The sequence below is a fragment of the Bubalus kerabau genome, unplaced genomic scaffold, assembly GCF_029407905.1.
Source record: "Bubalus kerabau isolate K-KA32 ecotype Philippines breed swamp buffalo unplaced genomic scaffold, PCC_UOA_SB_1v2 scaffold_50, whole genome shotgun sequence".
NCBI classification, from domain to species: Eukaryota; Metazoa; Chordata; class Mammalia; order Artiodactyla; family Bovidae; genus Bubalus; species Bubalus kerabau.
Window position 1 is genome coordinate 1,913,356 of NW_026577904.1, and position 72,089 is coordinate 1,985,444.

Genomic DNA, 72,089 nt, shown 5'->3' on the forward strand with positions numbered 1-72,089 from the left:
TATTCTTACTCTTTCCTTGGGTAAGGGCAGCAGCTCACTAATCTGACTGCTGCTCCTTCTCGCCTCATAAAGGTGATCTGTAAAGGACTGCTCTCACTCTTTATCTCAACCTCGCCTTCTCTAATTGCCTTAACTTACAGAGTCCATGTTAACTGGTCTGAGCTGGTATAGATGGGTCTTTGTTGAAATCAGCGGAATGGATGAGAGTATCTTTTCATCTTGTAGTTGCCTTCTGACTCTGCAGTACCTAAATCAGGTCTTATTCTTTGAAGTAATGTTATGAATCTTATCGGACAAAGTCAGACTTCTTCATTTGGGAGTAGATTTGGAAGAGAACACTTGATCTCTCAGAACTCCCCTTCTCAGGAAGGTTACAGAAACCAAAATAAGACCTACCAGAATTGGGGTGGGCAGGGTGTCATTATCACATACATCCTCAAGAGCAGCTCCAAAGAGCTGTTTTGGCTTTGTGGGTGGTAGACACGTGTGTTGGTTGTCCTTGTGGGTCCTTGATATACACCCAAAGGCCCACTCTTTGAGAGAACTCTTCCTAAGTGTCTTCTTATCTGAAACTAATGTAGAAGAGAGATTTTCACTACTAGTAGTTTAGCTTATTTAGCCTGATTTCCACCACTTACATTCAGCAGCATGTTCATGGCAGAGGCTGAAAGAGAGAAACTGAATCATTTGTTATATAGCATTCCCCTCATTCTGAAGCAGGCTAATTGCATTCTTGTGGTGTTAACATGTTCTTCTTCCCCATATTCTGCAAACCAGTAGTTAAACCTAGAGGCGTGATCAGACGCACGGTTGACTCTCCCTGTGACAGTATTCCCCCAGAGAGTGCTCTCTATTCCCTTTGCCTTGTGTCATGAGGCACTTAACCTATAGTTATACAGGTTTCCTAATGTGAAGTGTTATCAGTGGATTCTGGCTTCAGATCTCATTTGAAAGGCCATAGTTATTTAATATTCAAATTAAGCCGCATTTGTAGGAAGTTCCCTTGCTCTTTCAGTTACCTGTTTGGCTTTCTGAGTACCCAGTCACGCCCAATTTTCTCCCTTAAAAAGAATCGCTTTTCATGAGACATTCTGCCTGACAGTGCTTATCAGTCAGCCTCTGGACCTCTCCTCTGGGAGGCCACACACCTCAGTAAGCTCCAAGGATGACTTCCAGCCCTTAGGGTCCTTGAGAAGTAGTCATTAATTGCAGACAATGTAGTAAGATTACAGGTGGCCATTTTTTGTGTGACACCTTACTCAGCTAACGCAGAGGTGAATTTTACCTACCAACAGCCCCTGTCAAAGGAATGCTTTTCAAATAAGAGTGATCAGCAATGAAAAATTGAGTTCAAAGTGTCTCGTGCCCAGCTATGAATGTTTTCCTGATATTTGCTCAATAAACCTGCTTAATATTTCCTTAAATAACCTGCTTAAATAACCAGTTACAGAAGTCAATTAGTGGAGCCCTGTTGTAGAAAAATAAAGAGAAGAATTTAACCAAATCTTTTAAAATGCCCATCCACTTGTCTTTCGGAGACATAGTGAGTGCGTCACCATGTCCATTCAAGTGAGTGAACCACTTGTGGTGCTGGGTGAGAGAACCAGAAGGCTCCTATTCTGCCTCTTAATTGGATGAGTTACCTAAAACTCTTTGAGCATCAGTTTGCTCAAATGTAACATAAATGACGCTACTACACCTCACTGGACTACATAATATAATGTACCTCCCAGCACAAGACATGGCACATAGCAGCCTTAATAAAGGTGACTTCCCTCCTTCCGAAGGCCTAAGGCAGCCTAGACATCAGTCACCTCCCCCTAAGCAGACCCCACCCCCATTCTCCATTTGATTGTGCAGCCTCCAGAAGGTGTGCATTGCTCAAGGAATGCCATCACTTTGCCTTAGGCCCTTTCTGCCCTGACATTCATACTACCATCATTTTCAAAGGAGAGAATGAAGAAAGCAAATGCATTCTTAAATTCAGGAAGAGATTTTCCTAATTAATATGTACAAATGTTAAAAAGATACAGGTTTATATGGGTTGAGTTGCTTTATGCACCCTGGATTCCCTACTCCTAACCTGATTCTTTTATTTCTAAACTACCCACAGGTATTCATGTATTTCAAATGTATTCATTCATTGTTCAGCTTTAATAAGAATACTCTTAGGAAGAAAGCTCTATCAGTTGGTACAAAGCTATATGGCCAGCTAGCCTATAAGCATAGATGGAAAGCAAAATAGACGTTCAGACCTATGCTTGCATTTTCTGGCCTAGATGGACATTTCGTAATGTACACTGGTTGGAGTTAGAGTTCTTGTTGGCTCTGTGACCAATAAAAATATATACTATAGCCACGAAAAGTATGGTGCTCAGTTGTTCAGTCATGTACAACTCTTGCGACCTCATGGACTATAGCCTGTCGGGTTCCTGTCCGTGGGACTTGCTGGATAATAATACTGGAGAGGGTTGCCGGGGACTGTTAAACAGGTTAACTTTACAACCTTATCTTTCATAAAGAATCCTGGCAAGATTTAGGTTAGTGGTTTTCTTCATGCTCAAATTAGGGTTTGAATGTTAAAAAATGAAATTTTGTAACTTTGTGGGTATAGAATAACAATGATAAGAACACAAATACTTTAAGTAGAAATTCTATTCTGGCCCCAGTACTTGCTAAATTAGTAAGACATTTTATTCAGAGAAAGAAATGTCAATGGGACAATACTGGAATGCTAGCAGGGATAATTGCAACAGGAAAGACTTAAAAACAAACAGACATATAAACATTCAGTCCAGTTCCATTTGCAACCTAGGTCTGAAGCAGAATGGAAAGAGAGCTTGCTGTGGAGGTAGAATCCAGGGTTCAAGTCTCAGAGGCGGTCCTAAGGCGGCAGAGGAATAGAACAGGAAGACCACTTTTTCCCCACAAATTCATCGAAAGAACATTGAATGCTGAGCAAATTCCACAAAACAACTTCTGAATGCTGGCAGAGGACATCAGGCACCCAGAAGGGCAGCCCATTGTCTTTGAAAGGAGGTAGGACAAAATATACAAGAGAAAAAGAGAGACAAATGAGGTAGGGACAGAGATCTGTCCTGGAACGGGAGTCTTAAAAGAGGAGAAGTTTCGAAACACTAGGAAACACTCTCATTGGCAGGTCAGTGGGGAGTTTTGGAACCTCAGAGGGTAACATAACCAGGAGGAAAAAGAAAGAAAGAAAGAAACCCCACAGATTGCGTACCTAACATCAACATCCAGCAGGGAACTAGTCCAGACACTCACAATTGCCACCAGCAAGCGGGGCGCCTGAACAGGGAGGTGCGGGCTGCATTGCTTAGGGTAAGGACCAGGCCTGAGTGCCCTGAGGGCAATCTGAGGGAGCTAATGTGAGATAGCAACACAAGTTGTGGGATAGTCATAGAGAGAGAAAAAAAATATCCTGTGAAAAGCCCTAATCTAAGGCACTTCCTGGCCCACTCACAGAACAGAGGACTGAGAGAACACCAGAGCAGAGCTAGCTGGCTGTGCACTGACTCATCTCCTACCAGAGACAGGGAGGCAGGCGGGGGCAGCCAGAGCCTGAAAGGGGCAATCTCAGCCCCAGAGAGGCATCCTCTACAAAACTGCAAGTGGGCTCCCATTTGCTAACCAAGACTTGTTGGGATTCTGGGCGGTTGACATCCGCTGGGATGGTCGCAGCCAGAGATCAGCTCCCCAGAGAAGACACACCTCCAACTTGAGACGTGCAGGCCTGCTGCCACCCAGCAAATCGAGCGGCTGGGATGGGGGAGCTGATAAGACACACTACACCTGGGGGGCTCTGTGCTCGCTAATCACCTGGTCGCCTGAGCTGCTCGGACCTGGGAAGGGCACAAAACTCAGGCCTGACAGAGTCTGCGCCTTTGTGGAGTACCTGGGAACCTGAACCTGAACGGTTTAGATCTGGGAAGTGTACGCAACCCAGGGCCCGCCTCAGAGAGTTGCACACAGAGCAACCTGGAGCCTGAGCAGTGTAGACTGGGAAAGCACACACACCGTGAGCAGGGGCAAACCCAGTGCGGCCAGGACACTGTGAGCACACGCCAGGGATATTTGTTTGCAGTGCTCCTCCGTCCCCACAGCACCACTGAATAAGTGAGCCTAAATAAGTGACCACCTTCGCCCCCCATGAGTCAGAGCGGAAATTAGACCCTGAAAAGACCAGCAAACAGAAGAAGTTAAAATAAACAGAGGGAACCGCTCTGGAAAAAGACAGGTGCAACAGATTAAAACCATGTAGTTAGCACTGACTACATTGGAAGTGGCCTAGAGATCTTGAGAAGTATAAGCTGGATCACGGAACTATCTGAAACTGAACTAACCCCGCACTGCCCACAACAACTCCAGAGAAATTCCTCGATATATTTTTACTATTATGATTAAATTTTTTTTAATTTTTAAGTCCTCTATTACTTCTTTAACTGTAATTTTTATAACCTACTATTACCTTTCAAATAAAAAAGACCTTATTTTTAATGCAAAATTCATATATATATTTTATCATTTTTTGTGACTTTGTTTTGTTTCTTTAATACTGTATTTGGGAGTCTCTAACATTTACTGTAGACTTTTGATGTGTTTTTTTGTATTTCTTATCAATTTTGTACGTTTAAGAACCCAATCTTCACTACCCATTTTTACTTGGGAGTTTGACCACTGCCTTGATTGCTCTCTCCCCCTTTTGACTCTCCTTTTTCTCCACCAGGTCGCCTCTATCTCCTCCCTCACCCTTTTCTTCGCTACCCACTCTGTGAGTCTCTTTGTGTATTCCGGGCTATGGAGAACATCTTGGGAACTGCTTACTGGCTGGATATGTCGCTCTCCTTTTGATTCCCTCTTTTCTTGTCCTGGTTCCCTCTGTCTCCTTCTTCCTCCTCTTTTCTGAGTAACTGCATGAACCTCTCTGAGGGGTCCAGACTGTGGAGAGCACATATGGAATTGATTACTGTCTAGCTTGCTCTCTCCCCTTGAGCCCCCTCTTCTTCCCCTGGCCAACTCTATCTCCCTCCTCCTTATTCTCTTCTCCATCTAACTTGGTGAACCTCTCTGGGTGTCCCTCACTGTGGAGAAGCTTTTCATCTTTAGACTAGATGTTTTCTCATCGGTGCTGTACAGATAGAGAAGTCTTGAGGCTACTCTAAAAATAAGACTGAAAACCGGAGACAGGCGGCTTAAGTTCAAAACCTGAGAACATCAGAGAACTCCTGACTCCAGGGAACAGTAATGGATAAGAGCTCATCCAAAAGCCTCCATACCTACACTGAAACCAAGCACCACCCAAGAGCCAACAAGTTCCAGAGCAAGACATACAACACAAAGTCGCCAACAACGCAGGAACATATCCCTGAGCATCGATATACAGGCTGCCCAAATTCACACCAAACACATAGACATCTCAAAACTCACTACTGGACACTTCATTGCACTCTGGAGAGAAGTCCAGCTCCACCCACCAGAACAGGGATGCAAGCTTCCCTAAGCAGGAAACCTTGAAAAGCCACTCACACAACCCCACCCACAGTGAGGAACCTCCACAATAAAACGGAGCCACAAGCTGCCAGAATACAGAAAGGCCACCCCAAATACAGCCATCGAACTGATGCTGAAGCTGAAACTCCAATGCTTTGGTCACCTGATGTGAAGAACTGACTCATTGGAAAAGACCCTGATGCTGGGAAAGATTGAAGGCAGGAGGAGAAGGGGATGAGAGAGGATGAGATGGTTGGATAGCATCACCAATTCAAAGGACATGAGTTTGAGTATGCTCTGGGAGTTGGTGATGGACAGGGAGGCCTGGCACGCTGCAGTCCTCGACCCCAAGGACTTGGGGTCACTGTAGTCCTTGGGGTCCCAAAAAGTCAGACACAACTGAGCAACTGAACTGAGCTCAACGAATCGTGATGTCTCCTAAAGCTGTACTAGTTGCTTCTTGAAATCAGAACAGTCTTAACCTTGCTTTGATCTCACAAGTGGGAAACTTCCCATGTCTTGGAGCAGATGGTAATTACTGCCCTTAGAATGTGCTTTGGGCTCTAGGATCTCCCATTGACGCCTGGCAGCCTTGCTGTCTTTGGCATCAAAGCCAGTTACATTATTCACGTACCTGCAACCTTCTCACTGTTATCGGTAATATCAGTGATATCACTGTTATCAGAACTCACTGAGGTCTCTCCGAAGAGAGAAGTGATATCTTCTCCAAATATCTTGAGACAGTTTTCAATTAGAAATTGCATGAAAGAAATCTGTAACACAAAGGGGCAAAAAACGGGGTATTACTGTACATATGGTGTAATAGTAAATCACATTTCATCCATGAGTCTTGGCTCTAACAAAAAGTGCAAAAGAAATCTGAGAAAAATTCAGACTTGGCTAAAAACTATATAAGTATATAAACATCAGCTTTTTCTAAGACATAACTGATACTTTGAAGAGTAGTTTGGCCTCAAATTTTAAAATTCTTTGAGTCAGTGGGCTAAAGTTATACTATGTAGCCTGGTTTAATAGCTAAAATTTTGTAATGATGGTTAACATGCTTAAAACTAGGATGATTTTTAAGTAGCTCACATAGGATATTTGGAACAAAAATGTATGTTCTCTTATTCAGTTTTATTTATTTTTAATAAAAATTTTTTCTAGTTTTATTGAGATAGATTTTATATATCTCATATTATTAAAATTTATAAAGTATCGAATACAACACCAGTTGTGAATTTCACTTCAGTGAAGTAATGCCTGAAACTTGGGTAGCAGAGGTCTCTGTGTGGGCCGGGGGGGTTTGTGAGGAAAGAAAGCATCTGGAGAGAAAACATGTCTGTCTGTCTTAGCACATTCCCTTGCCTCACACTTGCTGTCTGGGGGAGCTTGGAGAAGTGCTGTGATCTTATTAGGCATGTTGTGGCTCTGTTAGGATGTTCTGAAATATTTTACTAGCTTCCTCATCCTCAGGCTGAGACACAATAGCAGCCAAGTATTTTCCTGAATGAGCCACAGCTGGCAGAGTGCGGCCAGTATGTGTGGAGCCTCAGGTGCTCATATTGCCCAGGCCGCCAAGATGTGCGGACAGTGACCAGATGTATTGGGTGTTGTCATCATTGGGTAATGATGAAATCATAGTTTGGAGGCTTGTACACCCTCAGTGATTAGGCTGAGAGTTGAACCTTGGCTTTCCGATTCCAAAGCCAGGTTCTTTTCTATCATATCATCCTACTCTTACCTCTCTATCGTTTAATCTCTTGGGTGGCAAAGGGGAAGTGAGTCAACTGTTCTCAGTTATAATACACCTTCCCATGCCCAACCAGAGTAGGACTCTGCCACTCCAAGGCAGTGTAATTAAAATATGCACTTTAAAACCTGGTTCATCAGAGTTAATACTACAGACTGCAGGTTCAAGATGGGGACTCTGCTCCGCAAGGCATAAAAATGAGAGATCTCGTTACCTGTTTGGTGAAGTTTTCTGAGCTGCCAGAATTAGACAGACAAAGAATGCTTGGGGATATACACAATGATAAATTATAAGCTGTCATCTGATTGGATGAGGAATGTTGCTCAATGTTGTGTAAACATCCAAAAAGATATCGCATGAAAATTACATTGGCTCTCGGCAGCTGGTCTAGATGCCTAAGGACAGAAAAAACACTTATAAATAAGCGAGTCATTTCGCTTAGTAAGTGGGAATACAGAGAACAAAGTACTTCTTTTTATACCATATACACAGTCTATTCTCACATTTCCAGGCATGAATGCATACAAAAATGTTTCACTGAATTTAATTCCTGAACCAGGTAAGACCTGCTCTGGTTAGTTATGTGTTTGTATTTAAGATCATACCACTGGCGGATTGGTTCTTTATCATCTCATTTTAGACCAGTGGATTTCATCTCCAACAGTTTCATGTATTCAGAAGGTGTAAAATGGTCAAGCATTCCATGTTAATAAGATTAGGAGAAAAACAGCAATTACAGTGTCACCAATAAGGCATGCATCTCTTTTCAAACTGGCATCCATGGGCATGATCAAGTGAAACCCCATGATACTGATCATTATTTTCGAGGACATAGCGGTAAACTATAAGCTAATATTTTCCTAAGAGTATGTCGGTTGTATTTTCTCAGAGTTGAGTAATTATTGCATCATTACCTCTGCGTCGACGTTGTTTTCTCCGGCTCGTTCCTTTGATCAATAACATCAGGCCATTTATCATACAGACTGTCTGTAATTATGCTTCCTTGGATATTTCGAAGAAAGTCCTTATATAGATCAAAAAGTATATATTATTCTTAGGATAAATTCAATGGAGAAATTGCAAAGAAAATATTTAGTGGAAAAATTCAATTCAGTCCACAATTCCTTCACAGCCACCCAGACTGATTCACACAGAGCTTGGCTGTCATTCACCACAGCCTTGCACACCCAGAAGTACTGGTTGGATTTTACCCAACTAAAATTAGAAGCACAAAAGCAGAGTCTGGGCTGAAGTGAGAATGAAACGAAAGCTCCTTCTATCGCCTGGAACTTACTCTTTGTGTACATGTTAACACATTAGTACAAACTGGCAAGGTCTGGTGATAACTGATCCTAAATCCTATTAGTTTCTTGAAAAGAAACGCACATGCCCATTTTGTTTGTTTCCTTCAGACACATGCTTGCTCGTAATTCAAGAAAGAGAAGTTCTGAAATAAAACAAACAAAATGACACCCCTACATGCTCTTCTGCACATATTAAGAGAAAACCTGAAGTACGTGTGCTCTTTGGGAAAAAGCTAGTATCGAAATAGCTTCAATCCTTTTCTCTTAAAAAAAAATAAAATCATATAAAAGTTCAGTTCTACAGACTTTTAAGCAGCCGGTGTTAGAAATAAATCACAATCCCCAATCGTAAACTACATGATACCCTTACAACTCTGAGAATGGAATATATCCACCCAAAGAGGAAACTGAAAATTTAGATACATTGCAACTTGACACCTGTGGGATAGAATATGCAAATGTCAGCTTCCGAAGAGGAGGCCTGGAAACTTTATCCTGATGATCAAGGCTTCCTATCGTAGAATGGGGCCTATTAAAATAGATGAAGTTGTAACCTGTTGTGCAAGACTGAGAGGAAATGATTGCATTGCCTTGCCAGGTTCAAAGGCACAACTTGCTTCCACTGGTCTTAATATACAGCCTGACTTCTCTTAATAGTATCTTCTTTAGGCAGTGTTTCTAAGGCAACTATCATGATTGTAATCCTGATAGTGTTCGCTTGTCTCAGGACTTATTGAGCTGCTGTTTGTGTCAGGCACTCTCTTGAGTACTGAGGACAGAGTATGAAGATAATGTACAAAGTCTCAGTCCTCGCATACTTTTTCTTGTAATTGGTATACAGTACCCAATGATGGTCATCAGGGTTTCACTAGGCTTCTTATGGAGTGTCCGCAGTACATTTGGAAGGAGGAAGCACTCCATTTCAGTTCAGCCATTCAGTCCCGTCCTACTCTTTGCGACCCCATGGTCTGCACACCAGGCTTTCCTGTCCATCACCAACACCTGGGTCTTGTTCAAATTCATGTGCATGGAGTTGGTGATGCCATTCAACCATGTCATCTGGCTTTGACTTCGGGGAGTCTGGGAGTGTGCAGCAGGGCCTATGCTTTGTGTGCCAAACTACATGCACTTGGAGTGTGTCTCTTCTCTCTCCTGAACCCTGTGCTGTAGAATCCATTGGTGAGACTGAGTATGGTTAAGCCAGGGTATGACTCATGCAGAATATGCCATGCGTATTTGCTTTTGGACCTCTGTTTATACACAGTTGAATGAAAAACTCAATGTGGTTCTGACTCTATATTCATTTCTGATTTAGACCAACTCCATGGATGCTTTGACATATGGTATTCTCAAGGCCAAAGTTGCAAGGTTTGATTCCCCACCAAGATCAATCAACTTTAGGAAGAGAAAACTTTGGGACTGTCTAAGACCTGTACCCATAAGTAGCCACCCTCTTACTAGTCTGTAAGCTTACTAGTCTTACTAGCTTATAGCATGGAAACAGGCAAGAGCCTTGTAACACTTGCTCAAAAATCAAATCAGTTCCAAGTGTGCACCTTAGAGAGGGTAGCACTCTACTTGCTATTTGCATACCTAGTGTGTATTATTATGGGTCCAGTGTAGTAGGGGTCAACTCTAAACCATATCTGCACTGTTGTTATTATCATCCAAGGGAACATTAATAGGGGACAAGGAAACACCATAAGTTATTTAGTTTCTAGGATAATTTTAATAACCTGTCTGTAGTAATTACTACATCAATATATTTTTGTTCATAGCTGCTAACAAGCACCAAGATGGATTGATTAATTTTTTCTTTCTGTTGTATTACCGCCCTGGTAGAAATTTAACTACACACTTGTGATTTAGCTGTATCATTTCAAACTCAGTCCATTTTTTATATAAATCTATTGACTTTTGCAAAATTCCAAACAGATTTTGATTGTTGCACTCACTTTAAAAATAAGATGTATAAGATTAGGCACGTAGTAAAACTGGCTACCGTGTAACTGTAACCTTGGTTGGTGGGTTAAACTTACAAATGTTAACAAAGCCCATTAAAGATGGTAAGGGAGATAAAAGGAGGAACAAATGGTGGAGTCATCCCTACACTAATTTTCAAGTAAAAGGCATTGAGACACAGGGGAAGGGAGGATGATGAACTGATCAGAGATTTTGGTGGCCTCACTAAGCGTTTTTTGATTCATTGTAAGCCAAATGGGCTTCCCAGGTGGACCTAGTGGTAAAAAACCTGCCTGCCAATGCAGGAGATGCAAGAGATGCAGGTTCGATCCCTGGCAGGAAGATCCCCTGGAGAAGGGCATGGCAACCCACTCTAGTATTCTTGCCTGGAGGATTCCATGGACAGAGGACTCTGCTGGGCTACAGTCAATGGGATCACAGAGAGTCGGCTGCGAGTAGAAGAGTAACACACACAGACACACAGACAGACAGACACACACACATAAACACACACACACTAAACACACAAGTTTACCATAGTGAGTAAACATCTGTCCTGCATCCATGCTAAGTTGCTTCAGCCGTGTCCAGTTCTGTGCCACCTCATGGACTATAGCCTACCAGACTCCACTGTCCATGGGATTCTCGAGGCAAGAATACTGGAGTCATATGCCAGTCCCTGTTCCAGGGGATCCTTGCAACCCAGGGATGGAACCCAGGTTTCCTGCATTGAAGGCGGATTCTTTACTGTCTGAGCCACCTGGGAAGTTGCTTCTGTTAACTGTTTCCAAAAGCTTAATATGAATTTTCTTTTGGAAATGTGGCCTTCATTAGGAAGGTGATGAGGAAGTCATCCAAAGCAGAAAGCTTGTTTAGGTAAACACTCAATGTGTAAGTGGGTATTTTGAAATATATTGTTATTCTTTTGCATGGAGCGTTCTGGAGTCAAGATGTGCAATGAAAAAGGAAAATATCTAATGTATGGGGCTTATAACATTTGAGGTACCTTCCTTCAGTTTTGGCTTTGTGAAATGTCTTTCACTTTTCAGATCCTTCCTCTCTTATGCCTATTATGTTTCTTGGGCATTCATACTGAAGGACCAGTCATATAGCTTCAGATTTACCGTGTGTGGATAATGCTCAAACTTTCCTTACCTTTAAGACCGACGATATCACAAGAACTGGTTCATCATTCAAGTTCACTGTGTCTCCACAGTTTAGTTTCTTCTGTAGGACGCTGCATGATTTTATACTGGCTGATTTTCTAAAGATGCTCTCTGTGAACGGCCGTTTCTGATTGATAAAGGAATGCATATCCTATAGGGAATGAAAGAAAAGAAAACTGTGGGACATTTCATGCCTAGAAGCCCAGACCACACGCTTGCCCCTTTTTTGACAGAGCTGTGGTATATGAGGGTACAGTTCTAGAACAGCACCGAAGTCAGTTTGAAATTTTTTCTCCAGAGTCTCTAAATATATTTTCGACCCAACAATCGATTTGACATTCATACACTGAAACATTTTAAACACTTGTGTAATCGGATTTTCCGTTTCAGTAAATTTACTGTGTTAAACGTCTCTGCTTTAGGGCCTTTGTAGATTCACCCTCTCCTCCTTCACCACTCCTTTCTCATTATTCCCTATTATAGATGCTCTTCCCTACGTGTGGAAATCTTTTTGCCATAGTCATGCTCTATTCATTTATTCCCCTTCCAGGGACTGTCCACCCCATTCATCCCTGTTTCCTGTATTCCCTCCCCTGAAAATCAGGCTCAATACGCCCCTCCTCCTTCTCCGATGACATTCCTCTCTCATCAGCCTTTCTAGTTCCTTTTCCTGTATTTTCATGTCCTCTGCTGTCTGCAGAGTTAGAGAGGTAACAGATATTGGAGCCAGGTTTTTCAAGGAATGTGGAATCTGTTATGCCAATCATCCACTGTGTGACTTTGGGCATAGCACATACTTGGGTGAGGCTCTTGTGATTTTCATTTATGAAGTGGGGGTGATGATAGTCATGGCTACTGCCTAAATGTTCTGTGAAAGACGCAAGGTCTGGGGTAGTAGCTGGCACGTAGCTAGTATGATAAATTTCTTCATATATACCATAAAATTCCCTGCATCTAGTGTAGTGCTTGCAGAGATAGTGGACAGTGAACAAGAGTTAATGCTTACAGTTCAACACACTAATTTGATATAGCACAGTCCAAACTCTGTGACTCTCTTTTGACACATTCTGTCAGGAGCACATGATTCATCTTTGCCAGAGGATGCGTACTTTATGCTGAAACACCTGAGTTACATATCTAATCCATGTGAGACATTTTGCATCATAATGGGGAGTAGACTCAGCTGAACGAAACTTGAGACTAGTGTGGACCTCAAGGGAGGAGACGAGAAGACATATGAGGATGAGGTGGACTCTCAGAGATTCTTACACCCAGGGTCTGAAGGAAAGCTACGCGGCTCCAAATAGCCTGGAGTTCAAACTCGCCTCCAGGATCTCCCCACCATTCTATGCAAAAAAAGTACTCTTTCACCCGAAGGAAAAAATGGACATTGGGTGGATTTTGCCCAGCTCCCAGCTGGTCCCAGCCTCTGGCTGATCTCCAGAATTCCTGCCGCAGCTGTTTAAGCGATAACTACTCTGTACAACCTTGCAGAAGAACACCCCCCCTCCCCCTTAAGACAGGAGCTTTCCACATACATGCCTCTATATTCTTACTCTTTCCTTGGGTAAGGGCAGCAGCTCACTAATCTGACTGCTGCTCCTTCTCGCCTCATAAAGGTGATCTGTAAAGGACTGCTCTCACTCTTTATCTCAACCTCGCCTTCTCTAATTGCCTTAACTTACAGAGTCCATGTTAACTGGTCTGAGCTGGTATAGATGGGTCTTTGTTGAAATCAGCGGAATGGATGAGAGTATCTTTTCATCTTGTAGTTGCCTTCTGACTCTGCAGTACCTAAATCAGGTCTTATTCTTTGAAGTAATGTTATGAATCTTATCGGACAAAGTCAGACTTCTTCATTTGGGAGTAGATTTGGAAGAGAACACTTGATCTCTCAGAACTCCCCTTCTCAGGAAGGTTACAGAAACCAAAATAAGACCTACCAGAATTGGGGTGGGCAGGGTGTCATTATCACATACATCCTCAAGAGCAGCTCCAAAGAGCTGTTTTGGCTTTGTGGGTGGTAGACACGTGTGTTGGTTGTCCTTGCGGGTCCTTGATATACACCCAAAGGCCCACTTTTGGAGAGAACTCTTCCTAAGTGTCTTCTTATCTGAAACTAATGTAGAAGAGAGATTTTCACTACTAGTAGTTTAGCTTATTTAGCCTGATTTCCACCACTTGCATTCAGCAGCATGTTCATGGCAGAGGCTGAAAGAGAGAAACTGAATCATTTGTTATATAGCATTCCCCTCATTCTGAAGCAGGCTAATTGCATCCTTGTGGTGTTAACATGTTCTTCTTCCCCATATTCTGCAAACCAGTAGTTAAACCTAGAGGCGTGATCAGACGCACGGTTGACTCTCCCTGTGACAGTATTCCCCCAGAGAGTGCTCTCTATTCCCTTTGCCCTGTGTCATGAGGCACTTAACCTATAGTTATACAGGTTTCCTAATGTGAAGTGTTATCAGTGGATTCTGGCTTCAGATCTCATTTGAAAGGCCATAGTTATTTAATATTCAAATTAAGCCGCATTTGTAGGAAGTTTCCTTGCTCTTTCAGTTACCTGTTTGGCTTTCTGAGTACCCAGTCACGCCCAATTTTCTCCCTTAAAAAGAATCGCTTTTCATGAGACATTCTGCCTGACAGTGCTTATCAGTCAGCCTCTGGACCTCTCCTCTGGGAGGCCACACACCTCAGTAAGCTCCAAGGATGACTTCCAGCCCTTAGGGTCCTTGAGAAGTAGTCATTAATTGCAGACAATGTAGTAAGATTACAGGTGGCCATTTTTTGTGTGACACCTTACTCAGCTAACGCAGAGGTGAATTTTACCTACCAACAGCCCCTGTCAAAGGAATGCTTTTCAAATAAGAGTGATCAGCAATGAAAAATTGAGTTCAAAGTGTCTCGTGCCCAGCTATGAATGTTTTCCTGATATTTGCTCAATAAACCTGCTTAATATTTCCTTAAATAACCTGCTTAAATAACCAGTTACAGAAGTCAATTAGTGGAGCCCTGTTGTAGAAAAATAAAGAGAAGAATTTAACCAAATCTTTTAAAATGCCCATCCACTTGTCTTTCGGAGACATAGTGAGTGCGTCACCATGTCCATTCAAGTGAGTGAACCACTTGTGGTGCTGGGTGAGAGAACCAGAAGGCTCCTATTCTGCCTCTTAATTGGATGAGTTACCTAAAACTCTTTGAGCATCAGTTTGCTCAAATGTAACATAAATGACGCTACTACACCTCACTGGACTACATAATATAATGTACCTCCCAGCACAAGACATGGCACATAGCAGCCTTAATAAAGGTGACTTCCCTCCTTCCGAAGGCCTAAGGCAGCCTAGACATCAGTCACCTCCCCCTAAGCAGACCCCACCCCCATTCTCCATTTGATTGTGCAGCCTCCAGAAGGTGTGCATTGCTCAAGGAATGCCATCACTTTGCCTTAGGCCCTTTCTGCCCTGACATTCATACTACCATCATTTTCAAAGGAGAGAATGAAGAAAGCAAATGCATTCTTAAATTCAGGAAGAGATTCTCCTAATTAATATGTACAAATGTTAAAAAGATACAGGTTTATATGGGTTGAGTTGCTTTATGCACCCTGGATTCCCTACTCCTAACCTGATTCTTTTATTTCTAAACTACCCACAGGTATTCATGTATTTCAAATGTATTCATTCATTGTTCAGCTTTAATAAGAATACTCTTAGGAAGAAAGCTCTATCAGTTGGTACAAAGCTATATGGCCAGCTAGCCTATAAGCATAGATGGAAAGCAAAATAGACGTTCAGACCTATGCTTGCATTTTCTGGCCTAGATGGACATTTCGTAATGTACACTGGTTGGAGTTAGAGTTCTTGTTGGCTCTGTGACCAATAAAAATATATACTATAGCCACGAAAAGTATGGTGCTCAGTTGTTCAGTCATGTACAACTCTTGCGACCTCATGGACTATAGCCTGTCGGGTTCCTGTCCGTGGGACTTGCTGGATAATAATACTGGAGAGGGTTGCCGGGGACTGTTAAACAGGTTAACTTTACAACCTTATCTTTCATAAAGAATCCTGGCAAGATTTAGGTTAGTGGTTTTCTTCATGCTCAAATTAGGGTTTGAATGTTAAAAAATGAAATTTTGTAACTTTGTGGGTATAGAATAACAATGATAAGAACACAAATACTTTAAGTAGAAATTCTATTCTGGCCCCAGTACTTGCTAAATTAGTAAGACATTTTATTCAGAGAAAGAAATGTCAATGGGACAATACTGGAATGCTAGCAGGGATAATTGCAACAGGAAAGACTTCAAAACAAACAGACATATAAACATTCAGTCCAGTTCCATTTGCAACCTAGGTCTGAAGCAGAATGGAAAGAGAGCTTGCTGTGGAGGTAGAATCCAGGGTTCAAGTCTCAGAGGCGGTCCTAAGGCGGCAGAGGAATAGAACAGGAAGACCACTTTTTCCCCACAAATTCATCGAAAGAACATTGAATGCTGAGCAAATTCCACAAAACAACTTCTGAATGCTGGCAGAGGACATCAGGCACCCAGAAGGGCAGCCCATTGTCTTTGAAAGGAGGTAGGACAAAATATACAAGAGAAAAAGAGAGACAAATGAGGTAGGGACAGAGACCTGTCCTGGAACGGGAGTCTTAAAAGAGGAGAAGTTTCGAAACACTAGGAAACACTCTCATTGGCAGGTCAGTGGGGAGTTTTGGAATCTCAGAGGGTAACATAACCAGGAGGAAAAAGAAAGAAAGAAAGAAACCCCACAGATTGCGTACCTAACATCAACATCCAGCAGGGAACTAGTCCAGACACTCACAATTGCCACCAGCAAGCGGGGCGCCTGAACAGGGAGGTGCGGGCTGCATTGCTTAGGGTAAGGACCAGGCCTGAGTGCCCTGAGGGCAATCTGAGGGAGCTAATGTGAGATAGCAACACAAGTTGTGGGATAGTCATAGAGAGAGAAAAAAAATATCCTGTGAAAAGCCCTAATCTAAGGCACTTCCTGGCCCACTCACAGAACAGAGGACTGAGAGAACACCAGAGCAGAGCTAGCTGGCTGTGCACTGACTCATCTCCCACCAGAGACAGGGAGGCAGGCGGGGGCAGCCAGAGCCTGAAAGGGGCAATCTCAGCCCCAGAGAGGCATCCTCTACAAAACTGCAAGTGGGCTCCCATTTGCTAACCAAGACTTGTTGGGATTCTGGGCGGTTGACATCCGCTGGGATGGTCGCAGCCAGAGATCAGCTCCCCAGAGAAGACACACCTCCAACTTGAGACGTGCAGGCCTGCTGCCACCCAGCAAATCGAGCGGCTGGGATGGGGGAGCTGATAAGACACACTACACCTGGGGGGCTCTGTGCTCGCTAATCACCTGGTCGCCTGAGCTGCTCGGACCTGGGAAGGGCACAAAACCCAGGCCTGACAGAGTCTGCGCCTTTGTGGAGTACCTGGGAACCTGAACCTGAACGGTTTAGATCTGGGAAGTGTACGCATCCCAGGGCCCGCCTCAGAGAGTTGCACACAGAGCAACCTGGAGCCTGAGCAGTGTAGACTGGGAAAGCACACACACCGTGAGCAGGGGCAAACCCAGTGCGGCCAGGACACTGTGAGCACACGCCAGGGATATTTGTTTGCAGTGCTCCTCCGTCCCCACAGCACCACTGAATAAGTGAGCCTAAATAAGTGACCACCTTCGCCCCCCATGAGTCAGAGTGGAAATTAGACCCTGAAAAGACCAGCAAACAGAAGAAGTTAAAATAAACAGAGGGAACCGCTCTGGAAAAGACAGGTGCAACAGATTAAAACCATGTAGTTAGCACTGACTACATTGGAAGTGGCCTAGAGATCTTGAGAAGTATAAGCTGGATCACGGAACTATCTGAAACTGAACTAACCCCGCACTGCCCACAACAACTCCAGAGAAATTCCTCGATATATTTTTACTATTATGATTAAATTTTTTTTAATTTTTAAGTCCTCTATTACTTCTTTAACTGTAATTTTTATAACCTACTATTACCTTTCAAATAAAAAAGACCTTATTTTTAATGCAAAATTCATATATATATTTTATCATTTTTTGTGACTTTGTTTTGTTTCTTTAATACTGTATTTGGGAGTCTCTAACATTTACTGTAGACTTTTGATGTGTTTTTTTGTATTTCTTATCAATTTTGTACGTTTAAGAACCCAATCTTCACTACCCATTTTTACTTGGGAGTTTGACCACTGCCTTGATTGCTCTCTCCCCCTTTTGACTCTCCTTTTTCTCCACCAGGTCGCCTCTATCTCCTCCCTCACCCTTTTCTTCGCTACCCACTCTGTGAGTCTCTTTGTGTATTCCGGGCTATGGAGAACATCTTGGGAACTGCTTACTGGCTGGATATGTCGCTCTCCTTTTGATTCCCTCTTTTCTTGTCCTGGTTCCCTCTGTCTCCTTCTTCCTCCTCTTTTCTGAGTAACTGCATGAACCTCTCTGAGGGGTCCAGACTGTGGAGAGCACATATGGAATTGATTACTGTCTAGCTTGCTCTCTCCCCTTGAGCCCCCTCTTCTTCCCCTGGCCAACTCTATCTCCCTCCTCCTTATTCTCTTCTCCATCTAACTTGGTGAACCTCTCTGGGTGTCCCTCACTGTGGAGAAGCTTTTCATCTTTAGACTAGATGTTTTCTCATCGGTGCTGTACAGATAGAGAAGTCTTGAGGCTACTCTAAAAATAAGACTGAAAACCGGAGACAGGCGGCTTAAGTTCAAAACCTGAGAACATCAGAGAACTCCTGACTCCAGGGAACAGTAATGGATAAGAGCTCATCCAAAAGCCTCCATACCTACACTGAAACCAAGCACCACCCAAGAGCCAACAAGTTCCAGAGCAAGACATACAACACAAAGTCGCCAACAACGCAGGAACATATCCCTGAGCATCAATATACAGGCTGCCCAAATTCACACCAAACACATAGACATCTCAAAACTCACTACTGGACACTTCATTGCACTCTGGAGAGAAGTCCAGCTCCACCCACCAGAACAGGGATGCAAGCTTCCCTAAGCAGGAAACCTTGAAAAGCCACTCACACAACCCCACCCACAGTGAGGAACCTCCACAATAAAACGGAGCCACAAGCTGCCAGAATACAGAAAGGCCACCCCAAATACAGCCATCGAACTGATGCTGAAGCTGAAACTCCAATGCTTTGGTCACCTGATGTGAAGAACTGACTCATTGGAAAAGACCCTGATGCTGGGAAAGACTGAAGGCAGGAGGAGAAGGGGATGAGAGAGGATGAGATGGTTGGATAGCATCACCAATTCAAAGGACATGAGTTTGAGTATGCTCTGGGAGTTGGTGATGGACAGGGAGGCCTGGCACGCTGCAGTCCTCGACCCCAAGGACTTGGGGTCACTGTAGTCCTTGGGGTCCCAAAAAGTCAGACACAACTGAGCAACTGAACTGAGCTCAACGAATCGTGATGTCTCCTAAAGCTGTACTAGTTGCTTCTTGAAATCAGAACAGTCTTAACCTTGCTTTGATCTCACAAGTGGGAAACTTCCCATGTCTTGGAGCAGATGGTAATTACTGCCCTTAGAATGTGCTTTGGGCTCTAGGATCTCCCATTGACGCCTGGCAGCCTTGCTGTCTTTGGCATCAAAGCCAGTTACATTATTCACGTACCTGCAACCTTCTCACTGTTATCGGTAATATCAGTGATATCACTGTTATCAGAACTCACTGAGGTCTCTCCGAAGAGAGAAGTGATATCTTCTCCAAATATCTTGAGACAGTTTTCAATTAGAAATTGCATGAAAGAAATCTGTAACACAAAGGGGCAAAAAACGGGGTATTACTGTACATATGGTGTAATAGTAAATCACATTTCATCCATGAGTCTTGGCTCTAACAAAAAGTGCAAAAGAAATCTGAGAAAAATTCAGACTTGGCTAAAAAAAATATATATATATATATATATCTACATCAGCTTTTTCTAAGACATAACTGATACTTTGAAGAGTAGTTTGGCCTCAAATTTTAAAATTCTTTGAGTCAGTGGGCTAAAGTTATACTATGTAGCCTGGTTTAATAGCTAAAATTTTGTAATGATGGTTAACATGCTTAAAACTAGGATGATTTTTAAGTAGCCCACATAGGATATTTGGAACAAAAATGTATGTTCTCTTATTCAGTTTTATTTATTTTTAATAAAATTTTTTCTAGTTTTATTGAGATAGAATTTATATATCTCATATTATTAAAATTTATAAAGTATCAAATACAACACCAATTGTGAATTTCACTTCAGTGAAGAAATGTCTAAAACTTGGGTAGCAGAGGTCTCTGTGTGGGCCGGGGGGGTTTGTGAGGAAAGAAAGCATCTGGAGAGTAAACATGTCTGTCTGTCTTAGCACACTCCCTTGCCTCACACTTGCTCTCCGGAGGAGCTTGGAGAAGAGCTGTGATCTTATTAGGCATGTTGTGGCTCTGTTAGGATGTTCTGAAATATTTTACTAGCTTCCTCATCCTCAGGCTGAGACACAATAGCAGCCAAGTATTTTCCTGAATGAGCCACAGGTGGCAGAGTGCGGCCAGTATGTGTGGAGCCTCAGGTGCTCATATTGCCCAGGCCGCCAAGATGTGCCGACAGTGACCAGATGTATTGGGTGTTGTCATCATTGGGTAATGATGAAATCATAGTTTGGAGGCTTGCACAACCTCAGGGATTAGGCTGAGAGTTGAACCTTGGCTCTCTGATTCCAAAGCCAGGTTCTTTTCTATCATATCATCCTACTCTTACCTCTCTAACGTTTAATCTCTGGGATGGCAAAGGGGAAGTGAGTCAACTGTTCTCAGTTATCATACACCTTCCCATGCCCAACCAGAGTAGGACTCTGCCACTCCAAGGCAGTGTAATTAAAATATGCACTTTAAAAACTGGTTCATCAGAGTTAATACTACAGACTGCAGGTTCAAGATGGGGACTCTGCTCCGCAAGGCATAAAAATGAGAGATCTCATTACCTGTTTGGTGAAGTTTTCTAAGCTGCCAGAATTAGACACACAAAGAATGCTTGGGGATATACACACTGATAAATTATAAGCTGTCATCTGATTGAATGAGGAATGTTGCTCAATGTTGTGTAAAACTGCTGAAAGATATGGCAGAAAATCGATATTGGCTCTCGGCAGCTGGTCTAGATGCCTAAGGACAGAAAAAACACTTATAAATAAGCGAGTCATTTCGCTTAGTAAGTGGGAATACAGAGAACAAAGTACTTCTTTTTATACCATATACACAGTCTATTCTCACATTTCCAGGCATGAATGCATACAAAAATGTTTCACTAAATTTAATTCCTGAACCAGGTAAGACCTGCTCTGGTTAGTTATGTGTTTGTATTTAAGATCATACCACTGGCGTATTGGTTCTTTATCATCTCATTTTAGACCAGTGGATTTCATCTCCAACAGTTTCATGTATTCAGAAGGTATAAAATGGTCAAGCATTCCATGTTAATAAGATTAGGAGAAAAACAGCAATTACAGTGTCACCAATAAGGCATGCATCTCTTTTCAAACTGGCATCCATGGGCATGATCAAGTGAAACCCCATGATACTGATCATTATTTTCGAGGACATAGCGGTAAACTATAAGCTAATATTTTCCTAAGAGTATGTCGGTTGTATTTTCTCAGAGTTGAGTAATTATTGCATCATTACCTCTGGGTCGACGTTGTTTTCTCCGGCTCGTTCCTTTGATCAATAACATCAGGCCATTTATCATACAGACTGTCTGTAATTATGCTTCCTTGGATATTTCGAAGAAAGTCCTTATATAGATCAAAAAGTATATATTATTCTTAGGATAAATTCAATGGAGAAATTGCAAAGAAAATATTTAGTGGAAAAATTCAATTCAGTCCACAATTCCTTCACAGCCACCCAGACTGATTCACACAGAGCTTGGCTGTCATTCACCACAGCCTTGCACACCCAGAAGTACTGGTTGGATTTTCCCCAACTAAAATTAGAAGCATAAAAGCAGAGTCTGGGCTGTAGTGAGAATGAAGCTAAAGCTCCTTCTATCGCCTGGAACTTACTCTTTGTGTACATGTTAACACATTAGTACATACTGGCAAGGTCTGGTGATAACTGATCCTAAAACCTATTAGTTTCTTGAAAAGAAACGCACATGCCCATTTTGTTTGTTTCCTTCAGACACATGCTTGCTCTTAATTCAAGAAAGAGAAGTTCTGAAATAAAACAAACAAAATTACACCCCTACATGCTCTTCTGCACATATTAAGAGAAAACCTGAAGTACGTGTGCTCTTTGGGAAAAAGCTAGTATCGAAATAGCTTCAATCCTTTTCTCTTTAAAAAAAAAATCATATAAAAGTTCAGTTCTACAGACTTTTAAGCAGCCGGTGTTAGAAATAAATCACAATCCCCAATCGTAAACTACATGATACCCTTACAACTCTGAGAATGGAATATATCCACCCAAAGAGGAAACTGAAAATTTAGATACATTGCAACTTGACACCTGTGGGATAGAATATGCAAATGTCAGCTTCCGAAGAGGAGGCCTGGAAACTTTATCCTGATGATCAAGGCTTCCTATCGTAGAATGGGGCCTATTAAAATAGATGAAGTTGTAACCTGTTGTGCAAGACTGAGAGGAAATGATTGCATTGCCTTGCCAGGTTCAAAGGCACAACTTGCTTCCACTGGTCTTAATATACAGCCTGACTTCTCTTAATAGTATCTTCTTTAGGCAGTGTTTCTAAGGCAACTATCATGATTGTAATCCTGATAGTGTTCGCTTGTCTCAGGACTTATTGAGCTGCTGTTTGTGTCAGGCACTCTCTTGAGTACTGAGGACAGAGTATGAAGATAATGTACAAAGTCTCAGTCCTCGCATACTTTTTCTTGTAATTGGTATACAGTACCCAATGATGGTCATCAGGGTTTCACTAGGCTTCTTATGGAGTGTCCGCAGTACATTTGGAAGGAGGAAGCACTCCATTTCAGTTCAGCCATTCAGTCCCGTCCTACTCTTTGCGACCCCATGGTCTGCACACCAGGCTTTCCTGTCCATCACCAACACCTGGGTCTTGTTCAAATTCATGTGCATGGAGTTGGTGATGCCATTCAACCATGTCATCTGGCTTTGACTTCGGGGAGTCTGGGAGTGTGCAGCAGGGCCTATGCTTTGTGTGCCAAACTACATGCACTTGGAGTGTGTCTCTTCTCTCTCCTGAACCCTGTGCTGTAGAATCCATTGGTGAGACTGAGTATGGTTAAGCCAGGGTATGACTCATGCAGAATATGCCATGCGTATTTGCTTTTGGACCTCTGTTTATACACAGTTGAATGAAAAACTCAATGTGGTTCTGACTCTATATTCATTTCTGATTTAGACCAACTCCATGGATGCTTTGACATATGGTATTCTCAAGGCCAAAGTTGCAAGGTTTGATTCCCCACCAAGATCAATCAACTTTAGGAAGAGAAAACTTTGGGACTGTCTAAGACCTGTACCCATAAGTAGCCACCCTCTTACTAGTCTGTAAGCTTACTAGTCTTACTAGCTTATAGCATGGAAACAGGCAAGAGCCTTGTAACACTTGCTCAAAAATCAAATCAGTTCCAAGTGTGCACCTTAGAGAGGGTAGCACTCTACTTGCTATTTGCATACCTAGTGTGTATTATTATGGGTCCAGTGTAGTAGGGGTCAACTCTAAACCATATCTGCACTGTTGTTATTATCATCCAAGGGAACATTAATAGGGGACAAGGAAACACCATAAGTTATTTAGTTTCTAGGATAATTTTAATAACCTGTCTGTAGTAATTACTACATCAATATATTTTTGTTCATAGCTGCTAACAAGCACCAAGATGGATTGATTAATTTTTTCTTTCTGTTGTATTACCGCCCTGGTAGAAATTTAACTACACACTTGTGATTTAGCTGTATCATTTCAAACTCAGTCCATTTTTTATATAAATCTATTGACTTTTGCAAAATTCCAAACAGATTTTGATTGTTGCACTCACTTTAAAAATAAGATGTATAAGATTAGGCACGTAGTAAAACTGGCTACCGTGTAACTGTAACCTTGGTTGGTGGGTTAAACTTACAAATGTTAACAAAGCCCATTAAAGATGGTAAGGGAGATAAAAGGAGGAACAAATGGTGGAGTCATCCCTACACTAATTTTCAAGTAAAAGGCATTGAGACACAGGGGAAGGGAGGATGATGAACTGATCAGAGATTTTGGTGGCCTCACTAAGCGTTTTTTGATTCATTGTAAGCCAAATGGGCTTCCCAGGTGGACCTAGTGGTAAAAAACCTGCCTGCCAATGCAGGAGATGCAAGAGATGCAGGTTCGATCCCTGGCAGGAAGATCCCCTGGAGAAGGGCATGGCAACCCACTCTAGTATTCTTGCCTGGAGGATTCCATGGACAGAGGACTCTGCTGGGCTACAGTCAATGGGATCACAGAGAGTCGGCTGCGAGTAGAAGAGTAACACACACAGACACACAGACAGACAGACACACACACATAAACACACACACACTAAACACACAAGTTTACCATAGTGAGTAAACATCTGTCCTGCATCCATGCTAAGTTGCTTCAGCCGTGTCCAGTTCTGTGCCACCTCATGGACTATAGCCTACCAGACTCCACTGTCCATGGGATTCTCGAGGCAAGAATACTGGAGTCATATGCCAGTCCCTGTTCCAGGGGATCCTTGCAACCCAGGGATGGAACCCAGGTTTCCTGCATTGAAGGCGGATTCTTTACTGTCTGAGCCACCTGGGAAGTTGCTTCTGTTAACTGTTTCCAAAAGCTTAATATGAATTTTCTTTTGGAAATGTGGCCTTCATTAGGAAGGTGATGAGGAAGTCATCCAAAGCAGAAAGCTTGTTTAGGTAAACACTCAATGTGTAAGTGGGTATTTTGAAATATATTGTTATTCTTTTGCATGGAGCGTTCTGGAGTCAAGATGTGCAATGAAAAAGGAAAATATCTAATGTATGGGGCTTATAACATTTGAGGTACCTTCCTTCAGTTTTGGCTTTGTGAAATGTCTTTCACTTTTCAGATCCTTCCTCTCTTATGCCTATTATGTTTCTTGGGCATTCATACTGAAGGACCAGTCATATAGCTTCAGATTTACCGTGTGTGGATAATGCTCAAACTTTCCTTACCTTTAAGACCGACGATATCACAAGAACTGGTTCATCATTCAAGTTCACTGTGTCTCCACAGTTTAGTTTCTTCTGTAGGACGCTGCATGATTTTATACTGGCTGATTTTCTAAAGATGCTCTCTGTGAACGGCCGTTTCTGATTGATAAAGGAATGCATATCCTATAGGGAAGGAAAGAAAAGAAAACTGTGGGACATTTCATGCCTAGAAGCCCAGACCACACGCTTGCCCCTTTTTTGACAGAGCTGTGGTATATGAGGGTACAGTTCTAGAACAGCACCGAAGTCAGTTTGAAATTTTTTCTCCAGAGTCTCTAAATATATTTTCGACCCAACAATCGATTTGACATTCATACACTGAAACATTTTAAACACTTGTGTAATCGGATTTTCCGTTTCAGTGAATTTACTGTGTTAAACGTCTCTGCTTTAGGGCCTTTGTAGATTCACCCTCTCCTCCTTCACCGCTCCTTTCTCATTATTCCCTATTATAGATGCTCTTCCCTACGTGTGGAAATCTTTTTGCCATAGTCATGCTCTATTCATTTATTCCCCTTCCAGGGACTGTCCACCCCATTCATCCCTGTTTCCTGTATTCCCTCCCCTGAAAATCAGGCTCAATACGCCCCTCCTCCTTCTCCGATGACATTCCTCTCTCATCAGCCTTTCTAGTTCCTTTTCCTGTATTTTCATGTCCTCTGCTGTCTGCAGAGTTAGAGAGGTAACAGATATTGGAGCCAGGTTTTTCAAGGAATGTGGAATCTGTTATGCCAATCATCCACTGTGTGACTTTGGGCATAGCACATACTTGGGTGAGGCTCTTGTGATTTTCATTTATGAAGTGGGGGTGATGATAGTCATGGCTACTGCCTAAATGTTCTGTGAAAGACGCAAGGTCTGGGGTAGTAGCTGGCACGTAGCTAGTATGATAAATTTCTTCATATATACCATAAAATTCCCTGCATCTAGTGTAGTGCTTGCAGAGATAGTGGACAGTGAACAAGAGTTAATGCTTACAGTTCAACACACTAATTTGATATAGCACAGTCCAAACTCTGTGACTCTCTTTTGACACATTCTGTCAGGAGCACATGATTCATCTTTGCCAGAGGATGCGTACTTTATGCTGAAACACCTGAGTTACATATCTAATCCATGTGAGACATTTTGCATCATAAGGGGGAGTAGACTCAGCTGAACGAAACTTGAGACTAGTGTGGACCTCAAGGGAGGAGACGAGAAGACATATGAGGATGAGGTGGACTCTCAGAGATTCTTACACCCAGGGTCTGAAGGAAAGCTACGCGGCTCCAAATAGCCTGGAGTTCAAACTCGCCTCCAGGATCTCCCCACCATTCTATGCAAAACAAGTACTCTTTCACCCGAAGGAAAAAATGGACATTGGGTGGATTTTGCCCAGCTCCCAGCTGGTCCCAGCCTCTGGCTGATCTCCAGAATTCCTGCCGCAGCTGTTTAAGCGATAACTACTCTGTACAACCTTGCAGAAGAACACCCCCCCCCCCTTAAGACAGGAGCTTTCCACATACATGCCTCTATATACTTACTCTTTCCTTGGGTAAGGGCAGCAGCTCACTAATCTGACTGCTGCTCCTTCTCGCCTCATAAAGGTGATCTGTAAAGGACTGCTCTCACTCTTTATCTCAACCTCGCCTTCTCTAATTGCCTTAACTTACAGAGTCCATGTTAACTGGTCTGAGCTGGTATAGATGGGTCTTTGTTGAAATCAGCGGAATGGATGAGAGTATCTTTTCATCTTGTAGTTGCCTTCTGACTCTGCAGTACCTAAATCAGGTCTTATTCTTTGAAGTAATGTTATGAATCTTATCGGACAAAGTCAGACTTCTTCATTTGGGAGTAGATTTGGAAGAGAACACTTGATCTCTCAGAACTCCCCTTCTCAGGAAGGTTACAGAAACCAAAATAAGACCTACCAGAATTGGGGTGGGCAGGGTGTCATTATCACATACATCCTCAAGAGCAGCTCCAAAGAGCTGTTTTGGCTTTGTGGGTGGTAGACACGTGTGTTGGTTGTCCTTGCGGGTCCTTGATATACACCCAAAGGCCCACTTTTGGAGAGAACTCTTCCTAAGTGTCTTCTTATCTGAAACTAATGTAGAAGAGAGATTTTCACTACTAGTAGTTTAGCTTATTTAGCCTGATTTCCACCACTTGCATTCAGCAGCATGTTCATGGCAGAGGCTGAAAGAGAGAAACTGAACCATTTGTTATATAGCATTCCCCTCATTCTGAAGCAGGCTAATTGCATCCTTGTGGTGTTAACATGTTCTTCTTCCCCATATTCTGCAAACCAGTAGTTAAACCTAGAGGCGTGATCAGACTCACGGTTGACTCTCCCTGTGACAGTATTCCCCCAGAGAGTGCTCTCTATTCCCTTTGCCCTGTGTCATGAGGCACTTAACCTATAGTTATACAGGTTTCCTAATGTGAAGTGTTATCAGTGGATTCTGGCTTCAGATCTCATTTGAAAGGCCATAGTTATTTAATATTCAAATTAAGCCGCATTTGTAGGAAGTTTCCTTGCTCTTTCAGTTACCTGTTTGGCTTTCTGAGTACCCAGTCACGCCCAATTTTCTCCCTTAAAAAGAATCGCTTTTCATGAGACATTCTGCCTGACAGTGCTTATCAGTCAGCCTCTGGACCTCTCCTCTGGGAGGCCACACACCTCAGTAAGCTCCAAGGATGACTTCCAGCCCTTAGGGTCCTTGAGAAGTAGTCATTAATTGCAGACAATGTAGTAAGATTACAGGTGGCCATTTTTTGTGTGACACCTTACTCAGCTAACGCAGAGGTGAATTTTACCTACCAACAGCCCCTGTCAAAGGAATGCTTTTCAAATAAGAGTGATCAGCAATGAAAAATTGAGTTCAAAGTGTCTCGTGCCCAGCTATGAATGTTTTCCTGATATTTGCTCAATAAACCTGCTTAATATTTCCTTAAATAACCTGCTTAAATAACCAGTTACAGAAGTCAATTAGTGGAGCCCTGTTGTAGAAAAATAAAGAGAAGAATTTAACCAAATCTTTTAAAATGCCCATCCACTTGTCTTTCGGAGACATAGTGAGTGCGTCACCATGTCCATTCAAGTGAGTGAACCACTTGTGGTGCTGGGTGAGAGAACCAGAAGGCTCCTATTCTGCCTCTTAATTGGATGAGTTACCTAAAACTCTTTGAGCATCAGTTTGCTCAAATGTAACATAAATGACGCTACTACACCTCACTGGACTACATAATATAATGTACCTCCCAGCACAAGACATGGCACATAGCAGCCTTAATAAAGGTGACTTCCCTCCTTCCGAAGGCCTAAGGCAGCCTAGACATCAGTCACCTCCCCCTAAGCAGACCCCACCCCCATTCTCCATTTGATTGTGCAGCCTCCAGAAGGTGTGCATTGCTCAAGGAATGCCATCACTTTGCCTTAGGCCCTTTCTGCCCTGACATTCATACTACCATCATTTTCAAAGGAGAGAATGAAGAAAGCAAATGCATTCTTAAATTCAGGAAGAGATTCTCCTAATTAATATGTACAAATGTTAAAAAGATACAGGTTTATATGGGTTGAGTTGCTTTATGCACCCTGGATTCCCTACTCCTAACCTGATTCTTTTATTTCTAAACTACCCACAGGTATTCATGTATTTCAAATGTATTCATTCATTGTTCAGCTTTAATAAGAATACTCTTAGGAAGAAAGCTCTATCAGTTGGTACAAAGCTATATGGCCAGCTAGCCTATAAGCATAGATGGAAAGCAAAATAGACGTTCAGACCTATGCTTGCATTTTCTGGCCTAGATGGACATTTCGTAATGTACACTGGTTGGAGTTAGAGTTCTTGTTGGCTCTGTGACCAATAAAAATATATACTATAGCCACGAAAAGTATGGTGCTCAGTTGTTCAGTCATGTACAACTCTTGCGACCTCATGGACTATAGCCTGTCGGGTTCCTGTCCGTGGGACTTGCTGGATAATAATACTGGAGAGGGTTGCCGGGGACTGTTAAACAGGTTAACTTTACAACCTTATCTTTCATAAAGAATCCTGGCAAGATTTAGGTTAGTGGTTTTCTTCATGCTCAAATTAGGGTTTGAATGTTAAAAAATGAAATTTTGTAACTTTGTGGGTATAGAATAACAATGATAAGAACACAAATACTTTAAGTAGAAATTCTATTCTGGCCCCAGTACTTGCTAAATTAGTAAGACATTTTATTCAGAGAAAGAAATGTCAATGGGACAATACTGGAATGCTAGCAGGGATAATTGCAACAGGAAAGACTTCAAAACAAACAGACATATAAACATTCAGTCCAGTTCCATTTGCAACCTAGGTCTGAAGCAGAATGGAAAGAGAGCTTGCTGTGGAGGTAGAATCCAGGGTTCAAGTCTCAGAGGCGGTCCTAAGGCGGCAGAGGAATAGAACAGGAAGACCACTTTTTCCCCACAAATTCATCGAAAGAACATTGAATGCTGAGCAAATTCCACAAAACAACTTCTGAATGCTGGCAGAGGACATCAGGCACCCAGAAGGGCAGCCCATTGTCTTTGAAAGGAGGTAGGACAAAATATACAAGAGAAAAAGAGAGACAAATGAGGTAGGGACAGAGACCTGTCCTGGAACGGGAGTCTTAAAAGAGGAGAAGTTTCGAAACACTAGGAAACACTCTCATTGGCAGGTCAGTGGGGAGTTTTGGAATCTCAGAGGGTAACATAACCAGGAGGAAAAAGAAAGAAAGAAAGAAACCCCACAGATTGCGTACCTAACATCAACATCCAGCAGGGAACTAGTCCAGACACTCACAATTGCCACCAGCAAGCGGGGCGCCTGAACAGGGAGGTGCGGGCTGCATTGCTTAGGGTAAGGACCAGGCCTGAGTGCCCTGAGGGCAATCTGAGGGAGCTAATGTGAGATAGCAACACAAGTTGTGGGATAGTCATAGAGAGAGAAAAAAAATATCCTGTGAAAAGCCCTAATCTAAGGCACTTCCTGGCCCACTCACAGAACAGAGGACTGAGAGAACACCAGAGCAGAGCTAGCTGGCTGTGCACTGACTCATCTCCCACCAGAGACAGGGAGGCAGGCGGGGGCAGCCAGAGCCTGAAAGGGGCAATCTCAGCCCCAGAGAGGCATCCTCTACAAAACTGCAAGTGGGCTCCCATTTGCTAACCAAGACTTGTTGGGATTCTGGGCGGTTGACATCCGCTGGGATGGTCGCAGCCAGAGATCAGCTCCCCAGAGAAGACACACCTCCAACTTGAGACGTGCAGGCCTGCTGCCATCCAGCAAATCGAGCGGCTGGGATGGGGGAGCTGATAAGACACACTACACCTGGGGGGCTCTGTGCTCGCTAATCACCTGGTCGCCTGAGCTGCTCGGACCTGGGAAGGGCACAAAACTCAGGCCTGACAGAGTCTGCGCCTTTGTGGAGTACCTGGGAACCTGAACCTGAACGGTTTAGATCTGGGAAGTGTACGCAACCCAGGGCCCGCCTCAGAGAGTTGCACACAGAGCAACCTGGAGCCTGAGCAGTGTAGACTGGGAAAGCACACACACCGTGAGCAGGGGCAAACCCAGTGCGGCCAGGACACTGTGAGCACACGCCAGGGATATTTGTTTGCAGTGCTCCTCCGTCCCCACAGCACCACTGAATAAGTGAGCCTAAATAAGTGACCACCTTCGCCCCCCATGAGTCAGAGCGGAAATTAGACCCTGAAAAGACCAGCAAACAGAAGAAGTTAAAATAAACAGAGGGAACCGCTCTGGAAAAGGCAGGTGCAACAGATTAAAACCATGTAGTTAGCACTGACTACATTGGAAGTGGCCTAGAGATCTTGAGAAGTATAAGCTGGATCACGGAACTATCTGAAACTGAACTAACCCCGCACTGCCCACAACAACTCCAGAGAAATTCCTCGATATATTTTTACTATTATGATTAAATTTTTTTTAATTTTTAAGTCCTCTATTACTTCTTTAACTGTAATTTTTATAACCTACTATTACCTTTCAAATAAAAAAGACCTTATTTTTAATGCAAAATTCATATATATATTTTATCATTTTTTGTGACTTTGTTTTGTTTCTTTAATACTGTATTTGGGAGTCTCTAACATTTACTGTAGACTTTTGATGTGTTTTTTTGTATTTCTTATCAATTTTGTACGTTTAAGAACCCAATCTTCACTACCCATTTTTACTTGGGAGTTTGACCACTGCCTTGATTGCTCTCTCCCCCTTTTGACTCTCCTTTTTCTCCACCAGGTCGCCTCTATCTCCTCCCTCACCCTTTTCTTCGCTACCCACTCTGTGAGTCTCTTTGTGTATTCCGGGCTATGGAGAACATCTTGGGAACTGCTTACTGGCTGGATATGTCGCTCTCCTTTTGATTCCCTCTTTTCTTGTCCTGGTTCCCTCTGTCTCCTTCTTCCTCCTCTTTTCTGAGTAACTGCATGAACCTCTCTGAGGGGTCCAGACTGTGGAGAGCACATATGGAATTGATTACTGTCTAGCTTGCTCTCTCCCCTTGAGCCCCCTCTTCTTCCCCTGGCCAACTCTATCTCCCTCCTCCTTATTCTCTTCTCCATCTAACTTGGTGAACCTCTCTGGGTGTCCCTCACTGTGGAGAAGCTTTTCATCTTTAGACTAGATGTTTTCTCATCGGTGCTGTACAGATAGAGAAGTCTTGAGGCTACTCTAAAAATAAGACTGAAAACCAGAGACAGGAGGCTTAAGTTCAAAACCTGAGAACATCAGAGAACTCCTGACTCCAGGGAACAGTAATGGATAAGAGCTCATCCAAAAGCCTCCATACCTACACTGAAACCAAGCACCACCCAAGAGCCAACAAGTTCCAGAGCAAGACATACAACACAAAGTCGCCACAACGCAGGAACATATCCCTGAGCATCAATATACAGGCTGCCCAAATTCACACCAAACACATAGACATCTCAAAACTCACTACTGGACACTTCATTGCACTCTGGAGAGAAGTCCAGCTCCACCCACCAGAACAGGGATGCAAGCTTCCCTAAGCAGGAAACCTTGAAAAGCCACTCACACAACCCCACCCACAGTGAGGAACCTCCACAATAAAACGGAGCCACAAGCTGCCAGAATACAGAAAGGCCACCCCAAATACAGCCATCGAACTGATGCTGAAGCTGAAACTCCAATGCTTTGGTCACCTGATGTGAAGAACTGACTCATTGGAAAAGACCCTGATGCTGGGAAAGACTGAAGGCAGGAGGAGAAGGGGATGAGAGAGGATGAGATGGTTGGATAGCATCACCAATTCAAAGGACATGAGTTTGAGTATGCTCTGGGAGTTGGTGATGGACAGGGAGGCCTGGCACGCTGCAGTCCTCTACCCCAAGGACTTGGGGTCACTGTAGTCCTTGGGATCCCAAAAAGTCAGACACAACTGAGCAACTGAACTGAGCTCAACGAATCGTGATGTCTCCTAAAGCTGTACTAGTTGCTTCTTGAAATCAGAACAGTCTTAACCTTGCTTTGCTCTCACAAGTGGGAAACTTCCCATGTCTTGGAGCAGATGGTAATTACTGCCCTTAGAATGTGCTTTGGGCTCTAGGATCTCCCATTGACGCCTGGCAGCCTTGCTGTCTTTGGCATCAAAGCCAGTTACATTATTCACGTACCTGCAACCTTCTCACTGTTATCGGTAATATCAGTGATATCACTGTTATCAGAACTCACTGAGGTCTCTCCGAAGAGAGAAGTGATATCTTCTCCAAATATCTTGAGACAGTTTTCAATTAGAAATTGCATGAAAGAAATCTGTAACACAAAGGGGCAAAAAACGGGGTATTACTGTACATATGGTGTAATAGTAAATCACATTTCATCCATGAGTCTTGGCTCTAACAAAAAGTGCAAAAGAAATCTGAGAAAAATTCAGACTTGGCTAAAAAAAAATATATATATATATATATATATATATCTACATCAGCTTTTTCTAAGACATAACTGATACTTTGAAGAGTAGTTTGGCCTCAAATTTTAAAATTCTTTGAGTCAGTGGGCTAAAGTTATACTATGTAGCCTGGTTTAATAGCTAAAATTTTGTAATGATGGTTAACATGCTTAAAACTAGGATGATTTTTAAGTAGCCCACATAGGATATTTGGAACAAAAATGTATGTTCTCTTATTCAGTTTTATTTATTTTTAATAAAATTTTTTCTAGTTTTATTGAGATAGAATTTATATATCTCATATTATTAAAATTTATAAAGTATCAAATACAACACCAATTGTGAATTTCACTTCAGTGAAGAAATGTCTAAAACTTGGGTAGCAGAGGTCTCTGTGTGGGCCGGGGGGGTTTGTGAGGAAAGAAAGCATCTGGAGAGAAAACATGTCTGTCTGTCTTAGCACACTCCCTTGCCTCACACTTGCTCTCCGGAGGAGCTTGGAGAAGAGCTGTGATCTTATTAGGCATGTTGTGGCTCTGTTAGGATGTTCTGAAATATTTTACTAGCTTCCTCATCCTCAGGCTGAGACACAATAGCAGCCAAGTATTTTCCTGAATGAGCCACAGCTGGCAGAGTGCGGCCAGTATGTGTGGAGCCTCAGGTGCTCATATTGCCCAGGCCGCCAAGATGTGCCGACAGTGACCAGATGTATTGGGTGTTGTCATCATTGGGTAATGATGAAATCATAGTTTGGAGGCTTGCACAACCTCAGGGATTAGGCTGAGAGTTGAACCTTGGCTCTCTGATTCCAAAGCCAGGTTATTTTCTATCATATCATCCTACTCTTACCTCTCTAACGTTTAATCTCTGGGATGGCAAAGGGGAAGTGAGTCAACTGTTCTCAGTTATCATACACCTTCCCATGCCCAACCAGAGTAGGACTCTGCCACTCCAAGGCAGTGTAATTAAAATATGCACTTTAAAAACTGGTTCATCAGAGTTAATACTACAGACTGCAGGTTCAAGATGGGGACTCTGCTCCGCAAGGCATAAAAATGAGAGATCTCATTACCTGTTTGGTGAAGTTTTCTAAGCTGCCAGAATTAGACACACAAAGAATGCTTGGGGATATACACACTGATAAATTATAAGCTGTCATCTGATTGAATGAGGAATGTTGCTCAATGTTGTGTAAAACTGCTGAAAGATATGGCAGAAAATCGATATTGGCTCTCGGCAGCTGGTCTAGATGCCTAAGGACAGAAAAAACACTTATAAATAAGCGAGTCATTTCGCTTAGTAAGTGGGAATACAGAGAACAAAGTACTTCTTTTTATACCATATACACAGTCTATTCTCACATTTCCAGGCATGAATGCATACAAAAATGTTTCACTAAATTTAATTCCTGAACCAGGTAAGACCTGCTCTGGTTAGTTATGTGTTTGTATTTAAGATCATACCACTGGCGTATTGGTTCTTTATCATCTCATTTTAGACCAGTGGATTTCATCTCCAACAGTTTCATGTATTCAGAAGGTATAAAATGGTCAAGCATTCCATGTTAATAAGATTAGGAGAAAAACAGCAATTACAGTGTCACCAATAAGGCATGCATCTCTTTTCAAACTGGCATCCATGGGCATGATCAAGTGAAACCCCATGATACTGATCATTATTTTCGAGGACATAGCGGTAAACTATAAGCTAATATTTTCCTAAGAGTATGTCGGTTGTATTTTCTCAGAGTTGAGTAATTATTGCATCATTACCTCTGGGTCGACGTTGTTTTCTCCGGCTCGTTCCCTTGATCAATAACATCAGGCCATTTATCATACAGACTGTCTGTAATTATGCTTCCTTGGATATTTCGAAGAAAGTCCTTATATAGATCAAAAAGTATATATTATTCTTAGGATAAATTCAATGGAGAAATTGCAAAGAAAATATTTAGTGGAAAAATTCAATTCAGTCCACAATTCCTTCACAGCCACCCAGACTGATTCACACAGAGCTTGGCTGTCATTCACCACAGCCTTGCACACCCAGAAGTACTGGTTGGATTTTCCCCAACTAAAATTAGAAGCATAAAAGCAGAGTCTGGGCTGTAGTGAGAATGAAGCTAAAGCTCCTTCTATCGCCTGGAACTTACTCTTTGTGTACATGTTAACACATTAGTACATACTGGCAAGGTCTGGTGATAACTGATCCTAAAACCTATTAGTTTCTTGAAAAGAAACGCACATGCCCATTTTGTTTGTTTCCTTCAGACACATGCTTGCTCTTAATTCAAGAAAGAGAAGTTCTGAAATAAAACAAACAAAATTACACCCCTACATGCTCTTCTGCACATATTAAGAGAAAACCTGAAGTACGTGTGCTCTTTGGGAAAAAGCTAGTATCGAAATAGCTTCAATCCTTTTCTCTTTAAAAAAAAAATCATATAAAAGTTCAGTTCTACAGACTTTTAAGCAGCCGGTGTTAGAAATAAATCACAATCCCCAATCGTAAACTACATGATACCCTTACAACTCTGAGAATGGAATATATCCACCCAAAGAGGAAACTGAAAATTTAGATACATTGCAACTTGACACCTGTGGGATAGAATATGCAAATGTCAGCTTCCGAAGAGGAGGCCTGGAAACTTTATCCTGATGATCAAGGCTTCCTATCGTAGAATGGGGCCTATTAAAATAGATGAAGTTGTAACCTGTTGTGCAAGACTGAGAGGAAATGATTGCATTGCCTTGCCAGGTTCAAAGGCACAACTTGCTTCCACTGGTCTTAATATACAGCCTGACTTCTCTTAATAGTATCTTCTTTAGGCAGTGTTTCTAAGGCAACTATCATGATTGTAATCCTGATAGTGTTCGCTTGTCTCAGGACTTATTGAGCTGCTGTTTGTGTCAGGCACTCTCTTGAGTACTGAGGACAGAGTATGAAGATAATGTACAAAGTCTCAGTCCTCGCATACTTTTTCTTGTAATTGGTATACAGTACCCAATGATGGTCATCAGGGTTTCACTAGGCTTCTTATGGAGTGTCCGCAGTACATTTGGAAGGAGGAAGCACTCCATTTCAGTTCAGCCATTCAGTCCCGTCCTACTCTTTGCGACCCCATGGTCTGCACACCAGGCTTTCCTGTCCATCACCAACACCTGGGTCTTGTTCAAATTCATGTGCATGGAGTTGGTGATGCCATTCAACCATGTCATCTGGCTTTGACTTCGGGGAGTCTGGGAGTGTGCAGCAGGGCCTATGCTTTGTGTGCCAAACTACATGCACTTGGAGTGTGTCTCTTCTCTCTCCTGAACCCTGTGCTGTAGAATCCATTGGTGAGACTGAGTATGGTTAAGCCAGGGTATGACTCATGCAGAATATGCCATGGGTATTTGCTATTGGACCTCTGTTTATACACAGTTGAATGAAAAACTCAATGTGGTTCTGACTCTATATTCATTTCTGATTTAGACCAACTCCATGGATGCTTTGACATATGGTATTCTCAAGGCCAAAGTTGCAAGGTTTGATTCCCCACCAACATCAATCAACTTTAGGAAGAGAAAACTTTGGGACTGTCTAAGACCTGTACCCATAAGTAGCCACCCTCTTACTAGTCTGTAAGCTTACTAGTCTTACTAGCTTATAGCATGGAAACAGGCAAGAGCCTTGTAACACTTGCTCAAAAATCAAATCAGTTCCAAGTGTGCACCTTAGAGAGGGTAGCACTCTACTTGCTATTTGCATACCTAGTGTGTATTATTATGGGTCCAGTGTAGTAGGGGTCAACTCTAAACCATATCTGCACTGTTGTTATTATCATCCAAGGGAACATTAATAGGGGACAAGGAAACACCATAAGTTATTTAGTTTCTAGGATAATTTTAATAACCTGTCTGTAGTAATTACTACATCAATATATTTTTGTTCATAGCTGCTAACAAGCACCAAGATGGATTGATTAATTTTTTCTTTCTGTTGTATTACCGCCCTGGTAGAAATTTAACTACACACTTGTGATTTAGCTGTATCATTTCAAACTCAGTCCATTTTTTATATAAATCTATTGACTTTTGCAAAATTCCAAACAGATTTTGATTGTTGCACTCACTTTAAAAATAAGATGTATAAGATTAGGCACGTAGTAAAACTGGCTACCGTGTAACTGTAACCTTGGTTGGTGGGTTAAACTTACAAATGTTAACAAAGCCCATTAAAGATGGTAAGGGAGATAAAAGGAGGAACAAATGGTGGAGTCATCCCTACACTAATTTTCAAGTAAAAGGCATTGAGACACAGGGGAAGGGAGGATGATGAACTGATCAGAGATTTTGGTGGCCTCACTAAGCGTTTTTTGATTCATTGTAAGCCAAATGGGCTTCCCAGGTGGACCTAGTGGTAAAAAACCTGCCTGCCAATGCAGGAGATGCAAGAGATGCAGGTTCGATCCCTGGCAGGAAGATCCCCTGGAGAAGGGCATGGCAACCCACTCTAGTATTCTTGCCTGGAGGATTCCATGGACAGAGGACTCTGCTGGGCTACAGTCAATGGGATCACAGAGAGTCGGCTGCGAGTAGAAGAGTAACACACACAGACACACAGACAGACAGACACACACACATAAACACACACACACTAAACACACAAGTTTACCATAGTGAGTAAACATCTGTCCTGCATCCATGCTAAGTTGCTTCAGCCGTGTCCAGTTCTGTGCCACCTCATGGACTATAGCCTACCAGACTCCACTGTCCATGGGATTCTCGAGGCAAGAATACTGGAGTCATATGCCAGTCCCTGTTCCAGGGGATCCTTGCAACCCAGGGATGGAACCCAGGTTTCCTGCATTGAAGGCGGATTCTTTACTGTCTGAGCCACCTGGGAAGTTGCTTCTGTTAACTGTTTCCAAAAGCTTAATATGAATTTTCTTTTGGAAATGTGGCCTTCATTAGGAAGGTGATGAGGAAGTCATCCAAAGCAGAAAGCTTGTTTAGGTAAACACTCAATGTGTAAGTGGGTATTTTGAAATATATTGTTATTCTTTTGCATGGAGTGTTCAGGAGTCAAGATGTGCAATGAAAAAGGAAAATATCTAATGTATGGGGCTTATAACATTTGAGGTACCTTCCTTCAGTTTTGGCTTTGTGAAATGTCTTTCACTTTTCAGATCCTTCCTCTCTTATGCCTATTATGTTTCTTGGGCATTCATACTGAAGGACGAGTCATATAGCTTCAGATTTACCGTGTGTGGATAATGCTCAAACTTTCCTTACCTTTAAGACCGACGATATCACAAGAACTGGTTCATCATTCAAGTTCACTGTGTCTCCATAGTTTAGTTTCTTCTGTAGGATGCTGCATGATTTTATACTGTCTGATTTTTTAAAGATGCCTTCTGTGAACGGCCGTTTCTGATTGATAAAGGAATGCATATCCTATAGGGAAGGAAAGAAAAGAAAACTGTGGGACATTTCATGCCTAGAAGCCCAGACCACACGCTTGCTCCTTTTTTGACAGAGCTGTGGTATATGAGGGTACAGTTCTAGAACAGCAACGAAATCAATTTGAAATTTTTTCTCCAGTGTCTCTAAATATATGTTCGACCCAACAATCGATTTGACATTCATACACTGAAACATTTTAAACACTTGTGTAATCAGATTTTCCGTTTCAGTGAATTTACTGTCTTAAACATCTCTGCTTTGAGGCCTTTGTAGATTCACCCTCTCCTCCTTCACCGCTCCTTTCTCATTATTCCCTATTATAGATGCTCTTCCCTACGTGTGGAAATCTTTTTGCCATAGTCATGCTCTATTCATTTATTCCCCTTCCAGGGACTGTCCACCCCATTCATTCCTGTTTCCTGTATTCCCTTCCCTGAAAATCAGGCTCAATACGCCCCTCCTCCTTCTCTGATGGCATTCCTTTCTCATCAGCCTTTCTAGTTACTTTTCCTGTGTTTTCATGTCCTCTGCGGTCTGCAGAGTTAGAGAGATAACAGATATTGGAGCCAGGTTTTTCAAGGAATGTGGAATCTGTTATGCCAGTCATCCACTGTGTGACTTTGGGCATAGCACATACTTGGGTGAGGCTCTTGTGATTTTCATTTATGAAGTGGGGGTGATGATAGTCATGGCTACTGCCTAAATGTTCTGTGAAAGACGCAAGGTCTGGGGTAGTAGCTGGCACGTAGCTAGTATGATAAATTTCTTCATATATACCATAAAATTCCCTGCATCTAGTGTAGTGCTTGCAGAGATAGTGGACAGTGAACAAGAGTTAATGCTTACAGTTCAACACACTAATTTGATATAGCACAGTCCAAACTCTGTGACTCTTTTGACACATTCTGTCAGGAGCACATGATTCATCTTTGCCAGAGGATACGTACTTTATGCTTAAACACTTGAGTTACATATCTAATCCGTGTGAGACATTTTGCATCATAAGGGGGAGTAGACTCAGCTGAACGAAACTTGAGACTAGTGTGGACTTCAAGGGAGGAGACAAGAAGACATATGAGGATGAGGTGGACTCTCAGATATTCTTACACACAGAGTCTGAAGGAAATGTACGTGGCTCCAAATAGCCTGGAGTTCAAACTCGCCTCCAGGACCTCCCCAGCATTCTATGCAAAACAAGTACTCTCTCACCCGAAGGAAAAAATGGACATTGGGTGGATTTTGCCCAGCTCCCAGCCGGTCCCAGCCTCTGGCTGATCTCCAGAATTCCTGCCGCAGCTGTTTAAGTGATAACTACTCTGTACAACCTTGCAGAAGAACACCCCCCCCCCCCTTAAGACAGGAGCTTTCCACATACAGGCCTCTATATACTTACTCTTTCCTTGGGTAAGGGCAGCAGCTCACTAATCTGTCTGCTGCCCCTTCTCACCTCATAAAGGTGATCTGTAAAGGACTGCTCTCACTCTTTATCTCAACCTCGCCTTCTCTAACTGCCTTAACTTACAGAGTCCATGTTAACTGGTCTGAGCTGGTATAGATGGGTCTTTGTTGAAATCAGCGGAATGGATGAGAGTATCTTTTCGTCTTGTAGTTGCCTTCTGACTCTGCAGTACCTAAATCAGATCTTATTCTTTGAAGTAATGTTAAGAATCTTATCGGACAAAGTCAGACTTCTTCATTTGGGAGTAGATTTGGAAGAGAACACTTGATCACTCAGAACTCCCCTTCTCAGGAAGGTTACAGAAACCAAAATAAGACCTACCAGAATTGGGGTGGGCAGGGTGTCATTATCACATACATCCTCAAGAGCAGCTCCAAAGAGCTGTTTTGGCTTTGTGGGTGGTAGACACGCGTGTTGGTTGTCCTCGTGGGTCCTTGATATACACCCAAAGGCCCACTTTTGGAGAGAACTCTTCCTAAGTGTCTTCTTATCTGAAACTAATGTAGAAGAGAGATTTTCACTACTAGTAGTTAAGCTTATTTAGCCTGATTTCCACCACTTACATTCAGCAGCATGTTCATGGCAGAGGCTGAAAGAGAGAAACTGAACCATTTGTTATATAGCATTCCCCTCATTCTGAAGCAGGCTAATTGCATCCTTGTGGTGTTAACATGTTCTTCTTCCCCATATTCTGCAAAGCAGTAGTTAAACCTAGAGGCGTGATTAGACTCAGGGTTGACTCTCCCTGTGACAGTATTCCCCCAGAGAGTGCTCTCTATTCCCTTTGCCCTGTGTCATGAGGCACTTAACCTATAGTTATACAGGTTTCCTAATGTGAAGTGTTATCAGTGGATTCTGGTTTCAGATTTCATTTGAAAGGCCAAAATTATTTAATATTCAAAATAAGCCGCATTTGTAGGAAGTTTCCTTGCTCTTTCAGTTACCTGTTTGGCTTTCTGAGTACCCAGTCACGCCCAATTTTCTCCCTTAAAAAGAATCTCTTTTCATGAGACATCCTGTCTGACAGTGCTTATCAGTCAGCCTCTGGACCTCTCCTCTGAGAGGCCACACACCTCAGTCAGCTCCAAGGATGACTTCCTGCCCTCAGGGTCCTTGATAAGTAGTCATTATTTGCAGACAAAGTGGTAAGATTACAGCTGGCCATTCTTTGTGTGACACCTTACTCAGCTAACCCAGAGGTGAATTTTACCTACTAACAGCCCCTGTCAAAGGAATGCTTTTCAAATAAGAGTGATCAGCAATGAAAAATTGAGTTCAAAGTGTCTAGTGCCCAGCTATGAATGTTTTCCTGATATTTGCTCAATAAACCTGCTTAATATTTCCTTAAATAACCTGCTTAAATAACCAGCTACAGAAGTCAATTAGAGGAGCCCAGTTTTAGAGAAATAAACAGAAGAATTTAACCAAATCTTTTAAAATGCCCATCCATTTGCCTTTCGGAGACATAGTGAGTGCGTCACCATGTCCATTCAAGTGAGTGAACCACTTGTGGAGCTGGGTGAGAGAACCAGAAGGCTCCTATTCTGCCTCTTAATTGGATGAGTTACCTAAAACTCTTTGAGCATCAGTTTGCTCAAATGTAACATAAATGATGCTACTTACACCTCACTGGACTACATAACATAATGTACTACCCAGCACAAGACATGGCACATAGCAGCCTTAGTAAAGGTGATTTCCCTCCTTCAGAAGACCTAAGGCAGCCTAGACATCAGTCACCTCCCCCTAAGCAGACCCCACCCCCATTCTCCATTTGATTGTGCAACCTCCAGAAGGTGTGCATTCCTTAAGGAATGCCATCACTTTGCCTTAGGCTCTTCCTGCCCTGACATTCATACCACCATCATTTTCAAAGGAGAGAATGAAGAAAGCAAATGCATTCTTAAATTCAGGAAGAGATTCTCCTAATTTATATGTACAAATGTTAAAAAGATACTGGTTTATATGGGTTGAGTTGCTTTATGCACCCTGGTTTCCCTACTCTTAACCTGATTCTTTTATTTCTAATCTACCCACAGGTATTCATGTATTTCAAATGTATTCATTCATTGTTCAGCTTTAATAAGAATACTCTTAGGAAGAGAGCTCTTTCAGTTGGTAGAAAGCTATATGGCCAGCTAGCCTATAAGCATAGATGGAAAGCAAAATAGACCTTAAGGCCTATGCTTTCATTTTCAGGCCTAGATGGACCTTTCGTAATGTACATTAGTTGGTGTTAGAGTTCTTGTTGGCTCTGTGACCAATAAAAATATATATTATAGCCACGAAAAGTATGGTGCTTAGTTGTCCAGTCATGTCCAACCCTTGCGACCTCATGGACTATAGCCTGTCAGGTTCCTGTCCGTGGGACTTGCTGGATAATAATACTGGAGTGGGTTGCCAGCGACTGTTAAACAGGTTAACTTTACAACCTCATCTTTCTTAAAGTATCCTGGCAAGTTTTAGTTTAGTGTTTTTCCTCATGTTCAAATTAGGGTTTGAATGTTATAAAATGAAATCTTGTAACTTTGTGGGTATAGAATAACAATGATAAGAATATAAATACTTTAAGTAGAAATTCTATTCTGGCCTCAGTACTTGCTAAATTATTAAGATATTTTATTCAGAGAAACAAATGTCAATGGGACAATACTGGAATGCTAGCAGGGATAATTGCAAGAGGAAAGACTTAAAAACAAACAGACATATAAACATTCAGCCCAGTTCCATTTGCAACCTAGGTCTGAAGCAGAATGGAACGAGAGCTTGCTGTGGAGGTAGAATCCAGAGTTCAAGTCTCAGAGGCGGTCCTAAGGTGGCAGAGGAATAGAACGGGAAGACCACTTTCTCCCCACAAATTCATCGAAAGAACATTGAATGCTGAGCAAATTCCACAAAACAACTTCTGAATGCTGGCAGAGGACATCAGGCACCCAGAAAGGCAGCCCATTGTCTTTGAAAGGAGGTAGGACAAAATATACAAGAGAAAAAGAGAGACAAATGAGGTAGAGACAGAGATCTGTCCTGGGATGGGAGTCTTAAAAGAGGAGAAGTTTCGAAACACTAGGAAACACTCTCATTGGCAGGTCAGTGGGGAGTTTTGGAATCTCAGAGGGTAACATAACGGGCAGGAAAAAGAAAGAATGAAATAAAGAAACCCCACAGATTACGTGCCTATCATCAACTTCCAGCAGGGAACTAGTCCAGACACTCACAATTGCCACCAGCAAGTGGGGGGCCTGATCAGGGAGGTGCGGGCTGCATTGCTTAGGGTAAGGACCAGGCCTGAGTGCCCTGAGGGCAATCTGCGGGAGCTAATGTGAGATAGCAACCCAAATTGTGGGATAGCCAGAGAGAGAGAAAAAAAACTATCCTTTGAAATGCCCTAATCTAGGGCACTTCCTGGCCCACTCACAGAGCAGAGGACTGAGAGAACACCAGAGCAGAGCTAGCTGGCTGTGCACTGACTCATCTCCCACCAGAGACAGAGAGGCAGGCGGGGGCAGCCAGAGCCTGAAAGGGGCAATCTCAGCCCCAGAGAGGCATCCTCTACAAAACTGCAAGTAGGCTCCCATTTGCTAACCGAGACTTGTTGGGATTCTGGGCGGTTGACATCCGCTGGGACGGTCGCAGCCAGAGATCAGCTCCCCAGAAGAGACACACGGCCCACCTGAGACGGGCAGGCCTGCTGCCACCCAGCAAATCGAGCGGCTGGGATGGGGGAGGTGATAAGACACACCACACCTGGGGGGCACTGTGCTGGCTAAGCACCTGGTCGCCTGAGCTGCTCGGACCTGGGAAGGGCACAAAACCCAGGCCCGACCGAGTCTGTGCCTTTGTGGAGTACCTGAGAACCTGAACCTGAACAGCTTAGACCTAGGAATTGCACGCAACCCAGGGCCCGCCTCAGACAGTTGCAGGCAGAGCAACCTGGAGCCTGAGCAGTGTAGACTGGAAAAGCACACACACCGTGAGCGGGGGCAAACCCAGTGCGGCCAGGACACTGTAAGCACACGCCAGGGATATTTGTTTGCAGTGCTCCTCCGTCCCCAAAGCACCACTGAATAAGTGAGCCTAAATAAGTGACCACCTTCGCCCCCTTGAGTCAGGGCAGAAGTTAGACATTGAAAACACCAGCAAACAGAAGAAGTTAAAATAAACAGAGGCAACCGCTCTGGAAAAGACAGGTGCAACAGATTAAAACCTTGTAGTTAGCACTGACTACATTGGAAGTGGCCTAGAGATCTTGAGAAGTATAAGCTGGATCACGGAACTATCTGAAACTGAACTAACCCCGCACTGCCCACAACAACTCCAGAGAAATTCCTCGATATATTTTTACTATTATGATTAATTTTTTTTTAATTTTTAAGTCGTCTATTAGTTCTTCAATTGTAATTTGTATAACCTACTATTACCTTTCCAAAAAAAAGACCGAATTTTTAATGCAAACTTCACATATATATATTTTATCAATTTTTGTGATTTTTTTTTTTAGTAGTGTATTTGGGATACTCTAACCTTTACTGTAGACTTGTAATATTTGCTTTTTGGTATTTGTTATCAATTTTGTACGTTTAAGAACCCAATCTTCACTACCCATTTTTACTTGGGAGTTTGACCACTGCCTTGATTGCTCTCTCCCCCTTTTGACTCTCTTTTTTCTCCACCAGGTCACCTCTATGTTCTCCCTCACCCTTTTCTTCCCTACCCTATCTGTGAATCTCTTTGTGTATTCCAGGCTATGGAGAACACTTTGGGAACTGATTACAGGCTGGATTTGTCTCTCTCCTTTTGATTCCCTCTTTTCTTGTCCTGGTCACCTCTGTCTACTTCTTCCTTCTCTTCTCTGTGTAATTGCATGAGCCTCTCTGAGGGGTCCAGATTGTGGAGAGCACATAGGGAATTGATTACTGGCTAGCTTGCTCTCTCCCCTTTAGATTCCCCCTCTTTTTCCCCAGGGCAACTCTATTTCCCTCCTCCTATTCTCTTCTCCATCTAGCTTGGTGAACCTCTCTGGGTGTCTCTCACTGTGGAGAAGCTTTTCATCATTAATCTAGATGTTTTATCATCGGTGCTGTACAGATAGAGAAGTCTTGAGGCTACTCTAAGAATAAGACTGAAAACCAGAGACAGGAGGCTTAGGTTCAAAACCTGAGAACACCAGAGAACTCCTGACTCCAGGGAACATTAGTGGATAAGAGCTCATCCAAAAGCCTCCATATCTACACTGAAACCAAGCACCACCCAAGACCCAACAAGTTCCAGAGCAAGACATACAACGCAAAGTCGCCAACAACGCAGGATCATAGCCCTGAGCTTCAATATACAGGCTGCCCAAATTCACACCAAACCCGTAGACATCTCAAAACTCACTACTGGACACTTCATTGCACTCTGGAGAGAGGTCCAGCTCCACCCACCAGAACAGGGACGTAAGCTTCCCTAAGCAGGAAACCTTGACAAGCCACTCACACAACCCCACCCACAGTGAGGAACCTCCACAATAAAGAAGACTCACAAGCTGCCAGAATACAGAAAGGCCACCCCAAATACAGCTATCGAACTGATGCTGAAGCTGAAACTCCAATGCTTTGGTCACCTGATATAAAGAACTGGAGCATTGGAAAAGACCCTGATGCTGGGAAAGATTAAAGGCAGGAGGAGAAGGGGATGAGAGAGGATGAGATGGTTGGATGGCATCACCAATTCAAAGGACATGAGTTTGAGTAAGCTCTGGGAGTTGGTGATGGACAGGGAGGCCTGGTGCGCTGCAGTCCTCGACCCCAAGGACTTGGGGTCACTGTAGTCCTTGGGGTCCCAAAGAGTCGGACACGTCTGAGCAACTGAACTGAACTCAACGAATCGTGATGTCTCCTAAAGCTGTACTAGTTGCTTCTTGTAATCAGAACAGTCTTAACCTTGCTTTGCTCTCACAAGTGGGAAACTTCCCATGTTTTGGAGCAGATGGAAATTACTGCCCTTAGAATGTGCTTTGGGCTCTAGGATCTCCCATTGACCCCTGGCAGCCTTGCTGTCTTTGGCATCAAAGCCAGTTACATTATTCACGTACCTGCAACCTTCTCACTGTTATCGGTAATATCAGTGATATCACTGTTATCAGAACTCACTGAGGTCTCTCCAAAGAGAGAAGTGATATCTTCTCCAAATATCTTGAGACAGTTTTCAATGAGAAATTGTATGAAAGAAATCTGTAACACAAAGGGGCAAAATACAGGGTATTACTGTACATATGGTGTAATAGTAAATCACATTTCATGCATGAATCTTGGCTCTAACTAAAAATGCAAAAGAAATCTTAGAAAAATTCAGACTTGACTAAAAAATATATAAATATATTATATATACATCAGCTTTTTCTAAGACATAACTGATACTTTGAACAGTAGTTTGGCCTCAAATTTTAAAATTCTTTGAGTCAGTGGGCTAAAGGTATATACTATGTAGCCTGGTTTAATAGCTAAAATTTTGTAATGATGGTTAACATGCTTAAAACTAGGATGATTTTTAAGTAGCCTGCATGGGATATTTGGGACAAAAATGTATATTCTCTTATTCAGTTTTATTTATTTTTAATAAAATTTTTTCTACTTTTATTGAGATAGATTTTATATATCTCCTATTATTAAAATTTATAAAGTATCGAATACAACACCAATTGTGAATTTCATTTCAGTGAAGAAATGTCTGAAACTTGGGTAGCAGAGGTTTCTGTGTGGGCCAGGGTGTTTGGGAGCAAAGAAAGCATCTGGAGAGAAAACATGTCTGTCTGTCTTAGCACATTCCCTTGCCTCACACTTGCTCTCCGGGGGAGCTTGGAGAAGAGTAGTGATCTTATTAGGCATGTTGTGGTTCTGTTAGGATGTTCTGAAATATTTTACTAGCTTCCTCATCCTCAAGCAGAGACACAATAGAAGCCAAGTATTTTCCTGAATGAGCCACAGCTGGCAGAGTGCGGCCAGTATGTGTGGAGCCTCAGGTGCTCATATTGCCCAGGCCGCTAAGATGTGCCGACAGTGACCAGATGTATTGGGTGTTGTCATCATTGGGTAATGATGAAATCATAGTTTGGAGGCTTGTACACCCTCAGTGATTAGGCTGAGAGTTGAACCTTGGCTCTCTGATTCCAAAGCCAGGTTCTTTTCTATCATATCATCCTACTCATACTTCTCTATCGTTTAATCTCTTGGATGGCAAAGGAGAAGTGAGTCAACTGTTCTCAGTTATAATACACCTTCCCATGCCCAACCAGAGTAGGACTCTGCCACCCCAAGGCAGTGTAATTAAAATGTGCACTTTAAAAACTGGTTCATCAGAGTTACTACTACAGACTTCAGGTTCAAGATGGGGACTCTGCTCTGCAAGGAATAAAAATGAGAGCTCTCGTTACCTGTTTGGTGAAGTTTTCTGAGCTGCCAGAATTAGGCAGACAAAGAAGGCTTGATGTTATACACACTGATAAATTATAAGCTGTCATCTGATTGGATGAGGAATGTTGCTCAATATTGTGTAAAACTGCAAAAAGATATCGCAGAAAAACTACATTGGCTCTGGGCAGCTGGTCTAGAAGCCTAAGGACAGAAAAAATACTTATAAATAAAGCGAGTCATTTTGCTTAGTAAGTGGGAATACAGAGAACAAAGTACTTCTTTTTATACCATGTACACAGTCCATTCTCACAGTTTCAGGCATGAATGCATACAAAAGTGTTTCACTGAATTTAATTGCTGAACCAGGTTAGACCTACTCTGGTTAGTTATGTGTTTGTATTTAAGATCATACCACTGCCGGATTGGTTCTTTATCATCTCATTTTAGACCAGTGGATTTCCTCTTCAACAGTTTCATGTATTCAGAAGGTGTAAAATGGTCAAGCATTCCATGTTAATAAGATTAGGAGAAAAACACCAATTACAGTGTCACCAATAAGGCATGCATCTCTCTTCAAACTGGCATCCATGGGCATGATCAAGTGAAACCCCATGATACTGATCATTATTTTCGAGGACACAGTTGTAAACTATAAGCTAATATTTTCCTAAGAGTTGTTGGTTGTATTTTCTCAGAGTTGAGTAATTATTGCATCATTACCTCTGGGTCGATATTATTTTCTCCTCCTTGTTCCCTTGATCAATAACATCAAGCCATTTATCATAGAGACTGGTTGTAAATATGCTTCCTTGGATATTTCGAAGAAAATCCTTATATAGATCAAAAAGTATATATTATTCTTAGGATAAATTCAATGGAGAAATTGCAAAGAAAATATTTAGTGGAAAAATTCAATTGAGTCCACAATTCCTTCACAGCCACGCAGACTGATTCCCACAGAGCTTGGCTGTCATTCTCCACAGCCTTGCACACCCAGAAGTACTGGATGTATTTTCCCCAACTAAAATTAGAAGCATAAAAGCAGAGTCTGGGCTGCAGTGAGAATGAAGCTAAAGCTCCTTCTATCGCCTGGAACTTACTCTTTGTGTACATGTTAACACATTAGTACAAACTGGCAAGGTCTGGTGATAACTCATCCTAAATCCTATTAGTTTCTTGAAAAGAAACGCACATGCCCATTTTGTTTGTTTACTTCAGACACATGCTTGCTCGTGATTCAAGAAAGAGAATTCTGAAATAAAACAAACAAAATTACACCCCTACATGCACTTATACAAATATTAAGAGAAAACCTGAAGTATGTGTGCTGTTTGGGAAAAAGCTAGTATTGAAATAGCTTCAATTTTTCTCTTAAAAAAAAAACCATATAAAAATTCAGTTCTACAGACTTATAAGCAGCAGGTGTTAGGAATAAATCAAAAGCCCCAATGGTAAACTACATGTTACCCTTACAACTCTTTGAATGGAATATATCCACCCAAAGAAGAAACTGAAAATTTAGATACATTGCAACTTGACACCTGTGGGATAGAATATGCAAATGTTAGCTTCCGAAGAGGAGGCCTGGAAACTATCCTGATGACCAAGTCTTAATATCTTAGAATGGGGCCTATTAAAATAGATGAAGTTGTAACCTGTTGTGCGAGACTGAGGGGAAATGATTGCATTGCCTTGCCAGTTTCAAAGGCACAACTTGCTTCCACTGGTCTTAATATACAGCCTGACTTCTCTTAATAGTATCTTCTTTAGGCAGTGTTTCTAAGGCAACTATCATGATTGTAATCCTGTTAGTGTTCGCTTGTTTCAGGACTTATTGAGCTGCTGTTTGTGTCAGGCACTCTCTTGAGTACTGAGGACAGAGTATGAAGATAATGTACAAAGTCTCAGTCCTCGCATACTTTTTCTTGTAATTGGTACACAGTACCCAATGATGGTCATCAGGGTTTCACTAGGCTTCTTATGGAGTGTCCGCAGTACATTTGGAAGGAGGAAGCACTCCATTTCAGTTCAGCCATTCAGTCCCGTCCTACTCTTTGCGACCCCATGGACTGCACACCAGGCTTTCCTGTCCATCACCAACACCTGGGTCTTGTTCAAATTCATGTCCATGGAGTTGGTGATGCCATTCAACTATGTCATCTGGCTTTGACTTCTGGGAGTCTGGGAGTGTGCAGCAGGGCCTATGCTTTGTGTGCCAAACTACATGCACTTGGAGTGTGTCTCCTCTCTCCTGAACCCTGTGCTGTAGAATCGATTGGTGAGACTGAGTATGGCTAAGCCAGGACATGACTCATGCAGAATATGCCATGGGTATTTGCTATTGGACCACTGTTTATAGACAGTTTATTGAAAAACTCAATGTGGTTCTGACTATATATTCCTTTCTGATTTAGACCAACTCCATGGTTGCTTTGACATATGGTATTCTCAAGGCCAAAGTTGCAAGGTTTGATTCCCCACCAAGATCAATCAACTTTAGCAAGAGAAAAGTGTGGGACTGTCAAAGACCTGTACCCATAAGTAGCCACCCTCTTAGTAGTCTGTGCTTATAGCATGGAAACAGACAAGAGCCTAGTAACATTTGCTCAAAAGTCAAATCAGTTCCAAGTGTGCACCTTTGAGAGGGTGGCACTCTACTTGCTATTTGCATACCTAGTGTGTATTAGTATGGGTCAAGTGTAGTAGGGGTCAACTCTAAATCATATCTGCACTGTGGCTATTATCATACAATCGAACATTAGTAGGGGACAAGGAAACACCATATGTTATTTGGTTTCTAAGATAATTTTAATAACCTGTCTGTAGTTATTACTACATCAAAATATTTTTTTTCATAGCTGCTAACAAGTACCAAGATGGATTGATTAATTTTTTTCTTTCTGTTGTATTATCGCCCTGGTAGAAATTTAACTACACACTTGTGATTTAGCTGTATCATTTCAATCTCAGTCTATTTTTTGTATAAATCTATTGAGTTTTGCAAAATTCCAAACAGATTTTGATTTTTGCACTCACTTTAAAAATAAGATGTATAAGATTAGGCACGTAGTAAAACTGGTTACCATGTAACTGTAAGCTTGGGTGGTGGGTTAAACTTACAAGTGTTAAAAAAGCCCATTAAAGACAGTAAGGGAGATAAAAGGAGGAAAAAGGAGGAACAAACGGTGGCGTCATCCCTACAGTAATTTTCAAGTAAAAGGCATTGAGACACAGGGGAAGGAAGGATGATGAAGTGATCAGAGATTTTGGTGGCCTCACTAAGTGTTTTTTGATCCATTGTAAGCCAAATGGGCTTCCCAGGTGGTGCTAGTGGTAAAAAACCTGCCTGCCAATGCAGGAGATGCAAGAGATGCAGGTTCGATCCCTGGCAGGAAGATCCCCTGGAGAAGGGCATGGCAAACCACTCTAGTATTCTTGCCTCGAGGATTCCATGGACAGAGGAGTCTGCTGGGCTACAGTCAATGGGATCACAGAGAGTCGGCTGCGACTAGGAGAATAACACACACAGACACACACACACACTCACACACACACTAAACACATGAGTTTACCGTAGTGAGTAAACATCTGTCCTGCATCCATGCTAAGTTGCTTCAGCCGTGTCCAATTCTGTGCCACCTCATGGACAATAGCCTGCCAGACTCCACTGTCCATGGGATTCTCCAGGCAACAATACTGGAGTCGTATGCCAGTCCCTGTTCCAGGGGATCCTTGCAACCCAGGGATGGAACCAAGGTTGCCTGCATTGAAGGTGGATTCTTTAGTGTCTGAGCCACCTGGCAAGTTACTTCTGTTAACTGTTTCCAAAAGCTTAGTAGGAATTTTCTTTTGGAAATGTGGCCTTCATTAGGAAGGTGATGAGGAAGTCACCCAAAGCAGGAAGCTTGTTTTGGTAAACACTCAATGTGTAAGTGGGTATTTTGAAATATATTGTTATTCCTTTGCATGGAGTGTTCCGGAGTCAAGATGTGCAATGAAAAAGGAAAATATCTAATGTATGGGGCTTATAACATTTGAGGTACCTTCCTTCAGTTTTGGCTTTGTGAAGTGTTTTTCACTTTTCAGATCCTTCCTCTCTTATGCCTATTAGGGTTCTTGGGCACTCATAATGAAGGATCAGTCATATAGCTTCGGATTTACCGTGTGTGGATAATGCTCAAACTTTCCTTACCTTTAAGACCCACGCTATGACAAGAATTGGTTCATCTTTCAAGTTCACTGTGTCTCCACAGTTTAGTTTCTTCTTTAGGGCTCTGCATGATTTTATACTGGCTGATTTTCTAAAGATGCCTTGTGTGAAGGGCCCTTTTTGATTGATAAAGGAAAGCATATCCTATAGGGAAGGAAAGAAAAGAAAACTGTGGGACATTTCATGCCTAGAAGCCCAGAGCACAAGCTTGCTCCTGTTTTGACAGAGCTGTGGTATATGAGGGTACAGTTCTAGAACAGCACCGAAGTCAATTTGAAATTTTTTCTTCAGTGTCTCTAAATATATTTTCGGCCCAACAATCGATTTGACATTCATACACTGAAACATTTTAAACACTTGTGTAATCAGATTTTCCGTTTCAGTGAATTTACTGTGTTAAACGTCTCTGCTTTGAGGCCTTTGTAGATTCACCCTCTCCTCCTTCCCCGCTACTTTCTCATTATTCCCTATTACAGAGGCTCTTCCCTAAGTGTGGAAATCTTTTTGCCATATTCATGCTCTATTCATTTATTCTCCTTCCAGGGACTGTCCACCCCGTTCATTCCTGTTTCCTGTATTCCCTCCCCTCAAAATCAGGCTCAATATGCCTCTCCTCCTTCTCCGATGACATTCCTCTCTCATCAGCCTTTCTAGTTCATTTTCCTGTAGTTTCATGTCCTCTGCTGTCTGCAGAGTTAGAGAAATAACAGATATTGGAGCCAGGTTTTTCAAGAAATGTGGAGTCTGTTATGCCAGTCTTCCACTCTGCGACTATGGGCATAGCACATACTTGGGTGAGGCTCTTTTGATTTTCATTTATGAAGTGGGGGTGATGATAGTCATGGCTACTCCCTAAATTTTCTGTGAAAGACGCAAGGTCTGGGGTAGTAGCTGGCACGTAGCTAGTATGATAAATTTCTTCATACATACCATAAAATTCCCTGCATCTAGTGTAGTGCTTGCAGAGATAGTGGACAGTGAACAAGAGTTAATGCTTACAGTTCAATACACTAATGTGATATAGCACAGTCCAAACTCTGTGGCTCTCTTTTGACACATTCTGTCAGGAGCACATGATTCATCTTTGGCAGAGGATGCGTAATTTATGCTTAAACACTTGAGTTGCATATGAAATCCGTGCGAGACATTTTGCATCATAAGGGGGAGTAGACTCAGCTGAAGGAGTCTTGAGACTCGTGTGGACTTCAAGGGAGGAGATGAGGAGACATATGAGGATGAGGTGGACTCTCAGAGATTCTTACACACAGAGTCTGAAGGAAAGCTACGCAGCTCAAAATAGCCTGGAGTTCAAAATCTCCTCCAGGAACTCCCCACCATTCTATGCAAAACAAGTACTCTCTCACCCAAAGGAAAAAAATGGACACTGGGTGGACTTTGCCCAGCTCCCAGCCAGTCCCAGCCTCTGGCTGACCTCCAGAATTCCTTGCCGCAGCTGTTTAAGCGATAACTACTCTGAAGAACCTTGCACAAGAACAGGCCCCCTTAAGACAGGAGGTTTCCACCTACGTGCCTCTATATACTTCTCTTTTCTTGGGTAAGGGCAGCAGCTCACTAATCTGACTGCTGCCCCTTCTCACCTCATAAAGGTGATCTGTAAAAGACTGCTGTCATTCTTTTTCTCAACCTCGCCTTCTCTAACTGTCTTAACTTATAGAGTCTATGTTAACTGGTCTGAGCTGGTATAGATGGGTCTTTGTTGAAATCAGCGGAATGGATGAGAGTATCTTTTCATCTTGTAGTTGCCTTCTGACTCTGCAGTGCCTAAATCAGGTCTTATTCTTTGAAGTAATGTTATGAGTCTTATCGGACAAAGTCAGACTTCTTCATTTGGGAGTAGATTTGGAAGAGAACACTTGATCTCTCAGAACTCCCCTTCTCAGGAAGGTTACAGAAACCAAAATAAGACCTACCAGAATTGGGGTGGGCAGGGTGTCATTATCACATACATCCTCAAGAGCAGCTCCAAAGAGCTGTTTTGGCTTTGTGGGTGGTAGACAAGCGTGTTGGTTGTCCTCGCGGGTCCTTGATATACACCCAAAGGCCCACTTTTTGAGAGAATTCTTCCTAACTGTCTTCTTGTCTGAAACTAATGTAGAAGAGAGATTTTCACTACTAGTAGCTTAGCTTATTTAGCCTGATTTCCACCACTTACATTCAGCAGCATGTTCATGGCAGAGGCTGAAAGAGAGAAACTGAACCATTTGTTATATAACATTCCCCTCATTCTGAAGCAGGCTATTTGCATCCTTGTGGTGTTAACATGTTCTTCCCCATATTCTGCAAGCCAGTAGTTAAACCTAGAGGCGTGATCAGACTCAGGGTTGATTCTCCCTGTGACAGTATTCCCCCAGACAGTGCTCTCTATTCCCTTTGCCCTGTGTCATGAGGCACTTAACCTATAGTTATACAGGTTTCCTAATGTGAAGTATTATCAGTGGATTCTGGTTTCAGATCTCATTAGAAAAGCCAAAATTATTTAATATTCAAATCAAGCAGCATTTGTAGTAAGTTTCCTTCCTCTGTTCAGTTACCTGTTTGGCTTTCTGAATACCCAGTCATGCCCAATTTTCTCCCTTGAAAAGAGTCGCCTTTCACGAGACATCCTGCCTGACAGTACTTATCAGTCAGCCTCTGGACCTCTCCTCTGGTAGGCCACACACCTCAGTCAGCTCCAAGGATGACTTCCTGCCCTCAGGGTCCTTGAGAAGTAGTCATTAATTGCAGACAATGTGGTTAGATTACAGGGGCCCATTTTTTGTGTGTGTGTGACACCTTACTGAGCTAACCCAAAGATGAATTTTAAATACCAATAGCCCCAGTCAAAGGAATGCTTTTCAAAAAAGAGTGATCAGCAATGAAAAATTGAGTTCAAAGTGTCTCGTGCCGAGCTATGAATATTTTCCTGATATTTGCTCAATAAACCTGCTTAATATTTCCTTAAATAACCTGCTTAAATAACCAGCTACAGAAGTCAATCAGAGGAGCCCAGTTGTAGAAAAATAAACAGAAGAATTTAACCAAATCTTTTAAAATGCCCATCCACTTGTCTTTCGGAGACATAGTGAGTGCGTCACCATGTCCATTCAAGTGAGCGAACCACTTGTGGAGCTGGGTGAGAGAACCAGAAGGCTCCTATTCTGCCTCTTAATTGGATGAGTTACCTAAAACTCTTTGAGCATCAGTTTGCTCAAATGTAACATAAATTATGCTACTTACACCTGACTGGACTACATAACATAATGTACTTCCCAGCACAAGACATGGCACATAGCAGCCTTAATAAAGGTAATTTCCCTCCTTCAGAAGGCCTAAGGCAGCCTAGACATCAGTCACCTCCCCCTAAGCAGACCACACCCCCATTCTCCATTTGATTGTGCAGCCTCCAGAAGGTGTGCATTCCTCAAGGAATGCCATCACTTTGCCTTAGGCTCTTCCTGCCCTGACATTCATACTACCATCATTTTCAAAGGAGAGAATGAAGAAAGCAAATGCATTCTTAAATTCAGGAAGAGATTCTCCTAATTAATATGTACAAATGTTAAAAAGATACAGGTTTATATGGGTTGAGTTGCTTTATGCACCCTGGTTTCCCTACTCTTAACCTGATTCTTTTATTTCTACAGTACCCACAGGTATTCATGTATTTCAAATGTATTCATTCATTGTTCAGTTTTAATTAAAAATACTCTTAGGAAGAAAGCTCTATCAGTTGGTACATAGCTATATGGCTAGCTAGACTATAAGCATAGATGGAAAGCAAAATAGACATTAAAGCCTACGCTTTTATTTTCAGGCCTAGATGGCCCCTTCGTAATGTACATTGGTTGGCGTTAGAGTTCTTGTGGGCTCTGTGACCAATAAAACTCTATACTATAGCCACGCAATGTATGGTGCTCAGTTGTTCAGTCATGTCCAACTCTTGCCACCCCATGGACTATAGCCTGTTAGGCTCCTGTCCGTGGGACTTGCTGGATAATACTACTGGAGTGGGTTACCAGGGACTGTTAATCAGGTTAACTTTACAACCTCATCTTTCTTAAAGAATCCTGGCAAGATTTAGGTTAGTGTTTTTCCTCATGCTCATAGTAGGGTTTGAATGATAAAAAATGAAATTTTGTAACTTTGTGGGTATAGAATAACAATTATAAGAATACAAATACTTTAAGTAGAAATACTATTCTGGTCCCAGTACTTGCTAAATTAGTAAGATATTTTATTCAGAGAAAGAAATGTCAATGGGACAATACTGGAATGGTAGCAGGGATAATTGCAAGAAGAAAGACTTAAAAACAAACAGACATATAAACATTCAGTCCAGTTCCGTTTGCAACCTAGGTCTGAAGCAGAATAGAACGAGAGCTTGCTGTGGAGGTAGAATCCAGAGTTCAAGTCTCAGGGGCGGTCCTAAAGTGGCGGAGGAATAGAACAGAAAGACCACTTTCTCCCCACAAATTCATCGAAAGAACATTGAATGCTGAGCAAATTCCACAAAACAACTTCTGAATGCTGGCAGAGGACATCAGGCACCCAGAAAGGCAGCCCATTGTCTTCGAAAGGAGGTGGGACAAAATATACAAGAGAAAAAGAGAGACAAATGAGGTAGGGACAGAGATCTGTCCTGGGACGGGAGTCTTAAAAGAGGAGAAGTTTCGAAACACTGGGAAACACTCTCACTGGCAGGTCAGTGGGGAGGTTTGGAATCTCAGAGAGTAACATAACGGGGAGGAAAAAGAAAGAAAGAAAGAAACCCCACAGATTACGTGCCTAACATCAACTTCCAGCAGGGAACTCGTCCAGACACTCACAATTGCCACCAGCAAGCGGGGGGCCTGAACAGGGAGGTGCGGGCTGCATTGCTTAGGGTAAGGACCAGGCCTGAGTGCCCTGAGGGCAATCTCAGGGAGCTAAGGTGAGATAGCAACCCAAATTGTGGGATAGCCAGAGAGAGAGAAAAAAAACTATCCTGTGAAAAGCCCTAAACTAGGGCACTTCCTGGCCCACTCACAGAGCAGAGGACTGAGAGAACACCAGAGCAGAGTTGGCTGGCTGTGCACTGATTCATCTCGCACCAGAGACAGGGAGGCAGGTGGGGGCAGCCAGACCCTGAAAGGGGCAATCTCAGCCCCAGAGAGGCATCCTCTACAAAACTGCAAGTAGGCTCCCATTTGCTAACCAAGACTTGTTGGGATACTGGGCGGTTGACATCCGCTGGGACGGTTGCAGCCAGAGATCAGCTCCCCAGAAGAGACACACGTCCCACCTGTGATGGGCAGGCCTGTTGCCACCCAGCAAATCGAGCAGCTGGGATGGGGGAGGTGATAAGACACACCACACTTGGGGGGCACTGTGCTCACTAAGCACCTGGTCACCTGAGCTGCTCGGACCTGGGAAGTGCACAAAACGCAGGGCCGACTGAGTCTGCGCCTTTGTGGAGTACCTGAGAACCTGAACCTGAATGGCTTAGACCAGGGAAGCGCACGCAACCCAGGGCCCGCCTCAGACAGTTGCACTCAGAGCATCCTGGAGCCTTAGCAGTGTAGACTGGGAAAGCACAGACACCGTGAGCAGGGGCAAACCCAGTACGGCCAGGACACTGTGAGCACATGCCAGGGATATTTGTTTGCAGTGCTCCTCCGTCCCCACAGCACCACTGAATAAGTGAACCTAAATAAGTGACCACCTTCGCCCCCATGAGTCAGGGCGGAAATTAGACACTGAAAAGATCAGCAAACAGAAGAAGTTAAAATAAACAGAGGGATCCGCTCTGGAAAAGACAGGTGCAACAGATTAAAACCTTGTAGTTAGCACTGACTACAGTGGAAGTGGCGTAGAGATCTTCAGAAGTATAAGCTGGATCATGGAGCTATCTGAAACTGAATTAACCCCGAACTGCCCACAACAACTCCAGAGAAATTCCTAGATATATTTTTACTATTATGATTAAAAAAAATGTTTTTTAATTTTTAAGTCCTCTATTACTTCTTTAATTGTAATTTGTATAACCTACTATTACCTTTCCAAAAAAAGACCCTATTTTTAATGCAAACTTCACATATATATTTTTTATCATTTTTTGTGTCTTTCGTTTTTTTTTTTTTTTTTTAATACTGTATTTGGGAGACTCTAACCTTTACTGTAGACTTGTAATATTTGCTTTTTCGTATTTGTTATCAATTTTGTACGTTTAAGAACCCAATCTTCACTACCCATTTTTAGTTGGGAGTTTGACCACTGCCTTGATTGCTCTCTCCCCCTTTTGACTCTCTTTTTTCTCCACCAGGTCGCCTCTATGTCCTCCCTCACCCTTTCTTCCCTACCCACTCTTTGAATCTCTTTGTGTATTCCAGGCTATGGAGAACACTTTGGGAACAGATTACTGGCTGGATCTGTCTCTCTCCTTTTGATTCCCTCTTTTCTTGTCCTGGCCACCTCTGTCTACTTCTTCCTTCTCTTTTCTGTGTAACTGCATGAGCCTCTCTGAGGGGTCCAGATTGTGGAGAGCACATATGGAATTGATTACTGGTTAGCTTGCTCTCTCCCCTTTGGATTCCCCCTCTTCTTCCCCTGTGCAACTCTATCTCCCTCCTCCTATTCTCTTCGCCATCTAGCTTGGTGAACCTCTCTGGGTGTCTCTCACTGTGGAGAAGCTTTTCATCATTAACCTAGATGTTTTATCATTGGTGCTGTACAGAGAGAGAAGTCTTGAGGCTACTCTAAGAATAAGACTGAAAACCAGAGACAGGAGGCTTAAGTTCAAAACCTGAGAACACCAGAGAACTCCTGACTCCAGGGAACATTAGTGGATAAGAGCTCATCCAAAAGCCTCCATACCTACACTGAAACCAAGCACCACCCAAGAGCCAACAAGTTCCAGAGCAAGACATACAACGCAAAGTCGCCAACAACGCAGGATCATAGGCCTGAGCTTCAATATACAGGCTGCCCAAATTCACACCAAACCCGTAGACATCTCAAAACTCACTACTGGACACTTCATTGCACTCCAGAGAGAGGTCCAGCTCCACCCACCAGAACAGGGACGTAAGCTTCCCTAAGCAGGAAACCTTGACAAGCCACTCACACAACCCCACCCACAGTGAGGAACCTCCACAATAAAGAAGAACCACAAGCTGCCAGAATACAGAAAGGCCACCCCAAATACAGCAATCGAACTGATCCTGAAGCTGAAACTCCAATGTTTGGTCACCTGATGAAAAGAACTGACTCATTGGAAAAGACCCTGATGCTGGGAAAGATTGAAGGCAGGAGGAGAAGGGGATGAGAGAGCATGAGACGGTTGGATGGCATCACCAATTCAAAGGACATGAGTTTGAGTATGCTCTGGGAGTTGGTGATGGACAGGGAGGCCTGGTGCGCTGCAGTCCTCGACCCCAAGGACTTGGGGTCACTGTAGTCCTTGGGGTCCCAAAGAGTCGGACACGTCTGAGCAACTGAACTGAACTCAACGAATCGTGATGTCTCCTAAAGCTGTACTAGTTGCTTCTTGTAATCAGAACAGTCTTAACCTTGCTTTGATCTCACAAGTGGGAAACTTCCCATGTCTTGGAGCAGATGGAAATTACTGCCCTTAGAATGTGCTTTGGGCTCTAGGATCTCCCATTGACCCCTGGCAGCCTTGCTGTCTTTGGCATCAAAGCCAGTTACATTATTCACGTACCTGCAACCTTCTCACTGTTATCGGTAATATCAGTGATATCACTGTTATCAGAACTCACTGAGGTCTCTCCGAAGAGAGAAGTGATATCTTCTCCAAATATCTTGAGACAGTTTTCAATGAGAAATTGTATGAAAGAAATCTGTAACACAAAGGGGCAAAATACAGGGTATTACTGTACATATGGTGTAATAGTAAATCACATTTCATGCAGGAATCTTGGCTCTAATTAAAAATGCAAAAGAAATCTTAGAAAAATTCAGACTTGACTAAAAAATATATAAATATATTATATATACATCAGCTTTTTCTAAGACATAACTGATACTTTGAACAGTAGTTTGGCCTCAAATTTTAAAATTCTTTGAGTCAGTGGGCTAAAGGTATATACTATGTAGCCGGGTTTAATAGCTAAAATTTTGTAATGATGGTTAACATGCTTAAAACTAGGATGATTTTTAAGTAGCCTGCATAGGATATTTGGGACAAAAATGTATATTCTCCTATTCAGTTTTATTTATTTTTAATAAAATTTTTTCTAGTTTTATTGAGATAGATTTTATATATCTCCTATTATTAAAATTTATAAAGTATCGAATACAACACCAATTGTGAATTTCATTTCAGTGAAGAAATGTCTGAAACTTGGGTAGCAGAGGTTTCTGTGTGGGCCGGGGTGTTTGGGAGCAAAGAAAGCATCTGGAGAGAAAACATGTCTGTCTGTCTTAGCACATTGCCTTGCCTCACACTTGCTGTCCGGGGGAGCTTGGAGAAGAGCTGTGATCTTATTAGGCATGTTGTGGCTCTGTTAGGATGTTCTGAAATATTTTACTAGCTTCCTCATCCTCAGGCAGAGACACAATAGAAGCCAAGTATTTTCCTGAATGAGCCACAGCTGGCAGAGTGCGGCCAGTATGTGTGGAGCCTCAGGTGCTCATATTGCCCAGGCCGCTAAGATGTGCTGACAGTGACCAGATGTATTGGGTGTTGTCATCAATGGGTAATGATGAAATCATAGTTTGGAGGCTTGTACACCCTCAGTGATTAGGCTGAGTGTTGAACCTTGGCTCTCTGATTCCAAAGCCAGGTTCTTTTCTATCATATCATCCTACTCTTACCTCTCTATCGTTTAATCTCTTGGATGGCAAAGGGGAAGTGAGTCAACTGTTCTCAGTTATAATACACCTTCCCATGCCCAACCAGAGTAGGACTCTGCCACTCCAAGGCAGTGTAATTAAAATGTGCACTTTAAAAACTGGTTCATCAGAGTTACTACTACAGACTTCAGGTTCAAGATGGGGACTCTGCTCTGCAAGGCATAAAAATGAGAGATCTCGTTACCTGTTTGGTGAGGTTTTCTGAGCTGCCAGAATTAGGCAGACAAAGAAGGCTTGATGTTATACACACTGATAAATTATAAGCTGTCATCTGATTGGATGAGGAATGTTGCTCAATATTGTGTAAAACTGCAAAAAGATATCGCAGAAAAACTACATTGGCTCTGGGCAGCTGGTCTAGAAGCCTAAGGACAGAAAAAACACTTATAAATAAAGCGAGTCATTTTGCTTAGTAAGTGGGAATACAGAGAACAAAGTACTTCTTTTTATACCATGTACACAGTCCATTCTCACAGTTTCAGGCATGAATGCATACAAAAATGTTTCACTGAATTTAATTCCTGAACCAGGTAAGACCTGCTCTGGTTAGTTATGTGTTTGTATTTAAGATCATACCACTGGCGGATTGGTTCTTTATCATCTCATTTTAGACCAGTGGATTTCATCTCCAACAGTTTCATGTATTCAGAAGGTGTAAAATGGTCAAGCATTCCATGTTAATAAGATTAGGAGAAAAACACCAATTACAGTGTCACCAATAAGGCATGCATCTCTCTTCAAACTGGCTTCCATGGGCATGATCAAGTGAAACCCCGTGATACTGATCATTATTTTCGAGGACACAGCTGTAAACTATAAGCTAATATTTTCCTAAGAGTTGTTGGTTGTATTTTCTCAGAGTTGAGTAATTATTGCATCATTACCTCCGGGTCGATGTTATTTTCTCCTGCTCGTTCTCTTGATCAATAACATCAAGCCACTTATCATACAGAGTGTCTGTAAATATGCTTCCTTGGATATTTCGAAGAAAATCCTTATATAGATCAAAAAGTATATATTATTCTTAGGATAAATTCAATGGAGAAATTGCAAAGTAAGTATTTAGTGGAAAAATTCATTTCAGTCCACAATTCCTTCACAGCCACGCAGACTGATTCCCACAGAGCTTGGCTGTCATTCTCCACAGCCTTGCACACCCAGAAGTACTGGATGGATTTTCCCCATCTAAAATTAGAAGCATAAAAGCAGAGTCTGGGCTGCAGTGAGAATGAAGATAAAGCTCCTTCTATTGACTGTAACTTACTCTTTGTGTACATGTTAACACATTAGTTCAAACTGGCAAGGTCTGGTGATAACTCATCCTAAATCCTATTAGTTTCTGGAAAGGAAATGCACATGCCCATTTTGTTTGTTTACTTCAGACACATGCTTGCTCGTGATTCAAGAAAGAGAAGTTCTGAAATAAAACAAACAAAATTACACCCCTACATGCTCTTATACACATATTAAGAGAAAACCTGAAGTATGTGTGCTGTTTGGGAAAAAGCTAGTATTGAAATAGCTTCAATCTTTCTCTTTAAAAAAAAAAAACAATATAAAAGTTCAGTTCTACAGACTTATAAGCAGCAGGTGTTAGGAATAAATCAAAAGCCCCAATGGTAAACTACATGTTACCCTTACAACACTTTGAATGGAATATATCCACCCAAAGAGGAAACTGAAAATTTAGATACATTGCAACTTGACACCTGTGGGATAGAATATGCAAATGTCAGCTTCCGAAGAGGAGGCCTGGAAACTTTATCCTGATGACCAAGTCTTAATATCGGAGAATGGGGCCTATTAAAATAGATGAAGTTGTAACCTGTTGTGCGAGACTGAGGGGAAATGATTGCATTGCCTTGCCAGGTTCAAAGGCACAACTTGCTTCCACTGGTCTTAATATGCAGCCTGACTTCTCTTAATAATATCTTCTTTAGGCAGTGTTTCTAAGGCAACTATCATGATTGTAATCCTATTAGTGTTTGTTGTTTCAGGACTTATTGAGCTGCTGTTTGTGTCAGGCACTCTCTTGAGTACTGAGGACAGAGTATGAAGATAATGTACAAAGTCTCAGTCCTCGCATACTTTTTCTTGTAATTGGTATACAGTACCCAATGATGGTCATCAGGGTTTCACTAGGCTTCTTATGGAGTGTCCGCAGTACATTTGGAAGGAGGAAGCACTCCATTTCAGTTCAGCCATTCAGTCCCGTCCTACTCTTTGTGACCCCATGGACTGCACACCAGGCTTTCTTGTCCATCACCAACACCTAGGTCTTGTTCAAATTCATGTCCATGGAGTTGGTGATGCCATTCAACTATGTCATCTGGCTTTGACTTCTGGGAGTCTGGGAGTGTGCAGCAGGGCCTATGCTTTGTATGCCAAACTACATGCACTTGGAGTGTGTCTCCTCTCTCCTGAACCCTGTGCTGTAGAATCGATTGGTGAGACTGAGTATGGCTAAGCCAGGACATGACTCATGCAGAATATGCCATGGGTATTTGCTATTGGACCACTGTTTATAGAGAGTTTATTGAAAAACTCAATGTGGTTCTGACTATACATTCCTTTCTGATTTAGACCAACTCCATGGTTGCTTTGACATATGGTATTCTCAAGGCCAAAGTTGCAAGGTTTGATTCCCCACCAAGATCAATCAACTTTAGCAAGAGAAAAGTGTGTGACTGTCAAAGACCTGTACCCATAAGTAGCCACCCTCTTACTACTCTGTGCTTATAGCATGGAAACAGGCAAGAGCCTAGTAACACTTGCTCAAAAGTCAAATCAGTTCCAAGTGTGCACCTTTGAGAGGGTGGCACTCTACTTGCTATTTGCATACCTAGTGTGTATTATTATGGGTCAAGTGTAGTAGGGGTCAACTCTAAATCATATCTGCACTGTGGCTATTATCATACAATCGAACATTAGTAGGGGACAAGGAAACACCATATGTTATTTGGTTTCTAAGATAATTTTAATAACCTGTCTGTAGTTATTACTACATCAAAATATTTTTTTTCATAGCTGCTAACAAGTACCAAGATGGATTGATTAATTTTTTTCTTTCTGTTGTATTATCGCCCTGGTAGAAATTTAACTACACACTTGTGATTTAGCTGTATCATTTCAATCTCAGCCTATTTTTTGTATAAATCTATTGAGTTTTGCAAAATTCCTAACAGATTTTGATTTTTGCACTCACTTTAAAAATAAGATGTATAAGTTTAGGCATGTAGTAAAACTGGTTACCATGTAACTGTAAGCTTGGGTGGTGGGTTAAACTTACAAATGTTAACAAAGCCCATTAAAGACGGTAAGGGAGATAAAGGGAGGAAAAAGGAGGAACAAACGGTGGCGTCATCCCTACAGTAATTTTCAAGTAAAAGGCATTGAGACACAGGGGAAGGAAGGATGATGAAGTGATCAGAGATTTTGGTGGCCTCACTAAGCGTTTTTTGATCCATTGTAAGCCAATTGGGCTTCCCAGGTGGTGCTAGTGGTAAAAAACCTGCCTGCCAATGCAGGAGATGCAAGAGATGCAGGTTCGATCCCTGGCAGGAAGATCCCCTGGAGGAGGGCATGGCAACCCACTCTAGTATTCTTGCCTGGAGGATTCCATGAACAGAGGAGTCTGCTGGGCTACAGTCAATGGGATCACAGAGAGTCGGCTGCGACTAGGAGAATAACACACACAGACACACTCACACACACACGCACACACACACACACACTAAACACACACATACACACTAAACACATGAGTTTACCGTAGTGAGTAAACATCTGTCCTGCATCCATGCTAAGTTGCTTCAGCCGTGTCCAATTCTGTGCCACCTCATGGACAATAGCCTGCCAGACTCCACTGTCCATGGGATTCTCCAGTCAACAATACTGGAGTCGTATGCCAGTCCCTGTTCCAGGGGATCCTTGCAACCCAGGGATGGAACCAAGGTTTCCTGCATTGAAGCCGGATTCTTTAGTGTCTGAGCCACCTGGCAAGTTACTTCTGTTAACTGTTTCCAAAAGCTTAATAGGAATTTTCTTTTGGAAATGTAGCCTTCATTAGGAAGGTGATGAGGAAGTCATCCAAAGCAGGAAGCTTGTTTTGGTAAACACTCAATGTGTAAGTGGGTATTTTGAAATATATTGTTATTCCTTTCCATGGAGTGTTCCGGAGTCAAGATGTGCAATGAAAAAGGAAAATATCTAATGTATGGGGCTTATAACATTTGAGGTACCTTCCTTAAGTTTTGGCTTTGTGAAGTGTTTTTCACTTTTCAGATCCTTCCTCTCTTATGCCTATTAGGGTTCTTGGGCACTCATAATGAAGGATCAGTCATGTAGCTTCAGATTTACCGTGTGTGGATAATGCTCAAACTTTCCTTACCTTTAAGACCCACGCTATGACAAGAATTGGTTCATCTTTCAAGTTCACTGTGTCTCCACAGTTTAGTTTCTTCTTTAGGGCTCTGCATGATTTTATACTGGCTGATTTTCTAAAGATGCCTTGTGTGAACGGCCCTTTTTGATTGATAAAGGAAAGCATATCCTATAGGGAAGGAAAGAAAAGAAAACTGTGGGACGTTTCATGCCTAGAAGCCCAGAGCACAAGCTTGCTCCTGTTTTGACAGAGCTGTTGTATATGAGGGTACAGTTCTAGAACAGCACCGAAGTCAATTTGAAATTTTTTCTTCAGTGTCTCTAAATATATTTTCGGCCCAACAATCGATTTGACATTCATACACTGAAACATTTTAAACACTTGTGTAATCAGATTTTCCGTTTCAGTGAATTTACTGTGTTAAACGTCTCTGCTTTGAGGCCTTTGTAGATTCACCCTCTCCTCCTTCCCTGCTCCTTTCTCATTATTCCCTATTACAGAGGCTCTTCCCTAAGTGTGGAAATCTTTTTGCCATATTCATGCTCTATTTGTTTGTTCCCCTTCCAGGGACTGTCCACCCCGTTCATTCCTGTTTCCTGTATTCCCTCCCCTCAAAATCAGGCTCAATATGCCTCTCCTCCTTCTCCGATGACATTCCTCTCTCATCAGCCTTTCTCGTTCCTTTTCCTGTAGTTTCATGTCCTCTGCTGTCTGCAGAGTTAGAGAGATAACAGATATTGGAACCAGGTTTTTCAAGGAATGTGGAATCTCTTATGCCAGTCATCCACTGTGTGACTTTGGGCATAGCACATACTTGGGTGAGGCTCTTTTGTTTTTCAGTTATGAAGTGGGGGTGATGATAGTGATGGCTACTCCCTAAATTTTCTGTGAAAGACGCAAGGTCTGGGGTAGTAGCTGGCACGTAGCTAGTATGATAAATTTCTTCATACATACCATAAAATTCCCTGCATCTAGTGTAGTGCTTGCAGAGATAGTGGACAGTGAACAAGAGTTAATGCTTACAGTTCAATACACTAATGTGATATAGCACAGTCCAAACTCTGTGGCTCTCTTTTGACACATTCTGTCAGGAGCACATGATTCATCTTTGGCAGAGGATGCGTAATTTATGCTTAAACACTTGAGTTGCATATGAAATTCGTGTGAGACATTTTGCATCATAAGGGGGAATAGACTCAGCTGAAGGAGTCTTGAGACTCATGTGGACTTCAAGGGAGGAGATGAGGAGACATATGAGAATGAGGTGGACTCTCAGAATTTCTTACACATAGAGTCTGAAGGAAAGCTACGCAGCTCAAAATAGCCTGGAATTCAAACTCTCCTCCAGGAACTCCCCACCATTCTATGCAAAACAAGTACTCTTTCACCCAAAGGAAAAAAATGGACACTGGGTGGACTTTGCCCAGCTCCCAGCCAGTCCCAGCCTCTGGCTGACCACCAGAATTCCTTGCCGCAGCTGTTTAAGAGATAACTACTCTGAAGAACCTTGCACAAGAACAGGCCCCCTTAAGACAGGAGGTTTCCACCTACGTGCCTCTATATACTTCTCTTTTCTTGGGTAAGGGCAGCAGCTCACTAATCTGACTGCTGCCCCTTCTCACCTCATAAAGGTGATCTGTAAAAGACTGCTGTCATTCTTTTTCTCAACCTCGCCTTCTCTAACTGTCTTAACTTATAGAGTCTATGTTAACTGGTCTGAGCTGGTATAGATGGGTCTTTGTTGAAATCAGCGGAATGGATGAGAGTATCTTTTCATCTTGTAGTTGCCTTCTGACTCTGCAGTGCCTAAATCAGATCTTATTCTTTGAAGTAATGTTATGAGTCTTATCGGACAAAGTCAGACTTCTTCATTTGGGAGTAGATTTGGAAGAGAACACTTGATCTCTCAGAACTCCCCTTCTCAGGAAGGTTACAGAAACCAAAATAAGACCTACCAGAATTGGGGTGGGCAGGGTGTCATTATCACATACATCCTCAAGAGCAGCTCCAAAGAGCTGTTTTGGCTTTGTGGGTGGTAGACACGCGTGTTGGTTGTCCTCGCGGGTCCTTAATATACACCCAAAGGCCCACTTTTTGAGAGAATTCTTCCTAACTGTCTTCTTGTCTGAAACTAATGTAGAAGAGAGATTTTCACTACTAGTAGTTTAGCTTATTTAGCCTGATTTCCACCACTTGCATTCAGCAGCATGTTCATGGCAGAGGCTGAAAGAGAGAAACTGAACCATTTGTTATATAACATTCCCCTCATTCTGAAGCAGGCTAATTGCATCCTTGTGGTGTTAACATGTTCTTCCCCATATTCTGCAAACCAGTAGTTAAACCTAGAGGCGTGATCAGACTCAGGGTTGATTCTCCCTGTGACAGTATTCCCCCAGACAGTGCTCTCTATTCCCTTTGCCCTGTGTCATGAGGCACTTAACTTATAGTTATACAGGTTTCCTAATGTGAAGTATTATCAGTGGATTCTGGTTTCAGATCTCATTAGAAAAGCCAAAATTATTTAATATTCAAATCAAGCAGCATTTGTAGTAAGTTTCCTTCCTCTGTTCAGTTACCTGTTTGGCTTTCTGAATACCCAGTCATGCCCAATTTTCTCCCTTGAAAAGAGTCGCCTTTCACGAGACATCCTGCCTGACAGTACTTATCAGTCAGCCTCTGGACCTCTCCTCTGGTAGGCCACACACCTCAGTCAGCTCCAAGGATGACTTCCTGCCCTCAGGGTCCTTGAGAAGTAGTCATTAATTGCAGACAATGTGGTTAGATTACAGGGGCCCATTTTTTGTGTGTGTGTGACACCTTACTGAGCTAACCCAAAGATGAATTTTAATTACCAACAGCCCCAGTCAAAGGAATGCTTTTCAAAAAAGAGTGATCAGCAATGAAAAATTGAGTTCAAAGTGTCTCGTGCTGAGCTATGAATATTTTCCTGATATTTGCTCAATAAACCTGCTTAATATTTCCTTAAATAACCTGCTTAAATAACCAGTTACAGAAGTCAATCAGAGGAGCCCAGTTGTAGAAAAATAAACAGAAGAATTTAACCAAATCTTTTAAAATGCCCATCCACTTGTCTTTCAGAGACATAGTGAGTGCGTCACCACGTCCATTCAAGTGAGCGAACCACTTGTGGAGCTGGGTGAGAGAACCAGAAGGCTCCTATTCTGCCTCTTAATTGGACGAGTTACCTAAAACTCTTTGAGTGTGAGTTTCTTCAAATGTAACATAAATGATGCTACTTACACCTGACTGGACTACATAACATAATGTACTTCCCAGCACAAGACATGGCACATAGCAGCCTTAATAAAGGTAATTTCCCTCCTTCAGAAGGCCTAAGGCAGCCTAGACATCAGTCACCTCCCCCTAAGCAGACCCCCACCCCCATTCTCCATTTGATTGTGCAGCCTCCAGAAGGTGTGCATTCCTCAACGAATGCCATCACTTTGCCTTAGGCTCTTCCTGCCCTGACATTCATACTACCATCATTTTCAAAGGAGAGAATGAAGAAAGCAAATGCATTCTTAAATTCAGGAAGAGATTCTCCTAATTAATATGTACAAATGTTAAAAAGATACAGGTTTATATCGGTTGAGTTGCCTTATGCACCCTGGTTTCCCTACTCTTAACCTGATTCTTTTATTTCTACAGTACCCACAGGTATTCATGTATTTCAAATGTATTCATTCATTGTTCAGTTTTAATTAAGAATACTCTTAGAAAGAAAGCTCTATCAGTTGGTACATAGCTATATGGCTAGCTAGACTATAAGCATAGATGGAAAGCAAAATAGACATTAAAGCCTACGCTTTTATTTTCAGGCCTAGATGGCCCTTTCGTAATATACATTGGTTGGTGTTAGGGTTCTTGAGGGCTCTGTGACCAATAAAACTATATACTATAGCCACGAAAAGTATGGTGCTCAGTTGTTCAGTCGTGTCCAACTCTTGCGACCCCATGGACTATAGTCTGTTAGGCTCCTGTCCGTGGGAGTTGCTGGATAATAATACTGGAGTGGGTTGCCAGGGACTGTTAATCAGGTTAACTTTACAACCTCATCTTTCTTAAAGAATCCTGGCAAGATTTAGGTTAGTGTTTTTCCTCATGCTCATAGTAGGGTTTGAATGATAAAAAATGAAATTTTGTAACTTTGTGGGTATAGAATAACAATTATAAGAATACAAATACTTTAAGTAGAAATACTATTCTGTCCCCAGTACTTGCTAAATTAGTAAAACATTTTATTCAGAGAAAGAAATGTCAATGGGACAATACTGGAATGGTAGCAGGGATAATTGCAAGAGGAGAGACTTAAAAACAAACAGACATATAAACATTCAGTCCAGTTCCATTTGCAACCTAGGTCTGAAGCAGAATGGAACGAGAGCTTGCTGTGGAGGTAGAAACCAGAGTTCAAGTCTCAGGGGCGGTCCTAAGGTGGCGGAGGAATAGAACAGGAAGACCACTTTCTCCCCACAAATTCATCGAAAGAACATTGAATGCTGAGCAAATTCCACAAAACAACTTCTGAATGCTGGCAGAGGACATCAGGTACCCAGAAAGGCAGCCCATTGTCTTCGAAAGGAGGTAGGACAAAATATACAAGAGAAAAAGAGAGACAAATGAGGTAGGGACAGAGATCTGTCCTGGGACGGGAGTCTTAAAAGAGGAGAAGTTTCAAAACACTGGGAAACACTCTCATTGGCAGGTCAGTGTGGAGTTTTGGAATCTCAGAGAGTAACATAACGGGGAGGAAAAAGAAAGAAAGAAAGAAACCCCACAGATTACGTGCCTAACATCAACTTCCAGCAGGGAACTCGTCCAGACACTCACAAGTGCCACCAGCAAGCGGGGGGCCTGAAGAGGGTGGTGCGGGCTGCATTGCTTAGGGTAAGGACCAGGCCTGAGTGCCCTGAGGGCAATCTGAGGGAGCTAATGTGAGATAGCAACCCAAATTGTGGGATAGCCAGAGAGAGAGAAAAAAACTATCCTGTGAAAAGCCCTAATCTAAGGCACTTCCTGGCCCACTCACAGAGCAGAGGACTGAGAGAACACCAGAGCAGAGCTAGCTGGCTGTGCACTGACTCATCTCTCACCAGAGACAGGGAGGCAGGCGGGGGCAGCCAGAGCCTGAAAGGGGCAATCTCAGCCCCAGAGAGGCATCCTCTACAAAACTGCAAGTAGGCTCCCATTTGCTAAGCAAGACTTGTTGGGATTCTGGGCGGTTGACATCCGCTGGGATGGTCGCAGCCAGAGATCAGCTCCTCAGAAGAGACACACGGCCCACCTGAGATGGGCAGGCCTGCTGCCACCCAGCAAATCGAGCGGCTGGGACGGGGGAGTTGATAAGACACACCACACTTGGGGGGCACTGTGCTCACTAAGCACCTGGTCGCCTGAGCTGCTCGGACCTGGGAAGGGCACAAAACGCAGGACTGACTGAGTCTGCGCCTTTGTGGAGCACCTGAAAACCTGAACCTGAATGGCTTAGACCTGGGAAGTGTACGCATCCCAGGGCCCGCCTCAGACAGTTGCACACAGAGCAACCTGGAGCCTGAGCAGTGTAGACTGGGAAAGCACACACACCGTGAGCGGGGGCAAACCCAGTACGGCCAGGACACTGTGAGCACACGCCAGGGATATTTGTTTGCAGTGCTTCTCCGTCCCCACAGCACCACTGAATAAGTGAGCCTAAATAAGTGACCACTTTCGCCCCCATGAGTCAGGGCGGAAATTACACCCTGAAAAGACCAGCAAACAGAAGAAGTTAAAATAAACAGAGGGATCTGCTCTGGAAAAGACAGGTGCAACAGATTAAACCTTGTAGTTAGCACTGACTACATTGGAAGTGGCCTAGAGATCTTGAGAAGTATAAGCTGGATCACGGAACAATCTGAAACTGAACTAACCCCGCACTGCCCACAACAACTCCAGAGAAATTCCTAGATATATTTTTACTATTATGATTAAAATTTTTTTTTAATTTTAAGTCCTCTATTACTTCTTTAATTTTAATTTGTATAACCTACTATTACCTTTCCAAAAAAAGACCCTATTTTTAATGCAAATTTCACATATATATTTTTTATCATTTTTTGTGACTCTGTTTTTTTTTTTTTTTTTTTTTATACTGTATTTGGGAGACTCTAACCTTTACTGTAGACTTGTAATGTTTGCTTTTTGGTATTTGTTATCAATTTTGTACGTTTAAGAACCCAATCTTCACTACCCATTTTTACTTGGGAGTTTGACCACTGCCTTGATTGCTCTCTCCCCCTTTTGACTCTCTTTTTTCTCCACCAGGTCGCCTCTATGTCCTCCCTCACCCTTTCTTCCCTACCCACTCTTTGAATCTCTTTGTGTATTCCAGGCTATGGAGAACACTTTGGGAACAGATTACTGGCTGGATCTGTCTCTCTCCTTTTGATTCCCTCTTTTCTTGTCCTGGCCACCTCTGTCTACTTCTTCCTTCTCTTTTCTGTGTAACTGCATGAGCCTCTCTGAGGGGTCCAGATTGTGGAGAGCACATAGGGAAATGATTACTGGTTAGCTTGCTCTCTCTCCTTTGGAACCCCCCTCTTCCTTCCCTGGGCAACTCTATCTCCCTCCTCCTATTCTCTTCACCATCTAGCTTGGTGAACCTCTCTGGGTGTCTCTCACTGTGGAGAAGCTTTTCATCATTAACCTAGATGTTTTATCATTGGTGCTGTACAGAGAGAGAAGTCTTGAGGCTACTCTAAGAATAAGACTGAAAACCAGAGACAGGAGGCTTAAGTTCAAAACCTGAGAACACCAGAGAACTCCTGACTCCAGGGAACATTAGTGGATAAGAGCTCATCCAAAAGCCTCCATACCTACACTGAAACCAAGCACCACCCAAGAGCCAACAAGTTCCAGAGCAAGACATACAACGCAAAGTCGCCAACAACGCAGGATCATAGCCCTGAGCTTCAATATACAGGCTGCCCAAATTCACACCAAACCCGTAGACATCTCAAAACTCACTACTGGACACTTCATTGCACTCCGGAGAGAGGTCCAGCTCCACCCACCAGAACAGGGACGTAAGCTTCCCTAAGCAGGAAACCTTGACAAGCCACTCACACAACCCCACCCACAGTGAGGAACCTCCACAATAAAGAAGAACCACAAGCTGCCAGAATACAGAAAGGCCACCCCAAATACAGCAATCGAACTGATGCTGAAGCTGAAACTCCAATGTTTGGTCACCTGATGAAAAGAACTGACTCATTGGAAAAGACCCTGATGCTGGGAAAGATTGAAGGCAGGAGGAGAAGGGGATGAGAGAGGATGAGATGGTTGGATGGCATCACCAATTCAAAGGACATGAGTTTGAGTAAGCTCTGGGAGTTGTTGATGGACAGGGAGGTCTGGTGTGCTGCAGTCCTCGACCACAAGGAC

At 42.6% G+C, this 72,089-nt stretch overlaps 2 protein-coding genes across 2 annotated transcripts; both read right to left on the reverse strand.

Moving 5' to 3' along the window:
* Positions 1-6,068: 6,068 nt before the first annotated feature.
* On the reverse strand, positions 6,069-11,844 carry LOC129640855 (rho GTPase-activating protein 20-like). The gene is made up of 4 exons (XM_055565842.1): positions 11,686-11,844; positions 8,179-8,288; positions 7,479-7,659; positions 6,069-6,284 (listed from the first exon to the last, which is right to left on the reverse strand). Exons 1-4 carry the CDS (start codon positions 11,842-11,844, stop codon positions 6,138-6,140), a joined length of 597 nt encoding a protein of 198 aa, XP_055421817.1. The 3' UTR covers positions 6,069-6,137.
* A 7,466-nt stretch (positions 11,845-19,310) lies between these two features.
* LOC129640856 (rho GTPase-activating protein 20-like) lies at positions 19,311-38,340 on the reverse strand. The gene is made up of 5 exons (XM_055565843.1): positions 38,182-38,340; positions 24,932-25,093; positions 21,428-21,537; positions 20,728-20,908; positions 19,311-19,526 (listed from the first exon to the last, which is right to left on the reverse strand). Exons 1-5 carry the CDS (start codon positions 38,338-38,340, stop codon positions 19,380-19,382), a joined length of 759 nt encoding a protein of 252 aa, XP_055421818.1. The 3' UTR covers positions 19,311-19,379.
* Positions 38,341-72,089: the final 33,749 nt, after the last annotated feature.

What these genes read in the sequence shown, in the direction of transcription:
- LOC129640855 (XM_055565842.1), bottom strand. Translation starts at nt 11,844, where the DNA reads ATGCATTCCTTTATCAATCAGAAACGGCCGTTCACAGAGAGCATCTTT. An exon ending in TGATATCGTCGGTCTTAAAG is followed by an intron (nt 8,289 to 11,685) that starts GTAAGGAAAGTT and finishes GATCTATATAAG; the next exon opens with GACTTTCTTCGAAATATCCA. An exon ending in CAGAAAACTTCACCAAACAG is followed by an intron (nt 6,285 to 7,478) that starts GTAACGAGATCT and finishes TTTGTGTTACAG; the next exon opens with ATTTCTTTCATGCAATTTCT.
- LOC129640856 (XM_055565843.1), bottom strand. Translation starts at nt 38,340, where the DNA reads ATGCATTCCTTTATCAATCAGAAACGGCCGTTCACAGAAGGCATCTTT. An exon ending in TGATATCGTCGGTCTTAAAG is followed by an intron (nt 25,094 to 38,181) that starts GTAAGGAAAGTT and finishes CCTTCCCTATAG; the next exon opens with GATATGCATTCCTTTATCAA. An exon ending in TGATATCGTCGGTCTTAAAG is followed by an intron (nt 21,538 to 24,931) that starts GTAAGGAAAGTT and finishes GATCTATATAAG; the next exon opens with GACTTTCTTCGAAATATCCA.